The sequence below is a fragment of the Musa acuminata genome, chromosome BXJ3-3 (assembly GCF_036884655.1).
Source record: "Musa acuminata AAA Group cultivar baxijiao chromosome BXJ3-3, Cavendish_Baxijiao_AAA, whole genome shotgun sequence".
Taxonomy (NCBI): Eukaryota; Viridiplantae; Streptophyta; class Magnoliopsida; order Zingiberales; family Musaceae; genus Musa; species Musa acuminata.
In genome coordinates this window covers 24,591,796-24,663,884 of record NC_088351.1, presented here as the reverse complement: position 1 = coordinate 24,663,884, position 72,089 = coordinate 24,591,796, and the positions used below count along the sequence as shown (strand labels likewise).

The following is a 72,089-nucleotide window of genomic DNA, read 5'->3' as shown; positions in this document are numbered from 1 at the left end:
CACTTGACAGAGCTCGGAGACCGAGCTCTAGTGGTACCATATCTTGATAGGGGCGGTACCACTACTTGGCAGTATTAACTGTTGGTGGTACCATCGCCTAAACCACTTGGGAGACTGAGTCACCAGGCGGTGCCACTGTTGGCCTTGACTTTAGGTGCTGAATGAGCTGTTCAACCAGCCCAGTTCAGCCCTATTAAGGGCCTAGTTGGCCCCTAACTGAGTTAGTGAGATTACCTCTCAATCCTAACTCAACTTAAGGTTTAACCGCGATAATTAAGACATTTAAACAAGCAATCTCTATCTGATATGTTGATTGTTCTTTCGGCGATCTTTTGGCAAACTTCTCAGGGAACTCTCAGTGAACTCCCGATGAACTCTTAGCGAGCTCCTGACGAACTCTCGGCGAGCTTCTGGTAAACTTCTGGCACATCATCCAAATCTTTGACGTATTGTTCGATCCAACATCTCCTTTATGCGTTACTGCTATCGTAGTTTATCCTACACACTTATCTCAACATATAGATTAAATCAAACAATTTACCAATTGATTTCATCATCAAAATCCGAGATTCAACAATCTCCCCCTTTTTTATGATGACAATCAATTGATGACGGAGTTAACCTTAACTCCCCCTATCTATATGCCATATTGAGAAAAGATATTCTTAAATTCAAGGCCTTTGAATTCAAGCATCAAATTGATAAGTTATATTCATTTAAACTTATCAACATGCACAACATGATATTTATCATGATTTACTAATTCAAAATATGATACCACATATTTATTAATAAAAAATGATGTCAAGGCTTGACATCCATTTTCAAGTCCAATGATAGACAATCATCATTTTCAAGTATGATACGAATTTCAAATATGAAATTTAGCAAGATGATAATTCTTGATAAAAGATAACAATTCATCATTCCGAGGTATGATATCGATTGTAAATAGCAAGTTAAGCTCATGATACCTTATCATATGATAGACAATTATCATTTATGAAACATTTCAAGTATCTGCAATGCATATGAAATACATTTTTATATGTTTCAAGTATTTGCGATGTGTTGCGACATATTTGACGATTCCAATTATATTTCAAGCATTCGCAAAATATTCAAGCATTTACGATAAGATGCATTTTATATATTTATCTCAAACATTCATAATGATAATTTGTCATCAATTTGCCACATTTCTCCCTCTTTGTCATCAACAAAAAGAAAAACTATTCAACAATGCAAGTATGGTAAACAAAATTAAGCAAGTTTCACACAAATTTATCCAAGTCATAAAGGAAGGTAAGTAAAAACTTTGCATGATAACCTTTTTGGATAAGCTAATATTTTTACTCAAGGGCTTTTTAGTTCTTCTTTAGATGTGCAAGTTTCTTTCTTCCTTTGTCATAAAAATAAGAAGAGGAAGAAAGGTAAGGAAAGAATCCATTAAGAACCAAATTTATGAAATAATTTAAACCAAGTCAAATTCAAAATAATAAATGAGTTTTATTAAATCATACTTCAATTTTAACAAAAAGAAGAGATTCATGAAAAGGATCAAGATATCCACGTGAAATTAAATCGCCATTCTTGCAAGTAATCATCACACACTAAAAATTCATAAAATTGATCTTTCATGAGAAGAGTAAGGAAGAATTCATGGGAGAGGAGCATCACAAATAAAACTTCATAAATCAAATATGTTTCTCATTAAAAATTCACATGAGTGAAATCCATGATAGATGCATTTGTTAATGAATTTCATGAGTGAAGGGACTAAGTGTATAAAAAATTATTAAGTTTGTATGAAATAAATTTTGATACCTAGTAGATTGATATACCAAATTTCATGAAAGCCTTATATACGAAATGAAATTATTTCATGAAAGCCTTTTTTTTTTTAAATGAGAAAGTCCAGAAAAGAAATACAACAAACTCATGCATTCGGACAATTTAACATCCCTAACTCTCTTCTAATAAAATTAAATTATTCTTCATTTAAAGATTTTGTAAAGATATTGACTAATTGATGTTTCGTATCAATAAACTCTAAAAATATGTCATGGATATTAACATGATCTCTTATGAAATGATGCCTAATATCAATATGTTTAGTTCTAGAATGTTGAATAGGATTTTTTGTTAAACATATTGTACTTATGTTATCACATTTTATGAGAATGTTCTTAAGGTGAATCTTATAATCTTCTAATGTATTTTTCATCCATACAACTTATACACAACATGCACTAGCCACTATGTATTCGGCTTCGGTCGTAGATAGTGCAATCGAGTTTTGTTTCTTGGAAGACCAAGAGACAAGTGCATGACCTAAGAATTGGCATGTTCCGGATGTGCTTTTTCTATCTATTCTATATCTAGCAAAATCTATATCAGCATAAGTAATTAGTTTAAAGTTTTCAAATTTTGGATACCATAATCCTAGATTAGTGGTTCTTTTAAAATATCTAAGAATTCTTTTAACTACTTTAAGATGAGATAGCTTAGGATTAGATTGAAACCTACCACAAAGTCCTACGCTAAACATGATATCCGGTCTAGTTGCGGTGAGTTATAGTAAACTATCTATCATAACCCTATAAGCTTTTTGATTAAAGCTTTTTCCACTTTCGTCAATGTCTAACTTAGTGGAGGTACTCATAGGAGTATTGATAGCCTTTGAACTATCCATATTAAGCTGTTTTAATAATTTTAATGTATATTTTGTTTGACTAAGAAAAATATCGTCACTAAGTTATTTGATTTGTAAGCATAAAAAGAAAGTTAGTTCACCCATTAAACTCATTATAAACTCTTGGATCATACTCTTAGCAAATGATTCGCATAAGGATTCATTTGTAGAACTAAAAATAATATCATCAACATAAATTTGAATTACAAGAAAATTATTTTTAAATTTTTTAATAAATAATGTAGTATAGACCTTGCCTTTAGAGAAATTATTTTAGATAAGAAATGAGCTAAGTCTCTCAAACCAAGCCCTTGGGGCTTGTTTTAATCCATAGAGAACTTTAGTCAATTTAAACACATGATTTGGAAAATTATCATTCTCAAATCCGGGAGGTTGTTCAATATAAACTTCTTCAGAAATAAAGCCATTAAGAAAAATACTTTTGACATCCATTTGAAATAACTTAAAATTATTACTACTAGCATAGGTAAGGAGCATTCTTATGTCTTCTAATCGTGCCACAAGAGTGAAGGTTTCATCATAATCGATACCTTCTTCTTGGTCGAAACCCTTGGCCACTAATCTAGCCTTGTTTCTAACCACGATACCAAATTCATCTTGCTTGTTTCTAAAAACTCATTTAGTGCCAATAACTAAATGGTCATTTGGCCTTGGAATAAGCTTCCACACCTTGTTTATCTTAAATTGGTTTAACTCTTCTTGCATTGCGATCACCCATGAATCATCTTTCAAGGCCTCGTCAATGCATTTAGGTTCAATTTGAGAAAGAAAAATAGCATTGGCATAAAAATTTTTAAGAGAAAAACGAGTTTAAACCCCTTTTGATGTGTCTCTAATGATTAACTCCTTAGGATGAGCATCTACATATTTCCATTCCTTGGGTTAGGATGTTTCGAAAGAAGATGTATCCAAGTTGCTAGTTGGAGGAGAGGGTTCATTTAAATTCAAAGCATCAAACTTATTTTTCTTAAATTTGAAAACTTCATTAAAGATAACATGAATAGACTCTTCTATAACCAAAGTTCTTTTGTTAAAGATACGAAAGACTTTCGAAATGGAAGAGTAGCCAAGAAAAATCCCTTTATCAGATTTTGCATTAAACTTTCCTAAGGCATCTTTTTCATTCAAGATAAAACATTTACAACTAAAAACTTTAAAATATGAAACGTTGGGTTTTTTTGATATTCCATAATTCGTAAGGAGTTTTGGAAAGTAATGGTCTTACTAGAACCCTATTCATGACATAGCATGTCGTATTAACGGCTTCGGCCCAAAAATATTTGGGTAGGCTATGTCCGTTCAACATGGTTCTTGTCATTTCTTGTAAATTTTTATTTTTTCTTTCTACTACTCCATTTTGTTGAGGATTTCTCGGAATAGAGAAATTATGGTTGTATCCATTAGAGGCACAAAAATTTTGAAAATCATGATTTTGAAATTCGCTACCGTGATCACTCCGAATTGATGAAATCATAAAGCCATTTTCATTTTGAACAAGTTCACAAAACTTAGAAAAATACCTAAAGTAATCACTTTTGTTTGCCAAGAAGTATGTCCAAGTGTATATACTATAATCATCCATAATTACAAAGGCATATTTGCTATCTCTTATGCTTGATGTATCAATTGGTCCAAACAAATCCATATGGATCAATTATAATGGTCTAGAGGTGCTTATTTGATTATTTGATTTGAAATTACCTTTTATTTATTTTTCTAATTGACATGCATCACACACATTATCTTTAACAAACTTAATGTTTGGAATACCTCTTACAAGTTCTTTGGATGAGATTTAAGAGATTAGTTTCATACTAGCATGACCTAATCTCCTATGCCAAAACCAAGCATCATTATTCAAAATCGAAAAATATATCTCATTACAAAGATCATCAATGTAAATAGTGTATACATTATTTTATTTTAGGACAATCATAGATGTGTTTTTGTATGATTTTTTAATAATGCAAGCATTGGATTCAAATCTAATAATGTATTCTTTATCACACAATTGACTAATGCTTAAAAGATTATGTTTTAAGCCATCAACTAACAACACATCTTCAATCAAAATGTTAGATTTGTTACCTATGGTTCCTTTGCCAATAATTTACCCTTGTTATTATCTCCGAATGTGACATACCCTTCGTCTAGGCTAGTGAGCTTAGAGAATTAAGATGGATCTCCCTTGAGCATCCACTATTAAGGTATCATCTCTTGCTCCTAGCTTGTGATGGTAAATATTTCTATAAAAAAAGATGATTTTTAGGTACCAATTTGACCTTGGGTGGCTCAAAAATCGATCTACTCAACTTATCATTTTGTATAAAGCTTTTTACGGTTCCTTTAGGAACCCAAATCAATTTGTGTGAACTACATCTCTTAAACGAACATTTATAAGTAGCATGTCCGAGTTTTTAATAAAAGTTATATTTGGTAAGGGGTGATACATGCAAGGTAGGGTCTTTAACAAAGGTGGTTGGAATTTGGTGAGAGCTATTCATAAATCCGATTCTACCTCTTTTATGAACGTGACCCTTATTGGTAAGGACTATGTTCAAGGACTTGCTATCAACTTCAAATTTTTCTAAGGTTTCATGTAGTTCTAAATTTTCCTTTTTAAGCATTTCTAATTCATCACATTTTGTGCAAGGAGCTAAACTATTATTATGTTCAATTTTTAATATATCAAAATCAGTAACCAGAGAAGCACACTCCTTTTTTAATAGTTTATGCTTTTTACTAACTAATTTACATTCATCAAATAATTCATAAAAAACACTTAAAAGCTCATCAAAAGATAAATTTACATCTAATGAATTGCTTACCTCAACTTCGATAACCATTAGTGCGTAGTTAGCGATCTCTTTGTTGCTTTGTTCTTTGCCTTCGGAATCGCTCGAGTCATCCCACATTGCTTTGAGTGCCTTCTTTTTCTTTAGTTGCTTCTATTTTACTTGGGGACATTTGCTTTTGAAATGTCTCAACTTCTTGCATTCATAGCATATAACTTGTTCTTTCTTAGGTTCAATTTTATTTTTAGTATCATTTTTGAATTTATTCATTTTTATGAATTTTTTGAACCTTTTTGTCAAGAGTGCCAAGTCATCATCATAGTCTTCATCACTTGAACTTTCTTTCAAGTAGTCTTCATGAGTTCTTAGTGTCATATCCTTCCTGTTCTTTAGAATATTGTTCTTAAGCTCTTCATGAGCGTTGCAAGTCATCTCATAGGTCATCAGTGACCCAATAAGTTCTTTGAGAGGGAAGTTTTTTAAATCCTTAGCCTCTTGAATTGTCATTACTTTAGGGTCCCAACTCCTTGGAAGGGATCTCAAGATTTTATTAACAAGTTCAAAGTTCAAAAAATATTTGCCAAGAGCTTTTAAACTATTTACGACATCCGTAAAACAAGTGTACATGTCAACAATAGTTTTACTTGGCTTTATTCGAAACAATTCATAAGTATGAACTAAAAGATTTATATTCGACTCCTTTACTCTACTAGTACCTTCGTGAGTGATTTCGAGTTTATGCCAAATATTAAAAGTCATTTCACAGATAGACACTCGATTGAACTCGTTTTTATCTAAAGCGCAAAACAAGACATTCATAGCCTTAGCATTTAAAGTGAAAGTCTTCTTCTCTAACTCATTCCAATCATTTAGTGGAAGAGAATACTTTTGAAAGCCATTTTCCACAATGTTCCATAACTCAAAATCCATAGAAATTAGAAAAATCCTCATTCTAGTCTTCCAATAGGTGTAATACATCCTATTGAACATGGGTGGATGTATAATTGAATGACCCTCTTGGTTATCGACAAATAGCATCTCTTTTTGGTTTCAAACCAAACGAGAGTGATCTTGCTCTGATACCAATTGTTAGGATCAAGAGTGGCACTAAGAGAAGGGGGGGGGTGTGAATTACTACAGTGGAAAAAGTCATCGGTTTTGTAAAATATTCGTTCATTGAAAATCAATCTCAGAAAATGCTTGACTTTAGAGTTAAATGATCTAGCAATTAACTTAGAAAGTAATGGTAGTAATAAAAAGCAAAATAGAAATGAGCACACCGAAATTTATAATGGTTCGGTAATTGTAACCTACATCCACTTCTAATTCCTCCTCCATCGAGGTCACCGTCATCCACTAATAGTCTTCCTTCAATAGGCAAATACCAAACACCTCTTTACAGTGCTTTCTCCTTTTCATGGGTTTAGGAGATAACCCTTACAAGCTTCACATCTCTCTTGAATAATCACAACACTAGAAAGGGAGGATGACTCTTTGTACTTTTACAACACTTTCAGACCCTAAGACTTCAATATTTTGTTCATACTTATGTGCCCTTTCATGTAGAAAAGGGTGAGGTATTTATAGGCCCCAATGGCTTCAGAATTGGAGCAAAAAAGTATCATATCCCCGGATTTCAGGGTATTGGTAGTACCACCGCCATTATTGGGTGGTACCACTGCTTGAAACTTTGACACTAGGCGATATGACTGCCTGACAGAGCTTGGAGACCGAGCTCTAGCGGTACCATCGCCTAACATGGGTAGTACCATCACTTGGCAGCATTAACTGCCGGCGGTACCACCGCCCATATCATTTGGGAGATTGAGTCATTAGGTGGTGGCACCGTCGATCGTGACTTCAAGTGCTAAATAGGCTATTCAACTAGTCTAGTTTATCCCTATTAAGGGCCTAGTTGGCCCCTAACTGAGTTAGTGGGATTACCTCCCAATTCTAACTCAACTTAAGGTCTAACTACGATAATTAAGATATTTAAACAGGCAATCTCTGTCCGGTATGTTGATTGTTCTTTCGGCGATCTTCTGGCAAACTTATCGGTGAACTTCCGACAAACTCTCAGTGAACTCCCGACAAACTCTCGGCGAGCTCCCCACGAAATCTCGATGAGCTTCCAGCAAACTTCCGACACATCGTCCGAATCTTCGACGTATCGTCTGATCTTTGACTTCGGCCCAACATCTGCTTTATGCCTTACTTCTATCGTAGTTAATCATGCACACTTATCTCAACATATAGATTAGATCAAACAATTTACCAATTGATTTCATCATCAAAATCCGAGATTCAATACTTCTCAGATAGCATGTGTGTCACGCCCCCCGAATTATCACATTCAGGAAGTGTGAACTTGTCTAAAATCAATAATATTATAATTCATCATCAATTCAAATCCAAGATCCAATCTAACAATTTGAGGATACTAAGAATCATTCAAAAATCAATATTCACAATTCATAAACATGTACGTTACATAAATCATAATCCACTTCACTCAGAGATTCACAAAATCCAAAGGCAACTCAACTAAACATCAACCACAACACAAATCCATAATCTTAGAAGTATATACAATCACAAAAAGATAATTATTTACCATGAGTTCTTATCCTTATACAACTTAAACTTATCATTCCATACACATGAGCGGTCCTTTAAACTTTTACAACACATAAGTATCAACAGATCCTTAACATTACATCAGAAGCAAAGTATACTATATAACAAAAACCTATCATCCAACAAAGATTAGCTCAAAAATCTTCTAGCCTTTCACTGTTTTAACCCAATTCTAGCTTTTCAATGCATGACAAGCTACCTTGAAAAATTTATATAGCAACGGGGTGAGCATAAAGAGCTCAGCAAGCGTCTAACATATCCATGGCGATTGGAGAAGTTCAAGCAGGCTTAGTATCAAGATACAAAAGTAGAAATACAAGTGTTCATTTGAAGTCATCTCATTTGATATAAAATCACAAAGGTTTACCTCATTCAAAAACAGGCATTAGACATAACAATAGAAGAAAGGAAATTTGAGCATTTCATTGGCAAAAGAAGCATTTAGGCATGTATCAAATGGCACATGAAGCATTTAGGTGCATATCAAAGACATAAGAGTGTTTGGGGGCATAATAATGACAAACGAAACATTTCAAAGTATAACAAGTGAACCGAATAATAAACACAAGCTTGTATGTCATTTTTGATGTAGCATGCATTCCATTTTTATCCAAAGCATAATATAAACTCATAAACAAAGCTTTGGATATCATATCAATAAACATAGAGGGTGCCGTGGGACCACATACATAATGTGATTCATCCATTTTTGGATGACCACCAAGTATGAGTCTCCCACGTCTGGGAGATCCATCCACCCACGTCTGAATGAAGTCAATGGAGCCGGCAGAGCAATCGCAGGCTCTAAATATAACTCCCTTTACCATTTCTAGCAAAGGTTCACAATATCCCACAAGAAACCAGAGTACAAAAGGGTAGTATGAACAATAACATTGGCACATATCGGAAGCACATGCGGAACAACGAAGATATGCATGTGCCTTTATCAAACAAGGAAATGAAAATAAAGTATTACATAATAAATTTCAGATATATAATAATTTCATGACGAACAATACAAGAACTTCAAAGGACTAATATAAAGCTCAATTGAAGAAGAATTTAGCAGAAATCAAATTTCCAATAGGATGAAAATTGAATAGGTAAAACCCAACAAAGTTTTCAATTATGATAGAATTTGAATGGTACAATTTCTGAATTTTTTGAGTGACCAAGCATGCTCCAAATCACTAAAAATAGGTGTCATTGGAAATCTGTATCAATCTATTTTCAGATGAACTCAGATTTATAATTTTTTGAGTTCTTAACAGGAAGTTACAACAAATAGAGTGGAAGGTCAGAATTGATCATCCCTGTTTTGCAGAATCGATAGAATCAATTTAAACAGATGTTTCAGAAGGCAAATATACTTCAAAATTTTCAATTAGGCCTCAAAAGAAAGATATGCGAGTCTAGTTTCCAAAGAACTAAGTTTTGCATAATTCAGAATTTTCACTAGAGCGTTATGAGCAATTTAGTAACAGAAGGTCAGAAATTTCAGTCCCTATTTTGCAGAATGTGTAGGGTTAATTGAAATAGAAGTCTTAGTAGGCATTTAAACTCCGAATCATTTAATCTAAGTGTCAAAATAAAGATATTTGAGTCTACTTTCAAATGGGTTAGACTTTGCCTAAATCAGAGTTTAGTGCTAAAAGTTAGATCCAAAATAATGTATAGAAGTCAGATTACCGAAAAATTTCAGATTCATGGCTTTGTATCAAAAGGAAAGAAAAGGTTTGGTACTAAGCTGAAATCTTTTGAATTATGAAGAATTAAAAGGAAAACAGAGATTAGGAATTTTGTAGGAAGAAGTTAGAACAACTTGCCTTAGATGAGTTTGATTCCCAAATATAGGGAGTTGATGCAAAACCTCAAACAAAGTTTCCTCCTCTTCTTCTTCTCCTCCTTCTTCTTCTTCTTCTCTTTTTCTTCTTCTCCTCAAACTAACGTTGGCCGCAAAGTTTCATTTTAATGGTGCCTTAAATTACTTAGGTTTGGCTCATGCTAAAATAGTGATGTGGCAAGCATGCATGGGGGTTTAGATGTCAACTTTAGAATAAATGCAAGTGGCTCATCCTTGTTAATGACACATGTCCTCCATTTTATTTTATTTTATTTTTATTTACTCAATTCTGAATATTCTATAAATCATATCAAAATTTTAATATTTACTCTTAGGTCCTTAGCCATAAACTTTAATATAATATTATTTTAAAAAAATATATTAAACAATCCTCATATTTACAAACAAGCATTTACTAATTTTTTTTTTTTTAATGGGAGATGTTACAATGTATGGAGATTTGGGCAGCGATTGGAGGAGCATCGTTGTAGCCCTATTATGTGGATCACTACTAGCGAGAAGAACATTTGAACTCCTTCATCTAATCCGACAAATCTATATGATTTCAAAGATATACGATCTTCCTAGGTAAAACATGATCTCACACGTGGATTTTCAGTTTTGCATATTTTTACACACCAACTTTTGCAAGACGATAAGAAACATTTTTTTCTATGGGAATTCTAGGATTTTATTTTCTGTTCTTCCGCTATGCATGTGATGTCGCCCTAGATTTCTCAACAATTATGTTTTAAGGTAATGATAGATCTATTTTTGTGTGGTATTTCAATTATACAAGTATTTGATTCAAATTTAATGATATATCCTTTATCAAATAATTAACTAATGCTTAATAGATTATGTTTTAGACTATCTACTAATAATACATCTTTAATCAAAATGTTTGACTTGTTACCTATAGTTCCTTTGCCAATAATTTTTTCCTTATTGTTATCTCCGAATGTGACATATTCTTCGTCTTGGCTAGTGAGATCAAAGAAGTGTGTTGGGTCTCTGGTCATGTGCCTTGGGCATCTACTATCAAGGTACCATCTCTTGCTCCTAGCTTTTGATTGTAAACATATCTCATTGCTAAATACCATTAATGCGCAATTTCTAACTTCTTCTTTATTGGTAGGCTCCTCGTTTTCGGATGCACTTGAGTCATCCCAAGTAGCTTTGAGTGCTTTCTTTTTCTTTGGTAGCTTTTTCTTCACTTGGGACATTCATTTTTAAAGTGCCCCGATTTATTGCATTCATAGCAAATTATTTGATCCTTTTTTTAGTTTACTTTTGCTCTTAGTATCTTGTTTTGTTTTGTTCCTTTATAAGATTTTTTTAAACTTTCTTGTAAGAAGTGCCAAGTCATCATCGTCATCATCGTCACTTGAGTTTTCTCCCAAGTAGTCTTCGTTAGTTCTAAGTGTAAGTCATTTCTGTTTTTTGGAAGGTTATTCTCAAGTTCATCATGTGCAATACATGTCATTTCATAGGTCATCAAAGACCCAATAAATTCTTCAAGTGAAAAATTGTTCAAGTCCTTTGCATATTGTATTGTCGTTACTTTAAGATCCCAACTTTCTAGAAGGGATCTTAGTATTTTATTAACAAGTTTAAAATTAAAAATATTTTTACCAAGTACTTTTAGACCATTAACGACATCCATAAAATGAGTATATATGTCTCCAATGGTCTTTCTTGGTTTCATATGAAATAACTCATAGCTACGAACTAAAAGATTAATTTTCAACTCTTTAACCCTACTTGTGCCTTTATGTATGACTTCGAGTGTGTGCCAAATCTCATATGCAGTTTTATATATAGAAACTCGATTAAATTCATTTTTATCAAGAGCACAAAATAAAGCATTCATCACTTTAGCATTCAAAAAGAAAGTCTTCTTCAAATTATTCCATTCATTCATTGGTTTAGAAGACTTTTCAAAATCGCTTTCAACAATGTTTCATAAATCGAAATCCATAGAAAGTAAAAAAATTCTCATTTTAGTTTTTCAATACGTGTAGTTCGTCCCATTGAACAAAGGAGAACGAGTGATAGAAAGACCCTCTTGATTGCCGGTAATAGACATTTCTCTTTGGTGTTAAACCAAATGAGAAAAATCTTGGTTCTGATATCAACTATTAGGACTGAAATCAACACTAAGAAGGGGGGGGGGGGGGGGGGAGCGGGTGGGTGAATTAGTGCTATCAGAAAACTTCGATGATTTAGAAAAACCGTTTTGATAAAGCTCATATCAGAAATGATATCGAAAGTGTGCTTCACTTAAAGTAAGTGTAATAAGCAATTAAAAACAGAGAACAATAGTAATGAAGTAGAGCAACCAAATCAGTAAGCAATATAAAGAAAGGGCAAAGAAGAGAATGCACACCAATTTTATAGTGGTTCGGTCGTCGTGTCCTACGTCCACTCCCGATTCCTCCTCCGTTGAGGTCACCGGTTTCCACTATTGATCTTCTTTTAATGGGTGAAGATCAACTATCCTCTTAAAGTTCTATTCTCTTTTTCACAAGTTTAGGAGATAACCTTTATAGTTTTCTCAACTCTCCCTTAAACAGAAATTACACTTAGAGAAGAGGAGGGGAACTCTCAAGGGATTACAATAGAGTTTTCTCACTTAGATCAAAAGTTTTTGTTCACTTTTTATGCTTTTTCATACAGAAAAGAGTGGGGTATTTATAGGCCGCAAATGGCTTCAAAAATAAAGCCAAAAAGTATCTTATCCCGAGTTTTCGAGGTACTAGCGATACCATCGTCTAGTTTGACGGTACTACCACCTGATAGGGCCTCAGAGACTAGGCTTTGGTGCTACCATCGCTTGCCTGAGCGATATCACCACCTGACAGCATTAACTATCGACGGTACCACTGCTCAGTCTGGGCAATACCACCGCCTAGACTCCTTGATAAGTCGAGCCTCAAGCGGTTCCATCGCTAGCTTTGGTAGTGTCACCGCTTGATGTGGCACCAGGTCACTGAATGGGCCATCCATCTGCCCAATTCAGTCTTGATTCGGGCCCAATTGGCCCCTAATTGAGTTAGTAGGATTTCTCCCAAAACTAACTCAAATTGAAACCTAACTATGATAATTAAAGCTAAACAATTACAATGCAAGTAATCCTAGTTGTTCGACACGTTAATTATTCATCCAAACTCCTAGCAAATTCCCGATGAGCTTTCGACGTATCGTCCGAACCTTTGGCGTATCCCCCTATTCTTCCGGCCTGATACTCGATCTTTGACTCTGGCCCAACATTCAATTCTTATTTAATTGTTTTACCTTTTCACGATCGTAGTTAGTCTTGCATCACTTTTCTCAACATATGGATTAGATCATTAATTCATCAATTGATTTCATCATTAAAATCTGAGATTCAACATCTAAAACTCCTTATAAATTATGGAACGATAAAAGACACAACATCTCATATTTTAAAGTTTTTGGTTGTAAATATTTTATTTTAAATTGTTGAATCTCAGATTTTGATGATGAAGTCAATTATCATTTGTTGTCTAATCTATGTGTTGAGATAAGGGTGCAGGATTAACTACGATGAAAGTTAGATATGCAGCAGGAGTTGCGCCGGAGTCAAGACAATGATCACGTTGGGAGTTCGAGAGTTCGACGGAAGTTCGGACAGTCGTCGGAGGTTCTACGGGAACAAATCCGAGAAGTCCATAAGCTTTCCAAAAGAAGCTCGTCGGAACTCGCCAAGTGGATCGTCGCAAGTCCAGGAGTTTGCCGGAAGTCTGCAGGAGCATCACCGAGGGTTCATCGGATGATCGACGGAAGTTCGCTGGAAACTCGCCGGAAGAAGCGATTGACGCACCGAAGCAAGCTGCAGAAATTGTCTTAGGAATTATTGTAGTTAGCACAATGATTAAGTTGGAAATGGGAGGTGATCCCATTAACTTAATCTTGGGGCAATTGGGCCCCTAAACAAACCCAAATTGGGTCGAATGGATCAACCCATTCGGACCCTGATTACTGTGGGAGGTGCAACCGTCCAAGCCAGGAGGTGGCACCGCTTGGGCTAAGTCTCCCAGGGAGACTAGGCAGTGCAACCACCCTAGCTAGGAGGTGGCACCGCCTGGGCTCAGTCTCCAAGCGAGACTGGGAGGTGCAACCTCCCCTGACAAGAGGTGGCACCGCTTGAGCTCGGTCTTCGAGCTCTGCCAGGCGGTGCAACCGCCCCAGTTAGGAGGTGCAACCGCCTGATCCCAGAATTCCGGGAATTGGCAATTTTGAGCTCCAAATTTGAACTGGGTTGGGGTCTATAAATACCCCACCCATTTAGCACTGAAAGAGTATGAACTTACACCGAAATCTTGATCTTTTTTTGTGATTTTTAGAGCTCAAAATTGTTGTAAAGGCCAAAAGTTCTTCTCCCTCTGTTCTTCCAAGTTCTGAGTTGTAAAGAGAGGAGAGAAAATTCTATAAGGGTTGTCTCCTAAGCCCGTCAAAAGGAGTGAAACTATAAAAGGGTGGTTGGCCTTCGCCTATTGAAGGAAGGCCTCTAGTTGACGTCGGTGGAGGAAGCCAAAAGTGGAGTAGGTCAAGATTGACCGAACCACTCTAAATCTCGGTTTGCATTTACTTTGTGCATATTATCTTTACTGCAAACCTCTTCTATAGCTTACTTCTTTCTGCGCATATACGATCCGGTTTTAAGCGTTGCACTTTCTGAATCAACGTTTAGACGTAAAACTGTTTTTTCGTACGATCATCATATTTCAGTTTGCGTTTACGTCTTGATTTCAATCATAACTGCAAACTACCTTTATGTCCTTGCTTAAACTGCATCTAGCCTAATCAAGTGATTTACTAATCAGCTTAGACGTAAATCAGCTTAAACTACATCTTGCTTAAACTGCTTAAACTGCATTTACTTTAGACGTAAATCAGCTTCTTCATACGAACGTCATATTTCAGTTTGCGCTTATATTCTAGTTTTCATCATAACTGCAAACTGCCTTCATAAGATTGATTTTAACGTCATCTCGCTTGATCTTAAGTTAAAGTAATCTTAGAATCGGCTTTTACAATGAAATCGTTTTTATCGTTCGAACGTGTTTTATCGTTGTAAGATTTCCGCTGCACTAATTCACCCCCCCCCCCTCTTAGTGCTCTTGATCCTAACAATTGATATCAGAGCGGGGGTTAACTCTCAAACGGATTAAAACCCAAGAGAGATGGCTTACGCCGGAAACCAAGAGGGCCATTCTATTACATGTCCACCCATGTTCAATGGGACAGACTACACCTATTGGAAGACCCGAATGAGGATCTTTCTTATTTCTATGGATGTTGAACTTTGGAATCTTGTCGAAAACGGTTTTTTGAAGTCTTCTCTTCCAATGATCGATTGGAATGACTTGGAGAAGAAGGCTTTCGCTCTTAATGCAAAGGCTATGAATGCCTTATTTTGTGCACTTGATAAAATCGAGTTTAATCGTGTTTCGATTTGTGAAACCGCATTTGATATTTGGCACACACTCGAAGTGACTCATGAAGGCATAAGTAGAGTGAAAGAGTCAAAAATCAATCTTTTGTTGCACTCTTTTGAACTTTTCCGGATGAAACCGAGTGAGACTATTGGAGACATGTTTACCCGTTTCACGGATGTAGTCAACGGTCTAAAATGACTTGGAAAAAGTTTTTCGGATTTTGAGCTCGTAAATAAGATTCTAAGATCCCTTCCTAAGAGTTGGGATCCTAAAGTCACTATTATTCAAGAGACGAAAGATCTAAACAACTTCCCTCTTGAAGAACTAATTGGGTCATTAATGACCTACGAGATGACTTGCAAAGCTCATGAAGAGCTAGAAGACATCCTTCCAAAGAACAGGAAGGATATGACACTTAGAACTTCAGAAGACCACTTGAGAGAAAACTCAAGTGATGAGGACTGTGACGATGACTTAGCACTTCTAACAAGAAAATTTAAAAAATTCATTAAAAGAAACAAGTTTAAGAATGACACAAAAAACAAACTTGAACCCAAAAAGGACCAAGTCATTTGCTATGAGTGCAAAAAGCCGGGACACTACAAAAGTGATTGTCCCCAAGTCAAAAAGTGAACATCAAAGAAGAAGGCGCTCAAAGCAACATGGGATGATTCGAGCGCATCCAAAGAAGAGGAGTCCAACACCGAGCAAGTTGCTCATTACGCCCTAATGGCCATCGGAGAAGAGGTAAAGGATTAAATTGATGCAGATTTACCTTATCATGAATTATTAAATGCTTTCCATGAATTATTTGATGAATGTAAGACAATTAGTAGAAAATATAAATTGCTAAAAAAGGAGCATGATAGTCTTACTTGTAATTTCGATAAGTTAAAAGCTGAATATCATGATAGTTTAGGCTCATGCATAAAATGTCATGATCTAGAAACTCTCCAAAAGGAAAACTTGCTACTTAAGGACACTTTAAAAAAATTCGAAGTTGGTAGCAAGTCATTGAAAATGATCCTTGTAAACAAGGGTCACGTTGCCAAAAGAAGTGGAATTGGATTTGTGAGAAGTCCTCACCAAAATCCAACCACCTTCATAAAAGGCCCCATCTTACATGTTCGACACCAAAGCAAATGCAACTTTTGTTGCAAACTTGGACACAAAACGCATTATTGTCCATTCAAGAAAATTAGTCCGAATAAATTAATTTGGGTCCCTAAAGGAACAATGATAAATTCTATGCAACATGATAAACAATGTAGATCTATTTTTGAGGCACCCAAAAGCAAATGGGTACCTAAAAATCATCCTTTCCTGTAAAGACATAAAAAATTATAAGCTGGAGCAAGAAATAATATTCTGCTCCTTGGATTCTCGATATTCATGACCCAAGATCCAAAAAGAACTCGCAATGCTCTGAATAATGAATGAAGATTAGAAATTTAAAATCACAAATGCGATTTAGATACAATCCTATTTTTCAGAATTAGAAACGCATGATTCTCAATTCACATATCCTCTGGATATTTGAACCCATCAATTTCATCCGTTCATAACTTTCGAATCCAACTCTATATCATGAACTCACTAAGCTTGTCATGAACTTGCAAGGCTTATCAACTTGAACAAACTATCACAAATATGTGTACAACATGAGAGTATGCACGTCAAAAGATCTATCTTGATCGTGCTAAAGTTCTTATCCTAAAATGAAAACTCTTACATAATTACGTAAGTAAAGTTGATTGCTCTGAATGAAAATTCTTCTCAAGACAAAAAAAACTCTCAAATCAGATCACACTGCGATCAGAACAAGTGCTCACCGCTTGCAGGCGGTGGCACCGCCCCAGCTGGAGGTAGCACCTCCAACTGTCACGTGTTGCAAGCGGTTGCACGGCCCCAGCCAGAGGTGCAACCGCCCGCAACTCTGCCCTTTTTAACCCAAGCTAGGGCCGACGGTGAAACCGACCCCAACTCACTCCCTTCGCCTCTTTACTCTTTCGAAGCTCCTCAATCCCCATTTCTCCCCTTATAGCATCCCAAATACCTCTCATTTCGGAGCAAAACATCAACGATCCTTCCCTCTCTTGAAGATCTCACTAAGGTATTCTCTAAGAAGCCCTTAGACTCTATTTTTGATTCATTTGCTCTTGCTCATCACTATTCTTCTAAACAGCAGTAGTTACGGGATCTAGAAGATCCTCAAGGGACAAAGGAAAGAGAAGATTAGTGGAAAATTTTGATCTCACCCTTTTCGATTCAAAATACCATGCTGAAAAGTTTTCCTCTTTCGAACTTAGGAGTGTCAATAAAGAAAAATATATAGATTTAAATGAACTAAGAGACTTAGAGATAATCCAATGATTTACAAATTTAGATCTACTCCCTATTTTACAAATTAATGAACCCATCTATCCAAGACTTGTTAGATTATTTTACAACAACATACAAATAGATGAAGAAGAAAGAATGTCTACCTATCTTTTAGGACAACACATCTCAATTACGGATAAATTCATTTACGACATGATAGGCATACCGATAAAAAGTAGAGGACTTTACTTTAGAGAATCATGGGATAATAAAACTATTGGAACAACATATGTTGAAGCCTTAGGAACAATTTTTGCCAATCCCAACTTAGCATTTGTTCCTAAAAGTTGTGAACATCTACTGCCTCTAAACACTAAGGTACTTCATCATATCTTAACTAGCATCATTCTCCCTAAACAATACCATCATGATGAAGTAAGCCAATTAGAATTAGGAACTATGTACTTGATCATGAAAGGACATGACATCTATCTTGGTTATCTTATCCAACAAAATATGTTAGAACTATTTAAGAAAGACATGATGCTCCCATATGGTGGTTTAATCACTAGAATATTGAAAGCCTACGATATTCTAATATCACCAGAAGAAGAAGTAATAAAAGTAGATAGGTTTAGCATAATAAATAAAAATCTACTTCACCGATTAAGATGTTTTTATAGAAACGGTAACTGGGTTAGAATGCCTAGAAGAACCGATCCCCCTCAACCTGAACCTGAACCGGAAACACTAGTCTTTAGGGGTACCCAATCTCCTTCGATCTATCCCTTTGAGGAAACACATCCATTTGAGCAAACTCATACATCATCTGTCGAAGATATTGGGATTCGGATGGACCGATTCGAATAAAGACAAGAGCGGCTTGAACATCGACAAGATCAAATCCTATCTGAGCTGCAGCAAATTCATCGACAATTTGACTCTTTATTTAGGCACTTTAATTTTTCACCTCATGAATGAGCTTGTATGAACACAATCATTTGTTGTTATTATAAACTCCTTATGTTACTCACCATGATGGGCTTTGCCTTGATCCTTGATATGGTTACCTGATATATTTTTTGTGAGCATATGCAGAGTTACAAACATCTCTCATTGTTTATCTCGGATTTTACATTGAAACTAAATGTTTTGAAAACCCTATGCCTTGATTTCCATGATAAATATAATTTGAGAAAGTGATATACCAATGCAGTTGATAAGTCATGACATTGCTGACATTTTTACAAAACCTCTAAGTGAAAAATAATTTGATTTCATAAGAAGAGAATTAGGAATGTTGTTATGTCCGAATACATAAACTAGTTAAAATTATTTTTCAGACTTTATTGAATGATCAAATCACTTGATTGTCATTACATGCCTAAATAACATGTTGGAAATTATGTGTTGAATACAAAAATGTTTTGTCTTTTTGATTGTATCTGTAGCATAGTCTTGTCTGAAGCATGAAAGAGTTCATTTCATTTTCGGATTCGCTTAACAATTGGAATGCTAAAAATCGGATTTTCTCATACACTCTTATGAAAAATATTTTTTCTAAAATGGATTTGATGAAATGATTCCTGCTTATAAATTCCATCTTAAAATATGGATGATAGTATTTTTACTTAGCAAAAAGATGTTTCACACACATATCTTGACTCAAAGTAAACTCACAAATCGCTAGTATCACAAATGGCTTTTTCTCCTTCATGCAAAAAGATTATAACAAATAAAAAGGAAGAAGTATTCAAAGCAATCTACGAATCATGCTTTTCTTTATATGCTTGATTTCCTATCACTTACTATTGGAAAATAACATGAACCCAGTAAAGGCATGCACAATTATCGTACTTATGCTCAAAATTTGCTTATACTGTTCTCCTGGTATCACAACTATCATGCTTTTTGTTGATGACAAAGGGGGAGAAATATATGAATTGATGCTATAAACACTGATGCTATAATTATGCCATGCTTGCATCACCAAGAGATATATGAATAGATGCTATGATTTGCATTATGCCTTGTATCGTGTCAAGATATCAAACAAAAAACTTGCATCGTAATTTTACGAGTTGATATCTTACCGTGTGATGAAATGCAATACTTGCTAAAATATTTGAAATGTGTACATCATGTAATGATATCAAAATCTTACTTCGTAGTTTTACATGTTGATATCTTACAATATGATGAATTGCTACTATTTCCATCATTCAAACTTGTAATGTAAAATTTGAAAATGAATGTCAAGCCTTGACATCATCTTCAGAGAGATACATCATGATAGGAATCATGATGGGAATATTGATAAGTTCAAATAACTTGAACTTATCAATATGTCTCTTGAATTCTTAAGGTTTTGAATTTAAGAATGACTTATCTCAAGTATGGCATATAGACAGGGGAGTTAAGGTTAACTTCATTATCCATTGATTGTCATCATCAAAGAGGGGGAGATTGTTGAATCTCGGATTTTGATGATGAAGTCAATTGTCATTTGTTGTCTAATCTATGTGTTGAGATAAGTGTACAAGATTAACTACGATGAAAGTTAGACATGCAGCAGGAGTTGCACCGGAGTCAAGACAATGATCACGTTGGGAGTTCGAGAGTTCGACGGAAGTTCGGACAGTCGTCGGAAGTTCTACGGGAACAAATCTGAGAAGTCCATAAGCTTTCCAAAAGAAGCTTGTCGGAACTCGCCAAGTGGATCGTCACAAGTCCAGGAGTTTGCCGGAAGTCCGCAGGAGTATCACCGAGGGTTCATCGGATGATCGACGGAAGTTCGCCGGAAACTCGCATGAAGAAGCGAATGACGCATCGGAGCAAGCTGCAGAAATTGTCTTAGGAATTATCATAGTTAGCACAATGATTAAGTTAGAAATAGGAGGTGATCTCATTAACTTAATCTTGGAGCAATTGGGCCCCTAAATAAACCCAAATTGGGTCGAATGGATCAACCCATTCGGACCCTGATTGCTGTGGGAGGTGCAACAGCCCAAGCCAGGAGGTGGCACCGCCTGGGCTAAGTCTCCCAGGGAGACTGGGCAGTGCAACCGCCCCAGCCAGGAGGTGGCACCGCCTGGGCTCAGTCTCCGAGCGAGACTGGGCGGTGCAACCTCCCCTAACAGGAGGTGGCACCGCTTGAGCTCGGTCTTCGAGCTCTGCCAGGCGGTGCAACCGCCTCAGTCAGGAGGTGCAACCGCCTGAGCTCGGTCTTCTAGCTCTGGCAAGAGGTGCAACCGCCCCTGACAAGAGGTAGCACCGCCCAGAAGCTCAGTCTTCGAGCTCTGCCAAGAGGTGCAACCGCCTGGTCCCGGAATTCCGGGAATTGACAGTTTTGAGCTCCAAATTTGAACTGGGTTAGGGCCTATAAATACCCCACCATTCAGCACTGAAAGAGTATGAACTTACACCAAAATCTTGATCTTTTTCTGTAATTCTTAGAGCTCAAAATTTTTGTAAAGGCCAAAAGTTCTTCTCCCTCTATTCTTCCAAGTTCTGAGTTGTAAAGAGAGGAGAGAAAATTCTGTAAGAGTTGTCTCCTAAGCCCGTCAAAAGGAGTGAAACTGTAAAAGGGTGGTTGGCCTTCGCCTATTGAAGGAAGGCCTCTAGTTGACGTCGGTGACCTCGTCGGTGGAGGAAGCCAAAAGTGGAGTAGGTCAAGATTGACCGAACCACTTTAAATCTCGGTTTGCATTTACTTTGAGTATATTATCTTTACTGCAAACCTCCTCTATAGCTTACTTCTTTCTGCGCATATATGATCCGGTTTCAAGCGTTGCACTTTCCGAATCAGCGTTTAGACGTAAAACTGTTTTTTCGTACGATCATCATTTTTCAGTATGCGTTTATGTCTTAATTTCAATCATAACTGCAAACTGCCTTTATGTCCTTGCTTAAACTGCGTCTAGCCTAATCAAGTGATTTATGAATCAGCTTAGATGTAAATCAGCTTAAACCGCATCTTGCTTAAACTGCTTAAACTGCATTTACTTTAGACGTAAATCAGCTTCTTCGTACGAACGTCGTATTTCAGTTTGCGCTTATATTCTGGTTTTCATCATAACTGCAAACTGCCTTCATAAGATTGATTTTAACGTCATCTCGCTTGATCTTAAGTTAAAGTAATCTTAGAATCGGCTTTCACAACGAAATCATTTTTATCGTTCGAACGTGTTTTATCGTTGTAAGATTTTCGCTGCACTAATTCACCCCCCCCCCCCTCTTAGTGCTCTTGATCCTAACATAAATAACAAAGATGTTTTATGAAAATTTAATATAAAATCTGATAAAAGCATGTTTCTTAGATATTCCTCTATCTCTAAAACTTATCGAGTTTTCAATAAGAGATCTTTAGTCATTAAATAATCTATTCATGTTATTTTTTATGAATCTCTCGCAACTAAGAAAAATAATTTTATGATAATTTTGAATTCGATAAATTGAATATAAATGAGAATTCTTCTCCCCAAAGTAACTTAGATACATCTACTTCCAAAGAAACTTTACCCAATGAATGAAAGTATATATATGCACATTCTAAGGAGCTAATTATTGGAGATACATTAAAAGATATTCAAACTCGTTCTTTATTAAAAAAAATATTTATACAAATGGTACTTTTTTTAATCTCAAATCAAGCCTAAATGCATTGATGATGCTCTTAAAGATGACTCATGGGTCTCGGCAATATATGAAGAACTAAATCAATTCAAAAAAAATAAAGTTTAGATGCTTGTTCCTAGACCTAGTGATCATCTTATCATTGGTACTAAATATGTCTTTAGGAATAAGTAAAATGAACAAGGTATCACAGTTCGAAATAATACTAGATTAATGGCCAAAGATTTCAACCATGAAGAAGATATAATCTATAAAGAAACCTTCGCTCCTATGGCTAAACTTGAAGCCATAAGGATACTCCTTCTTATGTATATTTTAAAAATTTTAAATTATTTCAAATGGATATCAAAAGTACTTTTCTTAATAATTTTATTTTCGAAAAAGTTTACATTAAGCAACTACCCAGATTTAAAATTGATATTTTTTAAATCATGTTTATAAATTATCTAAGGCTCTATATGGATTGAAGCAAGCCCCTATGGCTTAGTATGAGAGGCTTAACTCCTTTCTTATTCAAAATTAATTTTTTAAAAGACAAGATCGATATCATATTATTTATTAAATATTTTAATAATATTTTTTATTATTCAAATTTATGTTGATAATATTATTTTTAGTTCTACTAATAAATCTTTATGTAAATCATTTACTAAGAGCATGAGCTAAGAATTTGAAATAAGTTTAATGAGTGAATTGGTATTTTTTCTAGGATTAAAAATTAGGCAACTAAAAGATGAGATTTTTATTAGTCAAACCAATATACTCTTAATCTATTAAAATAATTTTATATGGATAATGCTAAGGCTATTAACATAACAATAAGTATTTCTTCTAAATTAGATATGGATAATGAAGAAGAATACTTTGATCAAAAAATGTATAGAGGTATGATAGGTAGTTTACTATACCTCACTATAACTAGACGTGATATTAATATTAGGCTTTCTGGAAGATTTCAATATAATCTTAAACAATCTCAATTTAAATTAGTAAAAAAAATTAAGTACTTAAAAGGAACATCATCTCTAGGATTATGGTATCATAAATCTAATAACTTTAATTCGATTGCTTATGCTGATGTTGACTTTATAGAATGTAGAATAGATAGAAAAGTACCCTTGGAACTTGCCAATTTCTAGGTCATGCACTTATTTCTTAGTTATCTAAGAAGCAAAACTCTATCACACTATCTACAGCTAAAGTTAAATGTGTTGGAGGACCTATATATAAATATAAAAATTTCAAGGACTAAACTGTTAAGTTAAAAAAAAAAAAGAGAAAACCAAAATTTTCGGTTTTATCCCACCGCCTCCCACGCTCTCTATTTCTCGAGAAACAGAGATAGGAGTGATAGGGCATGGGGAGAAGAAGAAGAGAAGTAGAGGGAGAAGAGAAGAAAAGAAGAAGAAGAAGATAGGGAAAAGGGAGAGGAAAGAGAGATAGTTGCAGCAGCTAGGGCTGCTTCACCTCTGTTTCGTGTAGGAGGAAATAGAGGAGTTCATGTGTGGGGCGTCGGGGAGGAGAAGGGAAGAAGAGGAGAAGAAGAGAAGCAGAAGAAGAAGAAGAAGAAGAAGAAGAAGAAAAGAGGAGGTGGCTGAGGCAAGGGCTGCAGCGAGGAGCTGTGGGGCATTGGGGAGGAGAAAGGAAGAAGAGGAGAAGAAGAAAAGAGAGGGAAAAGAAGAGAGGAGGAAGAAGAGGGAGAAGAGAAGAATAGAAGAAGAAGAAAAAGAGAGGGAAGTGGGAGAGGAGCGAGAGGTGGCAGCAGCTAGGGCTACAGTGAGAAGGTGTGGGGTGTCGGGTAGGAGAAGGGCAGCGATTGCGTCTGCGGCAGTTGTGTTTGGGAAAGAAAAAAGTACGAACAAAGGAGGAAATGAAGCAGTACAGTGGAAGGGGCTACGGTTGTGACAACAGCTACGGTCGTGGCTACGATTGCGGTAGTGGCAGCGGCGATGACTGCGATAGCTGCGTTTGAAAAAGAAAACGAATGAATGAGAGTAAGAGTGAGCAGGTGACTATGCCTCTATGTTCTGCATGAGCTGTAATTGTGGAGGAAAAAGAGAAGACATGTAGAAAACGAAACAGGGAGAGGACATGGAGGAAAAGTAGAAGGATTTGGGCTAACACCTTCTTTAGATCTTCGAATCAAAATCTTTGAAAAGCAAGTGTTTCGATCCTTTCTATTGCAAATATTTCGATCCTTTCTATTGCAAGTGTCCCGATCTTTTCTCATGCAAGTGTTATCTTTTCTATTGCAAGTGTTCCGATCCTTCTTATTGCAAGTGTTTATATCCTTCCTATTGCAAGCTTTCTAATTTTTCCTATTGCAAGTGTCCCGATCGTTTCTCCTGCAAGTGTTCTAATCTTTCTTATTGCAAGTATTATGATCTTTCCTCGTGCAAGTGTTCTGATCCTTCCTATTGCAAGCTTTCTAATATTTCCTATTGCAAGTATCCTGATCTTTCCTTACTGTAATTTTATCTCTATATTTGCTTTAAATATGTGGAACTTTAAATTGTTCTAGCCTTGCATTTGATATATCTCCTGTTTAGATGCAACGATTTGAATCTATGCAACTTTTGAGATTCTGACCTTTCTACTTTGTTATGGTTATAACTTCATGTATTGACCTCTGATTTGGACAAAACTTATTTGATCAGAATATAGACTCATAAACCTTTCTTTTGATATCTTATTTTAAGAATTCGGAGTAAGTATTCCTGCCCAAACTTTTATTTCAAATGAGCCTACAGATTCTGCAAAACAGGGATCGTAATTTCTGACCTTTTGATACCGAGCTACCTATAAGTCTCTGTTGGAAACTCTAATTTGTTCAAAACTGATTTCATTGGAAACTAGACTCATAGATCTTTCTTTTGATATATGGATTGAAAGATTTGAAGTCCAAACACCTGCCCAGTTATCTATTGAATCTGACCTTATGAATTCTACCAAACAGAGATCTTGTTCTGCGACCCTTGTTTACCAAATTATTTGTAACTCTCTCTATTGGATAGTTCAATTCATATAAAGTTTGTTTTATTTGAAAATAGATTGAAATATCGTTCACAATAGCTTTCTTGAGTATATTGGAGTATGATTGATAGTTTGAATCATTTGTTCAATGCGCCTCTCGAATTCTGCAAGAAATCGAGCTTTGGTCGATTTCGCATATTCTGGTTTCATTCCTTTGGAAATTAATTTCATTTAGCTTTCTTGTTCAATTGAGCTTTATATTACTTCTTTGAATTCTTGTATGCTCTTGTCCTTAAAATTATTTGCATTCTTGAAAACTATTGTGTAATGTTTATGCTATATCGTATTGACTCATATAAGCACATGTGTATCCCATTGTTCTGTATTTGCTTTCGATATGTGCCAATTCTAGTTTCATTCCTTTGGACATTGAATTCATCTAACCTTCTTATTTGAATTGAGTTATATGTTATTGCTTGGAATCCTTGAATGCTCTTGCTTTCATTTCCTTTCAAATCTAAATACAATTATGAAAGATTATTGCTTACTTCGTATTGACACATAAAGGCACATGTACGTTTTGTTGTTCCACGTGTACTTTCGATATATGCTATTTATTGTTTATACTATCCTTTTGTACTCTGGTGTTTGTAGGATATTGTGACCTTTGCCAGAAATGGTGAAGAGAGTTATGCATAGAGCCTATGATGCTCTATCGGCCCTTATGACTTCACTCAGACGGGTGGATGGAGCTCCCAGACGTGGGAGAGCTCCTAGATGTGGGAGACTTTTGTTTGGTGATCATTCAGAAATGGATATACCATATTATGTTATGGTACCACTTCACCTTCTGTATGTTTGATATGATACCCAGAGCTTTGGTTATGTGTTTCTATATATGCTTTGGATAAGAATGATATGAATGCAACGTCAAATTCAACGTTTGAGTTTCTATTTCATATTTGTTCTTTGATATGCTCCGAAATGATTCATATGCCATTGATATGCTTTGAAATGTTTCACAAACCATTAATATGTTTCGAAATATTTCATTTGTTATTGATATGCTCCGAAACATTTCATACCCCATTTATATGCTCTGAAATATTTCATCTGTTATTGCTATACTTCAAAATATTCCATATGTCATTGATATGCTCCGGAACATTTCATACGCCATTGATATGCTCCGAAATGTTTCATCTACTACTGTCTCAATTTATTGTTCATAATACCCTTTTGTACTCTAGTGTTGTGGGAATATTTGGACCTTTGCCAGAAATGGTAGGGGTTATGTGCTTAGAGCCTGCGATGCTCTAGATTATGTTTGGTGGTCATTCAGAAATGGATGGACCATATTATGTTTGGAATCCCACTTCACCTTTTATTTATTTCATTTGTCATTGTTACGCTTCGAAATGTTCCATATGTCATTGATATGCTCCGGAACATTTCATACGCTATTAATATGCTCCAATTACTCTGTGCTCCATTTGCTATGAACTGATATATTTTGAAATGTCCTATTTGCAATTGATATGCTTCGGAACATCTCGTACGCTATTGATATGCTCCAATTACTCTATTCTCCATTTGTTATGAACCAAATATGTTATGAATGAAATGACATTTGTGATTCTGTATCTAATGAGATGATATCCTTGAATCTTTTGGATTATGTCTTGCATTGTAATATCTTGTTTGTTTGAAACTATCCCTTCTCGTGCTAGATATGCTTTGTCACTTGCTGAGCTGTTTTTAGCTCACTTCATTGTTATATAAATCTTTCAAGTCAGCTTATCACTCTTTGAGATGTTTGAATTGGGCTGAGGTAGTGGAGAGCTATTCAGAATTATAGGCAAGTCTTGTTAGTTATTATGTTATTGTTGTATAAGTATATTTTGTATGTAATGAAATGTTGTCGATGAACCGAAATGGATATACCTTGTAAAAGTGTTAGAAGATCTCTCTTATTTGGAATTTCAGAATGTTAAGTTTAGTTTACGATAATATGAACTTGTGGTAAATGGTTGGAGTTATGATTGTATAGCTTGTGGATTTATAAATGTTGTTCATGTTTGTTAAGTTGGCTTGGGTTGCCATAAATATGAATTATCGAGTGATATGATATATGATTATAAACTACACATGTTTTATAGATATGAATTTGATAGAATGTTTTTCAATGTCCTCAAATGTTAGTTTAGATCCTGGATTAGTTTGTGATGAAAATTTTAATATTATCGATATTTTTGAGGGGCGTGACAGCTTAGGGCGGTGGTAATACCATCAAAGCCACTGGTTGTGGTAGTACTACCACCCATTTTTGGCTCAATTCTTAAAGTATTTTGGGGCCTATAATGCCCCACTTAGGCTTGGTTGATGGAGCATCTATTTCTTAGCAAAATAGTATCGTAAACTCTTATTTTGAGCATAGTTTGAGTCTCCTCCTCTTAAGTTTGGTTATAATTCTAAATTATAAGATATGAAAGATCTTATGTAAAAAGAGAGTGTAAATATTATCTCTTCAACTTGAAAAAGGAGAAAGTTGCAACAATGATAGTTAATCTTTGCCCAATAGAAAGAAAATCGATAGTAAAAACTGGTAGTCTCAAGTGAAGAGGAATCGGGAGTGGACGAAGGTTAGAAAAACTAAATCAATATAAATTGATTTGCCTCTTTTTACTTATTATTTACTTATAACTTAATTTTCTTTTCTTTACTTGCAACTTTAACTTGATCAATCAAGTTTTAAAATATATTGATTTATTGATTAAGTTTTAAAATCAACTAAAAAGGTTAAGTCCCAACAAAACACCCCCTCCCCCCCACCCAATGCCATTAAGATCCTAACAATATCTACTTCCAAAAAAACGTTTCCCAAGGAATGAAATTATAATACACATCTTAAAAAATTAATTATTAAAAATACATCAAAAAGTATTCAAATTCATTTTTAATTAAAAAATATTTATGCAAATGTTACCTTTTTTATCTTAAATTAAGCCTAAATGTATTGATGATGCACTTAAAGATGACTCATGAGTCTTGACAATACATGAAGAGCTAAATCAATTTGAAAGAAGTAAAGTTTAAATTCTTGTTTCTAGACCTAGTGATCATCTTGTGATTGACACTAAATGAGTTTTTACGAATAAGCAAGATAGATAAGGTGTCATAGCTTGAAATAAGGTTAAATTAGTGGCTAAATATTTTAACCAAAAAGAGGGTATAAAGTATGAAGAAACCTTCACTCTTATGGTTAGACTTGAACCATAAGAATATTTCTTGTCTATGTATATTTTAAAAATTTTAAATTATTTGAAATGGATGTCAAAAGTATTTTTCTTAGTGATTTTATTTTTAAAAAAGCTTATGTTGAACAACCACCAGGATTTGAAAATAATTATTATTAAATCATATTTATAAATTATTTAAGTCTCTCTATAGGTTGAAACAAGCCCCTAGGGTTTAATATGAGAGACTTCGCTATTTTCTTATTCAAAATAGTATTTTTAAATATAAGGTCGACACTATATTATTTATTAAATATTTTAAAAATAATTTTTTTATTATTTAAATTTATGTTGTTGATATTTTTTTTGTTCTACTAATGAATTTTTATATGAATCATTTACCAAGAATATAAACTAAAAATTTAAAATGAACTTGATAAGTGAATTGATATTTTTCTTATGATTACAAATTAAGCAACTAATGATGGTTTTTTCATTAGTCAAACCAAGTATATTTTTTATCTATTAAAATGATTTTACATGGATAATGTTAAGGCCATCAATACACCAATTAACATCTTTACTAAATTAGATATGGACAATGAAGGAAAATATTTTGATCAAAAGGCTTATAGAGGCATTATAAGTAGTTTATTATATCTTATTACAACTAGACCAAATATAATGTTTAGTGTTAGGCTTTGTGTAAGATTTTAGTCTAATCCTAAATAATCTTACTATAAAACAATAAAAAAAATTTAGCTACTTAAAAAAATGCCTAATCTGGGATTATAGTATCATAAATCTAATAACTTTTATTTGATTGCTTATACTAATGCTGACTTCGTAGGATGAAAAATACATAGAGAAAGTATTTCTAGATATTGTCAATTCCTAGCTCATATACTTATTTCTTAGTCATCCAAGAAGCAAAACTCTATTGTACTATTTATGGTTGAAGCTAAATATATTGCGATAGATGTTGTGCATAAGTAATTTGGATCAAAAATACTTTAAAAGATTACAAACTTTGCCTAAAAAATATCTTTATAAAATGTAATAATACTAGTACAATTTGTTTGACAAAGAATCCTATTCAACACTCTAGGATTAAGCACATTGATACTAGACATCATTTTGTTAAGGATCATGTTAACAATCATGATATATCTTTGGATGTCATTGACACAAAACATCAGTTAGCATATATTTTTACTAAATAACTAAGCGAGTAATAATTTAATTTTATTAGAAAAAATTAGGCATCTTGCATATTTCAAATGCATGATTAAAGACTTTTTGCTATTTGTTCTCTAATGATATTTTCTTTTTGCTAATGACTAAGGGGGAGATTTATCCAAATGAATTATAATCTTTTGCTTGACTTCTCGATATTCATAACTTTGAGATTCATTTTGTGACTTTTTTTCATTCATGATTTATATACTTCATTCTTTTTTGAAGTAACTTATATTTTTTGCTAGTAACCAAAGGGAGAGAAGTAGTGATTTATATCTAGCTTATATGTTGAATAAGGAGACTTATGATACTTTTATAACTTTTTGTTAGTAGTGACTCATAACTAACTTTGTTAATTATTCTTTGAAATTTGAAACTTATTTGAATATTTGAGTTTACAATGATATTATCAACAAGATTGAATTTGACTCAACTTAAATTCAAGACTACCATTAAAAGTGTATTATTTTAAATTCAAGTTATCATATTTTTAAGAAAACATATAGATAGGAGGAGTCTCGTTAAGACCCTATCATCAATTGACTTTTCGGTGTCTATAACTTAAACTTATCATTGATGACAAAATATTGAGATCTTTCATGTACCATGATGTTAAAGAAATTTTTATTTACATAATTTGATCATTGATATACTTTCTTCTTTTTGTTGATGACAAAGATGGAGAAGTAGTATCTCATGATTTTTGTTATTGATAAAGGGAAAAAAAGTGGTAATTAATGCATAAACAAAGAGAATCATGATGTCTTAGGTTTTTTTTTGGTTATTATGCAACTTATGTTTGATTTATGCAAATGGTTAACTTATAGTTATATTTTGAATAGCATTATACATTGATAATGGTTGAAATTTAAAATTTAAAATTATTATAATTATAACTTAAGATTTGAAACTTGGTCAAATATTAATTTTTAGGCTTGAATAATTGAATCATAATATCAATAAGATCAAATTATTTTAATTTCAATTCAAAATTAGCATTGGAAAATTATTATTTATTCAAGTTCATCATACTTTTAAGGATGACATATAATAAGGGAAGCCTCGTAAAGACTCCATCACCAATTGATTGTCATCATAAGAAAGGAAAAGATTATTGAATCTCAGATTTTAATGATGAAACTAACTGATGAGTTTATTGGATTAATATAATTTTAAGATAAATGATGTAAAAAATACTTCGATTATAAACTCAAACCACCGAAGGGCCAACCGTTGAAGTAGAAGAGTCAAATGTTGTGCTAGAAAAATTATCGAGTTAAAAATTGGATGTCGAGTCAAAGGATTGGTCGACATGCTAGATATTAGACTTCATACTATAGGTTTGGGCAGCATGTTAAAAGGATCAGATATTATGTTAGAAGATTAGATGTCATAAAAATTTTGATATGCTAGTGGAATGGTCAATATGTTGAATAAAAGGGCGATGTGACAGAGGTTCGGATGAAATGTCAGAAGATCGGATGGTATATAAAAAGAACATACAACATGCCAAAAGTTTCATAAAGGTGTTGGAGGTGTGGTTGATTTGTTAAGGTCTTAATTAAAGTTTTTTAGGTCAATTTAAGTTGGTATTAGGCTGAAATGAAGCTCGTTTGTTATGAAAATCATTGGGCTTGATGTTAGGTCGAATTAGAAATGTCATTAAGATCCTAACAATTGGTATCAGAGTACAGCAAGAATCTCTCATTTGGATTAGCACCCATGAAAGAATAAATGACGTTTTCAAATCATTAAGATAGACACTCATCACATGTCCTCTCATATTTAATGGGATAAATTATATTTATTGAAAAACATAAATATTTTTTTTATTTTCTATAGATTTTGATTTATAAAATGTTATCGAGTTTGGTTTTCAAAAATCTTTTAAACCGATGGAGGAATAGAATAATTTTATAAAAAAAATATTTTCTTTAAATGCTAAAGCTATGAATATTTTATTTTATGCTTTAGATAAAAATAGGTTTCAACTTATGACATTACACATGATATATGGTACACAATTGAAGTCATTCACGAAGGCACAAGCTAAGTAAAAAAATCCAAAATTAATCTTTTATTCATAATTATGAATTATTTAAAATTACACCAAGAAAATCTATTAGTGATATGTACACCTATTTTACGGATGTTGTCAATAGATTAAAAGCTCTTGGTAAAAACTATACTAAGTTTGAATTAATGAGTAAGATTTTATGGTCTCTTCTAAAAAGTTAGGACTGAAAGATAACGACAATCTAAGAAGCTAAAGACTTAAATAATATTCCTCTTGAAGAAATCATAAGATCTTTAATGATCGATGAAATGATATACAAAGCACATGATGAAGAAAAATAAAACCTTTTAAAGAAAAGAAAGTATATTGCTCTTAAATCCAAAAATGATTACTTGAACAAAGGCTTTGAAAAATACTATGACACTTAGAATCATCTAATCTTAAACTTAAAAATGAGTTATTTAAAAAATCATTAGAATTATATGCTTTGAAAAATACAAAGAATGGCTTGCCATGAATGAAAAATTAGAATTTTGCTTAAAAGAGTCTATTAATAGTAATGATGTAATAAAATCTCTTAAAAAGGAAAACATATTACTACAATAAACATTAGAAAAAATAAAATTAAAACAACCCACTTGATATGATTCTTGCTAAACAAGATTGATATCAAGTAAAGAAGGCATTGGCTTTGAGTAGTAACACTCATCAAAAGCCAATCATGTTTGTAAAATGACCAATATTGCATACTCATACACATTAGAAAGTTCAATGCAACTTGCATGAAAAGTTTGATCACTATGCTTACACATGCTCTTTTAAAAAATATAATCATCTTTAATTAATTTGGGTTTATAAAGGAACTATAAGTAATTTAGAGCCAAAAGATAAGAAAGATAAACCTAACTATGAAAAGCTAAAAATTAAATGGGTACCTAAAGTAAACCCCTTTTCCTTGTAGGTATGTCCCCAAATAAAAGTTAGGAGCAAAACATGGTATCTTGATAGTGAATGCTCAATACACATGACCAAAGATTCAACAAACTTTTCAAAACGTACTAGTCGAAATAGAGGAATGTTACCTTCGAAGACAACAACAAAGAAAAAATTGTTAACATTGGAAATGTTTATAATATTTTAGAGATTGATACTCCTTTATCATTGAAAACTTCTCAAATCTCAAAATTTAATCATGATATTGAGAAAATACAAGTTAAAACTCTTTTATTAATTTAGATATTGTTGTTCCCAAATCATTAAAAGAATTGATAAGGATGAATAATAAAATAATATTGATGAATTCTCACATAATATTGATATTATTACTAATAATCTTATAGAAGAATCACAATCATGTTTTGATAAGATCTCAATGGGATAATAGACCTATCATTTTTTATTATATATGGTATATATACAATAATCAAATTACGACATAGGAATTAAAAGGACCCCTCATTGTTATCACAAGTTATGGAAAATAATGATTTTGAAAAATGATATGATATAATAAAAGAAGAGTTGAAGTCAATGGAGTAGAAGGATGTTTGAGAACTCATCGAATTACCAAATAATTATAGAAGAGTCTGTTATATAGATATGACTCAAATGATGATATCAAACGATATAAAATTAGACTTATAGCTAAAGATTTTACTTATAAAGAAAGCATTATCCTAATAGACTCGTTAAAAATCATACATTAATAGTTTATTATGATTTTAAGTTATATTAATGTAATTTTTGAATGAAGATCTAGATGTAAAATTTGGTATATAAATTTAGAAAATTCATTTATGATCTTAAATATGCCTTAGATTATGATATATAAAGTTTCATAATACTATTATTTCCATCATATTTAAGAAAAATACTATTAATCAATACTTATATCTAAATGTTAATTAGAGCAAGTTTATTATATTAGTTTTATATGTAAATAAAATTTTACTTGTTAGTAGTGATCTTGATCTATTGTACGGAACTAAAATATTTCTCACTAAAAATTTTAAGATGGTTGATGTGAATGAGATATCTTATGTTATTGATATTAAGATATTTATGGATAGATTTCAAGGATTACTAGGGCTATTTGGAAAAGGATATATTAAATAAGTCTTCAAGAGATTTAATATACATATTTGTTTAATAAATGATAAAAATAATAAATTTTAATCAAAGCAATTATTTTTAAAATTGCTTGGAAAAATATCAAATGAAAGAAAATTATTTCTTATATATGTGTAATTGAAAGTTTATTAGATGCTTAAACCTATATCAGACCAGATATCAATTTTATAGTTAAAATACTAGGTAAATATTAGAGTTATCTAAAAATAAAATACTAAAAGGTTGTAAAGAAAATAATAAGATATCTAGAAGGGATGAAAAAAAATCATATGCTCACATATATGAAATTAGATTATCTTAAAATTATTATATTTTCATATGTTGATTTTGTAAGTTGACTCGATAGTAAGAAGTCTCATTTACATTTTATATTTATTAGTGAGAGATATATTTTATAAGAAAAAATATAAAATAATATATTATTATTATATTATAAAGAATAAAAGTTAATTTAGTGATATGCTTTGAGGCTATTGATCAAACTTTATAATTATGAAATTTTATCTTATGACTCGGTGTGATTAGACTCAATTGTCAAGTACCGAATATACTTTATAATATATCATAATAGTTTTCTCCTCTACGAATGAAAAGTATTCTAATAGTTCTATATATTATGATATAAAGTATTTGAAGAAAAAAATCTAAAAATAATTAATGTCAATTAAGAATCTTAGTTTCACTATATCAATTGCAAATCGATCCATTAGGATTTATAGTCTAAAATATTTAAAACAACATATTCTTCAAATTAGGTTTGTAAATAATCCATAAAAGATATGATGATATATGTTTCAGTGGATATTATAATTGATATTCTTGTTCATACAATTACGGTTATTTGTTTCTGTTATCCTGTTCATATTTATGTATATACTTATATTTGTGTCTATATATATATATATATATATAACAGTATTATCTTGATAAGATAAATTACAATGATCGTTTTGGGCTACAGTAAAAAAAGAATTAACAGTGTTATGATACATAAAAGAAAATATGATATTGATGACATACAACAACTATGACTTGCATTGGTAGTCAAATTTAATGTGATATTATTATATTTATTTGATTTATTGGTCTATTTTATAAAATTCATACACATGTGTAAAACTTTAAAAAAGTTTTAAAATCTAATTAATTAAAATTATTTTTAAATAATTTTTTATTTCATTCATTTTAATCTTAATTTTTATATTTTATCAATTATTTTTAAATAAACTATACGACTAATAATATATCAATTAAGATATATTATAAAATTGATTAGATTATGATTATGATTATTGACTAATAGAAAAAATTTTCAATTATAATGAGACTGAGATGCCAAAAGAAATTTGCTAATTATTATTCTATACCTTTTACTCTCACCATGATCTATTTTCAATCTTCCTTGATCCTTAATCAATGAGTCTAATTCTTCTTGTAATTTAATGTTTTCAAATTTCATGATGGTACAATTATATATGATTTTAAAAATAATATCGAAAGATACTTATCATAAATTTAATATATTATTATTTATTTTTTTTATAATAATAATAATATAATTTTTATGCTTAATACTTTTTGCTGTGCTCCCAGACATCCCTCCTCCCAAACATCCCACCCACTCGTTCTTGGAGTTCTGACATCATCAACGGCATGCGTTCCGTTCAGTAGCAAAAGATTCATTGCTGCTCATTCGTGCATCAAACGGAGAACTCAATCCTAACTTAGATTCACGAGTGTCTTACTTAATTACCGCTAACATTCCCCCGAACCCAAATCGCTCTTTCTACTGCTCCGCCAAGGCTAAGTAAGACGACAAAGCCAAAGAGGAAGAGAAAGCAGACGGGGACCCTTTTCAGCCTTAGCCGTCAGCATTGACCTCTGAAGACGACTTCAGCATTGAAGGCTCTGTCCCGTCTCAGCCTGCTTTTATCACATGCCAACAGATGGGAAGCAATGTTGCAACATCCATTTGGTTCTCGCTTTGACAATGACCCTACCATGACTGTTCTTTCTCCTTCAACCCAGCCACTTTCCATGATGGTGGTGGCATCCGTGGGGGCTCCTTTAGGTCTCCGACTGCCTCCTCTTTTCCATCACACACACCATAGTTAATCTCTCTATCTCTCCCGTATCGGCATAGTCTACTCTTGTAGTGTACAGCTCTCTTGTGGCTCTCAGTCGATCGCTACCAAATAGGGATCCATTGTGTGGGGTATCTTTCTTGGATTTTGTGCTTCGCACTATTATTGAACGGTAGCAGAAGCTTGATCTCCGTGTTATCTTGAGAGAGTCGCATTAATTCCACAGTAGTACTGGTCATTTCTCTGTCCCCATTCGAGCTTCTTCCGACTCTCAAGTACCAGAAGATGCAGTATGAACTGTCAAATCATTTGTATGTACCGCAGCCTCTCCATCTCGTGTACTTGAAGCGAAATGCATCTTGGTCTCCGCCACGGGAGTCCCCATTTGGCATCAGTCCGGTCTCAGCACTCTCCTTCAGAAAGAAGAGACATCAGGTTGGATCATGAAACCTCCTCCGTTGGAATCAATCAGGCATTGTGCTGAACCAGTCGGTGTGCTGTTTCGAGGATGAACAGAATGGCAGCAGATGAGAATCAAAGTGGCAGTATCTAAATCGACATAGTGAAAGATAAACTTCACAGACCACAGACCTGTATGCATCCTTATTGAGGCTCGGTCATCAACCTGCAACATCTTTACTTCGAACTCAAACCAAAAGTGTCCCCTTCTTATGATCTGCTTCTGTCAGTTTGGCCATGATCATTTCTGGTTTCAGCTGTAGATTCTCACAGTAGCAAAGGCAAATGAGTCGAAGGGGAAGAGGCAACTTGCTCTATAGTTTTTGAGGTGGGGGAGAAGAGTGTGGTTGACACGGTCATCATTGCAGTAATCAAAAAGGAGATGGGTATAAGGATACATGGATGTTGACATCTGTACCCTGGAATCTCTCTGTACCTCATACCTCTCCGGTACCAAATCATTCCCTCATGAAAACTGTCCCTAAGAAGGCCATGCACATATGCATACATCACAGGAAAGCCTTTGCAGAAACTCTTTGGAGATCTTTTAGCTTCTGTAATAGCAGTGAATTAGGCTTATAAATCTATGCAAATGGAGGTCACGTTGAGGACAAACAGGATTCATGGATTGCACTGCGTTTAGTACAGAAAGTACTGTTGTGAAGTGACTACTTGGACAGTCGTCTTTCCCTGTCACACTGTCTCCTGGCCATTACACTGTAAAGGTAGCAGCCTTGCTTGGGTATCTGATGGTGAGATATAAAGAATGGAAGGGGGGCTTCTCCCTGTTAGCAGCGTCGCCATAAAAACGAAAAACTACAACACTATCCCCCCTTCTCAGACCACAAATCCCCACTGTTTATTGTTGTCGAGCACTTGCCTGTTGGAGCTCATTCTTTTTGCTTAGATTGAATGATCTTATGTGGTTCTCCTCTCGTTAGTGCAGTGTTTGGAGAATGGAATCCATGAGCAGCAACAACTGGTTGGGCTTCTCTCTCTCCACTCACATGAACACGGAGGTGTCTTCAGAGCCACCTCATCGCCAAACTCGACCCGCCCTTGCCGCTGCTCCGACTGCAGTAGCATGCAACTCCGGTGTATGCTACGGGATGGAAGATGAGAACGGCGGAGGACTTTACTCACAGCTATCCATCATGCCATTGAAGTCCGATGGGTCTCTCTGCAACATGGAAGCACTCAGGAGATCACAGCAGGAAGGTCTGCCCGGAAGTCATCGCATCGGTAATACGTTCCAGAAATGCTTGTTCTTATTCATGTTTCAATGTGATGAAGGAATGATGATGCTATCTCCATCACCAAAACTAGCAGACTTTCTCAGTGGCGGACAGCATATGGGGATCCATCACCAGTATGAGAACAATGACAGAGCAGCAATCGCTCTAAGCTTAGACAGCATGCACCGTAACGAGGAATCTGAGACCGGGGGCCATGTCAACCAGATGCAAGTGCAACAACAACTGTGCTTTGGGCCATCGCAGGAAGGGATGTGCTCTGAGGTGACAAGCCATGAAATGGACGTGGACGCCATTCCCGGACTGAGAAATTGGGTGCACTGGCACCACAATGCTTGCAACAACGGATCGTGCGAGGAAGGAGGTCTTGGAGCTGGTAACCCTGTTGGTGCAATGGGATATGGTCATCTGCAATCTTTGAGCTTGTCCATGAGCCCTGGGGCTCAGTCCAGCTATGTCACAGCTCCATTGCAGACCTCTGCTGCTGTTGCAACCGAGTGCATGGCTTCAGATGCACCAAGAAAGAGGAGGACCGGCAAAGGGGGCCGGAAGCAACCAGTTCATAGGAAAAGCGTTGACACTTTTGGGCAGAGAACGTCTCAGTATAGAGGTGTTACCCGGTCAGTGGTCATGGTGGTAATTCTTACTAGGGCCGTCATTTAGTATATCTTCTCATTTTCTTCTGTAGGATACTGCAAACATTTCATGCTTTTCGCCATGAATCAAATCAATGTTCTTTTTTCTGGTGATCTTCTTTCTGGCAAAAACATATACGATGAGTTCTTTTCATGCATCAGGCATCGGTGGACTGGTAGATACGAAGCACATCTCTGGGACAACACCTGCAAGCAAGAAGGCCAGACAAGGAAAGGAAGGCAAGGTGAGCAGAGCAGAGCAAATAGATTCTGTTCCGAGAACCTCTTCTCCAGATGTTTCCGACTGAAAACTAAACCACGCTAACTACAAATGAAATCTTGTCTGCCATGTTCTTGCTTTGGGAGATGTGTCATAAAGCATCATGAGCTTCTGCAGTTTATCTTGGTAACCTTTCCCTGAACTCAGATATCTACTTCATTTCCACCTGTCAACTTCTTCATGAGTGAGCTCAGATATACCACTCGCATTTCAATCTCTCAGGGGGTTACGATATGGAGGAGAAAGCTGCCAGAGCATATGACTTGGCTGCATTGAAGTACTGGGGTTCATCAACACACATCAACTTCCCGGTATGTTTGATCAGTTCAAATCTTCTTCATACTTGCAATACTGTGATGGGAATTCATGCAGTCGGAGAATTACCAACAAGAGCTTGACGAGATGAAGAGCATGACCAGGCAAGAGTACGTTGCCCACTTAAGAAGGTGAATCTCCTTGTCCACTAATCCTAAATGGGACTGGTGGAGGTCTCATCTATCTCTGCTTCGATTTGCTTACAGAAGGAGCAGTGGGTTCTCACGAGGTGCTTCGATGTACCGGGGAGTCACAAGGTGGAGGTGACTTGGGGTTATAAGAGATGGAGCATCCACATTTCTCAGCTTTGATATCATCTGCTGATTCGTTGCCATTTAATGTTGCTCTTCAGGCATCACCAGCATGGAAGGTGGCAAGCTCGGATCGGTCGAGTTGCTGGGAACAAAGATCTGTACCTTGGAACCTTCAGTAAGTTTCTGATGTCTGCCACCTTCAATAAGATCACTGTTGCATCATCATCAGCCTTTCAGGTACACAAGAGGAAGCAGCCGAAGCCTATGACATTGCAGCAATTAGATTTCGTGGGGTAAATGCAGTTACTAACTTTGACATAGCAAGATACGATGTGGAGAAGATAATGGCGAGCAGTACCTTGCTGTCGGGAGAGCTTGCCAGGAGATCAAACAAGGCAACTGATGCAGGAAAAGAGCCACCTCCAGCACAGGATAGCTGCAGAGATCTTACAGAAGAAAGCAGCTCTGGTGCGGGGTGGAAGATGGACTTCCAACAGCAAACTCCTCCCTCCGAGTACAGGAGCCCCATGGAATTCTCACCTGTTCTTCATGGGTTGGTCGTGGGAAGCTCGAGGTCAATGCAAGGGGTCGGTGACACGGACAGGTTAGGGAAGAGCTTGAGCAGCTCCGTGGATCAAACTGAGCTCTCGCTGTTGTATGCCAAGGGATCATCCCCAGAGTTCACTGGTTCTACTTGGGCTCCATCAGCGCCTCACATGCCAGTGTTCGCTGCACGGGGCGATGCTTAATCTTCTGCGGGTTGGTAATACATTTCAGATTCATGAGCAAGTCACCGAAGAGAGGAATTGCTGTGCTATTTTGGTGGAAAATACTGCAGACATGAAATAGGCTTCAGGTCTAAGGAGAAAGATGATGATGGTTTTTTAGTTAGTCGAGAAGAAGAAGAAGAAGAAGAAGAAGGGTTCTCTCACAGCAGATGCAGTGTAAACTTTTGACCACTCTTTGATCCTTTTCGTTGTCACCACCAACATTCTCTTTATTTGTCTTGGCTGTGATCTGCTGCTCTCATCATGTCTGCATGTCTAAATTGACGATGGATCTGTGTGAATTATCATTACATCGAAGCCATTTAGGGATGCATATATATAAGAATGAATATGCATTAAATCCAATTTGAGATAATAGGATACGATAAAATTTATGGTTACCCAATTCTACCAATTGACAGACATTCTAATGCCTCATTTCAGTAACATCAGTGGCTTTAATGCAACTATTAACATAATTAAAATCCTGACTACTTAGTTGTAGTTTAGCCTTGAGAAAAGCTGATGATACCATCCATCAACTAAGATAGATCGAGTTGTTTCCAGGACTGAAACTCTAATCTACTATGCTTCTTGTCCCGAATGAAGCAACTTGGGATTTGTCCTGTGACCTTGCTTCTTATCAAAGGCAATCCGTACACGAATCAGTACGTTCTAAATCATTACCGTCATCATAATTTGAAGACACCATAAATTAAAATCTTATTAGTATAGGCAGGACATGATAGTAAGGATTAGTTTTTAAGTTCCAATAACTCTCAAGGAGGTGAAACAAAGAATACCTTAGTCGTCAGGTAATAAGCCACTCTATCCAAGCAGTTTCATGGACTTTGCACATGTAGATGAACATAACCTGCAGTAATGGTGAAAAAGGCGAGTGAGTGCGCAGTTGGGGAACAACAAATTGCCCATCAATGGTGACCAAATCCACTATACTCACTCGGTTATTGCACACATGATGTTGAAGATAACACCCAGATCACAGAAGAAAATCGAAGCACAGCATCATATGTAGATTTGGAGATTGTTAGAGCAGCAATCCAAGAACAAACCTTCTGCCAGTTGGGGATCAGCGCCTCAGTTGAACCTGTCTCAGTCATCTATTTAATTCACATGCATGGTAGGGAGTACAACCTATCTTGATAAATTTTTGAAAACAATGCTAAACAAATACATGTAAGATGCAGGGGTCAACTCACTACTGATAGATCTTACAGGGTGCAGAACTAGGTAAAAAGTTGATTGATTTCTCTGAGCCACACTATCGTATGTTGAGTACAATAACCTCCTCAATCCATAAATCACATAACAAAGAACAACAATCTTGTTCTTGTTGTCAAACTCAAGAGAGAATTTTTCTCAAAGAAAAGGCTTGTAGGTATTATTAATTAAACTGGTAGGACTGGGACCGTTGACCGACGGCGCATTCTGATTCTTGATATCATCTGTCTGCTGCAACTTTCTCACCAACCACAGTACTTGCATCAGTCGACCGTGCGTTCTGATTCTTGATATCATCTGTCTGCTGCAACTTTCTCACCAACCACAGAACTTGCATCAGTCCACCATTGCCAATATGCGAAAGAAGCACCTTACCTTGCAGTTTGAAGCACAAAGAAACAAACTTAACAAACACAAAAAATGATCCAATGCCCAGAAGATTTGTATTAGGGTCTCCATCCTGTTCAAAAGCAGTAAGAAATGCAAGGGTATGATCACAAATTTGAACAGAAATAGAATAATCAAAATAAATCATGAGTAAATCACAAATTATACCTCTATGCGACTTTTCAAAAACTCTTGCAAGGATTCCTTTATGAAATCTGCCAATGCTACACCAACAAACAGGCCAATTGGTACAAGAAGTTCTCTATCTCTTGAGATAGCAAGAGATATGTCCGATAAAAAGCTTATAGCATACAGCCCAATGAAGGACCACCTGAGAGCCTTTTTTCCAAGAAAGAACAATTGGCGAAGAACCATATCTTTAGCTTCTTCCCAAGGAAACTCTTTGAGCGATTTAGGAGAGGCCTCCCATATCCTATCTGCCAAATCTTTGAAATAACTAGTAGCTTTGTTTGGTTGAGCAAAGTTTCCAGCAGCTTGCAATTTTATTATTGAATGTCTTATAGGTTGCCGCTTTAAGTGGTATTTTGAAGAAGGATAGAAGCCATGATGGTCAAAGGTTCTACAGCTACAGTGAGTTATTATCTGCCAAATGAAAAGCAAGAATGTTAAAGAATCCAGTAAGAAATTATTATTCACAATGCTATGCCTAGTGCAGTTTAAATCTATATTTATTAGGGAAAACATGATAAACCTAAAAGGAACAAAATAACATATTATCTCAGAAGACAGAAAAACACAAACAAGTCATATAATGCATTTCAACACAGCATTCTACAATCAACTTATACTAAATCTGGTTTTTAAAAAAAAACAAGAGATGGCTATTTTAATCAAATTCACTAGGTCGATTAAATTAATCTGGGTTATCAGGATCAAAGTACCTTAACCAGGTTTCTTTGAAGCTTCATAACTTTATCGTGGCTGGCAGGCTGGAGCCTCCAGTCAATGGCTTAATGAATCTCCTCCATTCAGAACCAGACAATACCTTAAGGTATCTAATCTCTTCTCATCCTTAATAATTGTCATCTTCCCTCTGATGTCATGCAAAACTCTTATAGTTATGGCAGTCTGCAAATGACCGACTTAGATGATCTATAAGTATGGAAACACAGATGTTGGTACGACTCTAAGATTTCATAACTTTGCCCTTGCAATTCGATGGCACATCCTTCAGGGATCTTTAGAACGATGGAAGCATACAACAAGCTAATCAAAGGTATGACCAGTGACAATTCTAGTGAAAGATATGGCATTAATTTCAAGAACTTCTCAAACACTAGAGCAAGCTAGGGTTGATAAAATAAAAGAATCACCACAGTGGCTGAAACTAAGATGTCTGTTTGTCATGAGTTATACACGACTAGAATCCCCAACAGTCCACCAAAATTAGTACCTCAGCTTGATATAAAGCAATCCAATTTTATCAAGTTAAACACTTTTACAGTCTAAACCTTTTTCCATCAAGACAAACCAGCATCATCTAAATTCTATATCAGTATGCAATATGTACAAGCAGACATGAAGAACATCACGATTCTCATGTGAATGTGTCGTTAGAAGTCGAACAATCTCCTTGAAGGATCTCAACGTTTCGGACATGACCGCAAGCACATCACCATCGTCTGGAAATAACCTTGGGTCACAATAGTTAGATTAGCTCGGAGGAATGTCCAAATAATTAGGAATTCCCTCAAAGTTCGACCTAAAAGATCGTCGAGGGACTTGGTAAAGCAAAGTGCATTATTGGTGAATTCCCGAACCTTCATTTCTCTTACCTTGTCCCCATTTCCCCATCAACGAAACCCACCGATCCTCACAAAATAACGCACAGAGAATTGTTCAGCGAATTGAAAGAGGTTCGAACTTACTTTACTTGTGACCAGGTACATCGAACCGGAAGAAGCCGTGATCACCGAAGCCATCATCCGTGGTGCCGACGGTCGAATCCTCTCTTTCCGCCTCGGTTAGGGTTTTCTCTTCAGCATCACTTTCGACTGCTTCCGCATGCCTCGCAAGCCTCACAACCCCAGCTATGATGAAGCCGATGGGTAAAGAAGGCGAGAGACTTTAGGATTCGTGTTCATGCTAGTACTGTCCGTCCGTCCGTTTTGGTTGGGCCTGATTGATCATCGTGGGCCAGGTCGTAAATTATTAGGCCTTTTTTAGCGCTGCACGCACTATATATATATATATATATATATATATATATATATATATATATATATATATATATATATATCTTAACTCAATTGTTGTCACTAGAAAATGACAAGGTTCATTTTACAGAAAATGGCATAATAATAAAAACAATAATATAATAATACATGTTGTTTCATAGGCTATGCAAAATTCATCAGTAATTCTCTCACTCTAAAGATAAACGCTAAGTTTATTTGTCCACAAGAAAAGATGATCTAGCAAACCAAATAATTAAAAGGATACGCTTGCCTCACCATATGATGGCAAACCATTAGATGCATAATATGTTGGGACTGTGAGCTCCCAACATGGTCATAATCAATGTTTAAAAACACTTTCCTTTCAGATTCATAATTTGCTCACGCACGATTCTCATGCATGTATACAAAAAAGTTTGGGACAATCAATCAATTTCAAGCGTCCATCTTTTCTTGTCTTCTGCCCGCCCCATTTGAATTGCGGTGAGGATATCATATAGCTTTCGAGTGACAGTTGCAGCTCCTGTTTTATATTCAAACCTGCACAGGCAAAGAAATTATCCATGATCAAGAACTGAAAAGCAAAAGAAGATAGATAGGAGAACAGCATTTTTATTTTTTTTATTTCCTTCCTTGCAGCTTACAACAGTGGTTATAGGGCACCGATGGTTTCTGTTTTAATGTAAAATGATTTTAGAGCAGATTTAAAGCATTGTTAATCTACAACAATCTATCAGTGGATCTTATGCTGATTCTTGGTTCCCTGTTGATCTTGCCAAGAAGAAGATTTAAGAGCTCGGTCATTCTTTTTCATATCAAGCTCTAATATTCTAATATTCACTGTTTCGGTGGCAGATATTTTTTGAAACAATGCCATATGAATGATCTACACACAAAAAAAAAAAAGGGGGAAAACATTTATCAGTACCTTTGGCCTTGATAAGTAATACTGCCTACTGGAGCAACAACCACAGCGGTTCCTGTGCAAAATACTTCATCAGCATCCATCAGATCCTCGACAGAGACAAGCTGTTCCTCCACCTGATTGGCACAGAAATAAGAAAATTAAAATAAATGAAGTGAAGGAAGGAGAAAATAAATTATGCAACTGTTTTGTTTTTCAACCAAGGGAATCTGACTTTTTATGGATGTACTAACACATATGTGGCTAACTCACTTCAGGTCATATTTTTCAAATACTCTTCATGAATGTTTTGCTATATTTTTCAATCCTTTACCTCTAGCAAAAATGAAAAATAAATTCATGTCTGTATTATTTTGGTATCTCTAACTCAAGATGCACCTTGGGTACAACTTATGATGTCTCGCAGTTTTTCATTACTAGCTCAATAATTATCACTTAAATTTGATGGATTAGCAAGATATAAGTTCTACATAGTTTTCTCAGATTAGTATTAAAATTATGTCATATTGTAAATCTTTAAGCACTAAATGTATCATGAGGGCCTTCATCTTTGGTCTTTCTTCTGAAAGAAGTATGAAATGTCTTCGGATTCGGTAAAGTTGAACCTGCCTAATGTCGATACCGGCGCGTTGCCTTTCAAAAGAACAGATAACAACGGTTCTTGTAATGATCAATTTCTGACCTGGTATCCATAATCACGAGCTATTTCAATGATGCTTTTGCGGGTGATTCCTGGTAAAATGGTTCCCATAGTAACCGGTGTTGAAATGACATCATTCTGCAAGAGAAAATCTTGTAAATATTCACATGTTAACTGAACATTAGTTTTCCCTTTTTTTTTTAATTTCTGGTAAGAATAGATTATAAAAGCAGAGTTTTTTTTTTCTTTTTCTTTTGTGAGATTACTTGTTTGTTAGCAAAAGAGATTCCCCAAAAAAGAGGCACAAGCATACCTTCACAATGAACAAATTGCATGAAGAGGCCTCCTCCAAATATTTTTTCTTAATAGAATCAAGATATAAAACATCCGTAAATCCTTTAGCCTTAGCTTGTGTCTGTGCCTTGAGAACCTGAAAAATGGAGCAAGACTGAAAACCCTTGACGTTGTTGCCTTGCATTGAAAACATGAAAGGAGTATCTTTGGATGCAAGTGGGGATATAAAATGTTTGTTAGATTTCTCCAACAGAACCAGTAATTCTTTAGGCAAATATGATCTTTGGGTCTATTGGAATTACACAATCATACTGACTTGTCTACAAAGGACCCAAGGACAAAATTAACTCTAGGAAACATTTTAAAGATTAATCTCATAGAGAAGCAACTTCGAAAACATGTCCAATCATATAGGATAGTGATTGGACAAGTCAACTTGCAGATGGAGATTGCAAGCCCATGAACCTCATATTATACTAAATAAGGTAAAAAGAAATAGAAAAATACCGGTGCATAATTGGTAATTGTCTTCACACCACCAGTCCCACCAGGAGTGGCACGATGAGTGTTATCGTCTATTACTAGATTGATTGGAGCCAAACCCTCCTGCAAGCGAAGGAAGATTATATAACACTCACTAATGTAGCTCAAGAAAATTAGGTAAATATGCAACATGTATGAGATGCACGTAAAAGAGGGACCTCAAAAGACACATCTACTTAACCCTCCATTTGAGCATAATCAAGTAACAAGTAAAAATACAATGTATCGATGATAGATACCGAATTAGCTCTTTATGATAAACAAGTAAAAAGGAAAATTATCTTTGGTTGCAAAAACAGAAATAATTTGGTGGTAAAATAAGAAAGGACAATCATTAAGCATCAGTTACCTTAAAATATGTACCCACAGGAGCAGCATAGACTAGAAACATGTAATCTGGTGCTGGAGCCAAACCAAGCACCGGTCCACTCCCTATTAGTAGTGGTCTGATATAGAGTGAACCTTTTCCTTGAGGAGGCACCTGTTTCAGAAACCATGATATAGATGGATCTCGTGTGAACCATTCGGAGCTGAATGAGCCCTTTTCTCACAGATAACAGAATCTCAGTAATATGAACCTAAGAACATCATACCCATCGTTTATTGGCAAATATTGTCTCTTTGATGGCATGAATGAACTGTTCAACTGATGGAGATGGCATGCACAGTCTCTCTGCACCCATTTGCATTCGACGTGCATTCTCTTCTGGCCTAAAGAGCAAGAAACCACCATTATCTACTTTCCGATATGCTTTCAGACCTTCAAATAGACCCTGATCAAGACAATGATTTCACAATTTACCGAAAATGTTCGAACAAGTTTTTTAAACATAGATATGTTTAAACAGCATCACCTACTGAATGTATATGTACAATTTAGGAATTTCGAAAGTCCTTTAGTTTAGATTGGTGGAATGTACAATATGAAGGTCCCTGTAGGCTACATACAGATTAAAGAGAAGAGCTACAGAACTAACACTATCTACAACTGCAAGAAACATAATAAATATTCTTGACAGATGTGTGCCATAAATCTGCAAACCTGCCCATAATTTAGGACTCCTGATGATGGGCTCAACTCAATGTTTCCATACCGATTAAGCACTCCGGACGAGAATTTCTCATCTCGACCACATCTCATTACATACATGTAGTCGGTCGGTACGAGACCAAACCCAAGGTCATCCCAGTTAATATCAGCATCTTCTTCATCACTCCTGCGGATTTCACAAGTGAAAAAAGTTCATGTCAATCAGCAACTCAACAAGCTGCTAAAATTTCAGGTGAGGACACAACTTATGAAAATGATATCCTACAAAAAAAAAAAGAGAAAAACAAAATTCAAAATAGCTAACTTTTCTTATTTTCCTTCAATCCCTCCTCCTCCCCAAAAGAAAAAAAAAAAAAAAAAAAGGTAAAAGAAAAGACATGCCCCCTTTCTTGCAAGTTCTCCACGGTAAAGGTAGTAATTGCAGAGTCTCTCTTTTTACTCGTTCGGTAGGAACCAAAATAAATACTCTTTTTTGTAACTGAATGCTGGGGAATGTAATCAAAGGTAAGGATAGAGGATACTTTAAGTCTTCAACATTTATCTTTTCCTTCCAATCACCAAGGTATATTTCTATTAAACTAAAATATTAGACAAAAACTATTAACCATACTAAAATAGATTAAAAGATCCTAGAAGAACACAAAGAAACAAGAATTATCATTTGGGATTTAGTACATCGCATAGCATAGGGTAAAATCAAGGAAACAACTGTTTGGGTTAGAATCTGAAGATGAACACAATTATCCATAAGTAAGAACTATATATAACATATAAAATGGTTTGACGACAAACTACTAACTTTATAGAACAGATGATTAATTTATTTTCCTCTTTTAAGTCCAAGGAGGTTGCAGTTAAAAAACCATGCACAACTTAAAGGATGAGATCTACACGCCAAAGAGAATTTACTCAAAAGCCTCTAAACGAGGCAATCCGACGCTCCAACCAATTTGGAGCAACTGCAAGCATGATGAGAATATTATGTCACAAGAAAAAGTGATACGAGGTTTAATAAAAATGTGTTAATACTCAAAAAAGAAAAAGGGGGACAGAATTACATGGTAGTCATAAGAATAAGCATATACGATCGTGTCTATCTCACCTGATGGTGTCAAGACATGCCTGTTGCAAGGATGAAGCGGACCGCGACGCAAAGGATCGCCGGCCTGCAAGCTGCAGCAACAGCAACAGCACAGGTAAAATAAGACTGCAAAAATCACCAAAGGACGAACACAAACTGACCCACCCTGTAAAGCATGCTCGACGAAGCAGGCACGAGAGCTCGCCTCACTGACATAGCTTCTTCTGAATCAGACACAACGTCCCAGTCTTGATCCGTTTAAGATCCAAGAAAAGCAGGAAGACAAGCTCGTTTTATTGGCTGCCGATACCTTGAGCCTCCTCAAACTCGGGAAGATTTTCTTTGGAAAAGGCCAGAAAGAAAGTACCCAAATAACAGCGTCCGGAGACAAATCAGCAAATAAGGAGGAGGACGGGTTAAGAGTGATAAACTTGGGACGAAACCATAGGTGACAAGTCCTACGACTAATACATTAGAGGAAGAGAGATCCGCAGAATCAGAGAGGAGGGTAGATAAATAAAGCCGGATAGTCGGAGATAATCGATACACGTATGAAATAGGTGGCGAGGGAGAAGAGTCTATCTGTAATGGTTCCGCACACGCCTCTTACCATGCCTGCTTTTGACAGAGGCCGCTGCATTGCGCTCTGCCCCGTGAAAGTGTCCATCAGCAACGATTCCGCACACGCCTCTGTCGATGTCCGCTTTGACAAAGGCCGCTGCATTGTGCTCAGCCCCCTATTTCTCAGATCAAACCTGTCAGGTTTTCCAGCCACTTTTAACCTACACCATTGTCGATCAAGTTATATCCATGGCCATGGAAAATTTGCGTGTTCTTTTCAGGATTTACGAATGAATTCAACCTGCCTAATTCGCCCCAAAGAGTTGGGACCAAATATACGCACGCTGCCCTCGTGAACTAAGGCCAAAGAGAGCCATCGACACCATCCATGAGCGCAGCTGCTGCTGTCACTGTCACTGTCACTGTCACTTGCAGATGGTTCTAAAGTTGACCATCTCTTTGACGTGGCGTCGGTAGGGGTGTAAGGTGCATGTTGATGGATTTCTTGGTCAGATATCCTACGGAACTCGAAGCAAATCTTTTTCCCAACCACCTGGCAAGAGAAAAAAAAAAAAGGAATAGGAAGAAAAATGGACGACCATACCGTGTGAAAGGGGCCGACGGCCTCGAGTGACGTCGCCAACTCCCTCGTCCAAATCTGTCCAGAGAGAGAGAGAGAGACGTGTCAGTGGATAAGGACACATACGAGATGGGGAGAGCATCGTCGTCCCAATCCTCCTACCGTGCGTGTCGCGTCCGAAACCTTCGCACCTTCCATGTGGAACCCAATCCTCACGGCAAGCACGCGCGTGATGAAACATGCATCTTTGGACGCTTCCTTGACACCGCGGAGTCCGTTTTCTGGCCTCCCTCCGACGCCCGCCTACGAGACGATAAAGTTGTGCTCCGTGGAATTCTTACCCCCATGCACAAACTCCAAGAAATAAATGATAGGAGAAGAGACCGTTCACCTTAAAACAGGCACACACGTCTCTGAAAACCTAAGATAAAAAACCGAAACAGAAGGGTGAGCTTAAACAAATGGCAACTCGAAAGTATAATAATATGTTAGAGACGATTCCATGACCTGGATAAGTTTGCAGCATATGCTTGCTTATGACTTCGAGATCCTAAAATCTTATCGTAAAAAAAAGAAAGAAAAGGGATGATCACTTCAAGGGGATCGATCTCTTTGATCGTTTCGAGGGAATCAGCCTTCCTTGATCGCTTCGAGGGGATCGACCTCCTAGGGTTTTCCAAAAGATATAATAGTATTTTTCATAGATAACTGAAAAGAAACAGTTTCATCCCTATTTATAGAGTTCCGACTTTAACTAAACTAAAAAGACTTAATAAATACGTAAAAAAAAAAAACATAGAAAATAAAAGAAAAAAATAAAAGAATCCTAACAATCTCGCCTCCTTCAATTCAGCCTTGTCCTCAAGGTTGAGCAGCATCAAATTCTGGAAACTTCTCCTTAAGCATGCTGTAGGACTCCCAAGTGGCATATTCCTTTGGTAAGTTGACCCATTGCACCAGCACTTCAGTTACAGGATGTCTGCGGTACATTACAACTCGTCGATCAAGTATAGCTTGTGGTTGAGTTTGAACTTCCCCAGTAGTAGAAGTGTTTGGCAAATGGCACTGCACTATTGCATCTTCACCCAATTTCCTTTTAAGGCATGCAACATTAAAGACCGGATGTATTTTAGAGCTAGCAAGCAAATCCAAGCGATAAGCAACTTGTCCAATGCGTTCTAATACCTTATAAGGCCCAAAAAATTGAGATAGCTTCATGAAAGATCGGACCTTTATGGAAGTTTGCTTGTAGGATTGAAGATGAAGGAAAACCCAATCACCCATAGTAAATTCTCGTTCACTTCAGTGTTTATCAGCTTGTTATTTTATTTTTGCTTGTGCAACTGTGAGGTTATCCTTTAAAAGTTGAATAATCTTATTTATATTCATCAATTCCTTGTCCACTTGATCAACTTTAGAAGAACTGGGTATATATTTTGTAATTATAGGTGGGGGTTGACCATAAACTGCTTTAAATGGAGTCATTTTAATAGAAGAATGGTAAGAGGTATTATACCATCACTTTGCCCAGGGAAGCCATTTAATCCATTCCTTCGGCTTGTCGCTAGTAAAGCATCGGAGGTAATTTTCTAGGCACCTGTTTACCACTTCAGTTTACCCATCTATTTGTGGATGATAAGCAGTGCTCATATTCAGCTGAGTACCTTGTAAACGAAAAAGTTTTGTCCAGAAGGAGCTAGTAAAAATCTTGTCTCTGTCACTAACAATGGAACGGGGACTCCCATGCAACTTAGCTATGTTTTCTACAAAAATACGAGCAACACTTGCAGTAGTATAAGGATGTCGTAAAGTACAGAAATGAGCATACTTTGTAAGCCTATCCACGACTACAAGTATAGTACTCTTTCCTTGAGATGGTGGGAGACCGTTAATGAAACTCATAGATATGTCGGTCTAAGTAGGATCAAGAATAGGGAGGGGTTGTAGTAAGCCTGGGGTGGCTACTGTCTCACTTTTATGACGTTGGCAAATATCACATTTATTAACAAATTTCTTGATAAAATTTTTCATAACTTTCCAGTAAAAAAGTTGTCGAACTCGCTTATAAGTGCGGAGAAATCCCGAGTGACCAGCAATTGGTGATGAATGGAACTCCTTCAGAATTATTGTTTGGCAAGAAGAATGTGGGGCAACCACTAATCGGCCTTTATAATGATGTTTTGAGACAGAACCTGGGGCTTCTTCTAATTTTTTAGAAGTCCACTGAATCCCAACTATAATTTGAGATAGAACCTGGGGCTTCTTCTAATTTTTTAATAATGTTTTGGATCTCAGGATTATCTGACCATTCCCTTATGATAACTTCCAAAGTCTCGTAAATAGGAATAGAAATAGCTACTAGTTCAGCTTGTTCTGGAAGGCGTGAGAGGGCATCTACTACTAAATTCTCACTCCCCTTTTTATAAATGATCTCATAATCGAATCCCAGTAGCTTTGTGACCCATTTCTGCTGCTCTGAAGAAGAAATCTTTTGCTCTAGAAAATATTTGAGGCTTTTGTGATCAGTGCGTATTTGAAACTGTCGACCAATTAGGTAGGGTCTCCATTTTGTGATTGCATGTATTATGGCTAGCATCTCTTTGTCATAAATAGGTAAACTCAAATGGGAAGGGGAAAGAGCCTTACTAGCATAAGCAATAGGCCGACCTTCCTGCATTAATACAACCCCTATTCCAGCTCCAGAAGCATCAGATTCAATCACAAACATCTTATTAAAATCGGGTAGAGCAAGCACGGGTGTAGTAGTCATTGTAGTTTTCAAGAAATGAAATGCCTGAGTTGCCTCTTCTGACCATCTGAATGTATTTTTCTTTAGAAGTGACGTCAAGGGGGCACTAATTTTGTCATAATTCTTCACAAACTTTCGATAATAACCTGTTAGTCTCAAGAACCCCCTTAAAGCTTTGATTGACTTTGGAATTGGCCAGTTTGTCATCACTTGGATTTTTGAAGGATCAACTGCAACACCCTTTTGAGATATGATATGGCCGAGGTACTCAACCTCAGGTTGCCCAAAACTGCATTTGGATTTCTTGACAAAAAAACCATGCTCACGAAGAATATTAAAGACAATTCGTAAATGTAATAAATGACTTTCTAGGGAATGATTGTATATTAAAATGTCATCAAAGAAAACCAAAATAAACTTACGAAGATGAGCCCGAAATATATCATTCATTAAACTCTGGAAGGTAAAGGACGTATTGGTTAAACCAAAATGCATTACTAGAAACTCATAATGGTCGTTATGTGTCCTAAAGGCAGTTTTCTGAACATCAATTTCATGAACTCTGATTTGATAATAGCCCGATCGTAGGTCCAATTTAGTGAAGACCTGAGCTCCTCCCAATTCATCCAACAATTCACCCACTACTGGAATAGGATATTTATCTTTCACTATAATGTTGTTAAGTGCTCGATAGTCGACACACATTCGCCATGAGCCATCCTTCTTTCTGACTAGTAAAACTAGGGAGGAATATAGGCTAACACTAGCTCGTATAACTCCTATTTTGAGCATCTCTATGACAATCCTCTCTATCTCTGCCTTTTGAAAATGTGGATATCTATAGGGTCGGACATTGGTTGGTGCCTTCTCGGGTAATAGTGGGATCCGATGATCATGACATCTAAGAGGTGAAAGTCCGTGTGGCTCTGCAAATATATCCGCAAACTCTGTTAGCAATGATTTAATATTTCCAACCGAAATGTTCACTGTCATTTCCTTTTCAATGTTATGCAATTGCACCAAAAATCTGATGTGTATTCCGAAGGACCCGCTCCATCCGATAGCTAGTGATAGTTGTAACCTTACCTCCACGTCTTCCTTTGAGAGTCACCTGCCTTCCATTAATAAAGAACTTCATAATTAGTTTAGAAAAATTCCAAGAGACATCACCTAAGGTTGATAGTCATTCAATTCCAAGCACCACTTCATAGTCTTCTAAAGGTAATAAAAAGAAATCCACAAATAATTCTTGACCTTGCAAAATCAGTTTTATCTTTGAGCACTTGTTGTTACAGGTTAAAATCCGTCCATTGGCGACCTTGACTTCAAATTTGTCACAACATTCGATGTAGTAAGCTAATCGGGCTACAACCTTTCTATCCATAAAATTATTAGTGCTACCCATATCAATCAAAACAGTGACAGATTGGTGTTTCAGAGTTCCCCCAATTTTCATAGTTTATGAATTAGAGTAGCCAGCCAATGCATGCACTGTATGTGTGACAACTTCAACATCATCATCAGTTTCCACTTCTTCATGATCAGAATTCAATACTTCTACTTCTGGTTCCTCCTCGATCGTTTCAATCATCAAAAGTCTTCCTTGTTTGCATCGGTGCTCCTTACTCCACTTTTCATCGCAATACCAGCACAAACCCTTCACTAACCTTTCTTTGAGTTCTTCTCAGGTTAGTATGCTAGTGTTATGGTTTTGACTAAGAGTAGATGAGGTAGGTTGCCTGCTAATCACCTGTTTATTGGTACCTCTGTTTCGACGATATTCCACACTGATTTTTTCCATATGTAGGCGTGTAAATGAAATCACAGTCATCATAGTGCGGGGTTGACAAGCCTTAATCTCGCACCGGATCTAGGGAATAAGCCCTTCAATAAATATACCCAGAAGTTGTCGTTCTGACCAATCTCTAACTTGGTTGGACAATCTTTTAAATCTACTCTAATATTCCAACATTGTAGAAGTCTAACGAATTTTGGCTAGTTGGCCATCAACATTCTCATATTCGGATGGGCCAAAGCGAACAAGAAGCCCTCTTTTGAACTACTCTCACAAAGGAACTCCATGGCAAGTTTCGTACCAATCATACCACTAGATTGCATCTCCATCGAGCTGGATTGAGGCCACTTCTACCTTGGATTCTTCTGGGGTTCTGTGAAAACGAAAAAAAAATTTCGCCCTAGAGATCCAACTGGTCGGATCCCCATCTTCCCATTATGAAAATTCTACCCTGATGCATGGGTAGTATGTGTCACCATCCTAGAGCTCTTTTCCTGTATCTCTCAATCTATTCAACTTAGAACTTGAGCTCCCATCTTGTTGAAACCCGCTAAAGTGCTCCAATAAACTCTTTTGAAATCATGAAGAGTTTCTTGTAGCCGATTCTCAATTATGGTTTCCAACATTTCCATTTGTGCCTTCACTGAGTTATCGACAGCCATTGCATACGATTGTAAGTTGGTAATCCCCAGTTCTTGTTTCTGATATCTAATCAAGGGCATCTGCACACCCATGTCCTCTTTTTGTTTTTTTTTTTATAGCTACGATGCAACGAGAACGCCAAGGATCGTCGCTTTGATACCAAATCATAAGATCCTAAAGTCTTATCGTAAAAAAGAAAAAGGGAAAGGAATGATCACTTCGAGAGGATCGACCTCTTTGATCGCTTCAAGGGGATCGACCTCCTAGGGTTTGTCAAAAGACAGAATAGTATTTTTCATAAATAACTTAAAAAAAACAGTTACATTCCTATTTATAAATACATAAAAAATAAAAGGATCTAACACACAAAGAAACAAGTATCATGCTTTGCTTTTCCCCACTCCAACGACTTGTTTGTAGCACATCGAGGAGGCTGCTTCATAAGCTTCCGACTTTTGACTGAATACTCTTTTTTTTTTTTTTATCTCAGCATAATCAGTGAAATAATGATGACAAAAAGCACATAATTATGTCCATGAACATACAATTTGAATGCTCCAAATTCACATCTTCAACTCTATATCTCATATCAAAATCCAAATGACCGACTGACTTCCAAGTAAAACTAGGACCGAGCATTGGGTAAAAGTGTGTTCGTTAACAAACTAGAGAGAGTGCAAAGGGTCTCAAACAATGCAATTACAGTAATGCAGATTGAATCATACAGGTTGCAGATATAAAAAAAAACAAGTATAAAAAGAGCAAAACACAGGTATATAACTAAACTGGTTGCAGATAAAAAGCATATGTATTTATCATTCGGAGTTACAATGTAGGCTCCTACTCTAACTGCATTGTCCACCCCATCTTGTCCTCTGAAAGGCCCATCTGTAGTCTCGTAAGTGAAGAATAAAGTTGTTGAGATACAACCCCAATACCTTTGTTCCCATACTCAACCCTGCAACAACTTGAAACCAGCAAAGATTGAGAGAACCGTACCTCTCTGACTCATCAACAACTTGCGTAAGACCACAGGCAATATTTTTTTGTAATGAATATAAGCAAAATTAAAGAACAGACAAAGATAAAAATTACTGGAATTTAATTGGTGAGAAGTGACAATATATATATATATATATATATGCTTTCCAGGATACAACAAACATTTATTGAGGCAGAAAGACTGACCAGAAAGATGCATCACAGCAAATTCAAGTGATCAGGCAAGCCTGACAAACATTTTGTTATTACCGATGGATTTAACCATCACAATTGGCACTTATTAATGCACTTCAAGAATTACTGCCAAGTTACTACACAAGTGACAACCCAACAGGATGACCAAAACAAAAGAAACAAACCTCTTAAATGTGTCTTTCGCAAATAAGGCTACAAGGAAAACATGAGAGTGGGAAATAAGACAAACTATCAGCTCAAGTGCTCAACCCTTTGGAATTATGAGCTCTCCATATATGGCCAAATCAGTTGATGCTGAAGAACATTAGATTTATATCTTACAGAACAAATAGAATATAATCTTCTAGATGATCCTGTTCCAGAACTTTAAACAACTAAGTAGATAGCAGCCATTAATTTCAAATTTCTCCACCAATGGGTAAAACGTATGACTTATGGAGCATCAAAAGAGAAATGGAACTAACAACAGTGAGAAAACTTGCCTTCTTTCCAGGTATGTTATGCTTCCCACAGGGGCTACAACAACAGCGGTACCTGTACAAAATACTTCATCAACATCAAGCAGTTCTTCAACTGACACAGGGCGCTCCTCAACCTGCACAGTTTCATGATTATTATGAAGAGACTAGTCTTGGTTCAGAAATTTTCATTAAAAACTTTATTCTGACATATGTAAAAATTTAGCAGAAAAATAATATCAAAAAGTATTCACAAATATAAATGATCAATTATGAACCTCAAACATGCCAGATCAAATTAAATACCTTAATGCTCACTGGATGCAGTCGGAAGAAAAGAAGAGGATAAAATTTGACATGAGATTATTAAATAATAAGCAAAACTATGCATCTACTTTTTAGCAATCTAAAAATAGTTTAACACCACAGCAAAGTCTGTACCTGATAGCCTTGACCACGAGCAACATCAATTATACTCTTCCTTGTAATGCCAGGCAATATCGTCCCTTTTACTTCTGGTGTTGAAATAACTTTGTTCTGTCAAAAAGAAAGTCAATTTAATGTCTATAAATATTGACAATTAGTAGTATAAACTGTACGCATGTGATGCAACAATAATGCCTGAATATGAAAGGACAATAAGTCCAAAAAAACTTGTTAAGAGATTCTATATTGGACCAAAATACATGCACAACAAAAATGATATATATCATGATAACATTTACAAAGCTAAGTTCAAAAGAAAAAGACACAAGGTTCTAAAATTAGAATCTCCAAAATGACAGAGAGTTTAAGATTACGGCAACTCGCAAAAAGAAATAATATGAAACCCACAAAATCTGAGTTAAACAAGCTCCATGTCTGTTGTTTTCATTTAACCAGGAAAGTGGAAACTCTCGAACATGATGCAGAAACATATGAAAACAAACACTGCAAAGGCTAAAAACGTCAAAACATCAGAAATTGCTTTAATCCTACTTCATTTATGAAATGGTTAAGCACTACAAGATCAAATAACCTGAAAAGGCAAGCTTTTTATTTATTTATTTTGTGCCAGATACAAACATGACTGAATGCAATAGTTCAGGTTCACACTAGAAAAGCACCATACTGAAATGACAAGAAAAATCATTAACATCCATACCTTCACAACAAAAATATTACAAGATGAAACTTCCTCCAGATACTTCTTATGAATACAATCAAGATATAAGACATCAGAATAGCCATTCTCCTTTGCCTTTTTTAGCGCTCTGAAGACCTATACAGATGTAAACACAAAAGAATCTAATCACCTGGACTGTCAGTATAAGTGTTTAGAAAAAAAACATTCACTACCATATGCGACAGCAACAAGAAAAAGAAAATTATGCCCTCGGTAACACACAAAATTATTGTGTACCACATCAAAATTACCTTTACTCAATATAACCCTGCATGTTTCTTGAGTATGTCAGCAACATAAAAAGAAGTGAAAATATCATCAACCACAAAGATATGCACAATTATTCTGAGTTGTAAAAGATTTGTTTGGTGAATCAGCTTGACTTTCTTGCTGAGGACCATGTAGTTCCTCAACCAAACAGAGCATGACTAGGATGATAAACCAGAAAAAGTACTAGTTCTATGAAACATGAGGCAACTTGCAAAGCATTTTATCACTTTAACAAGCTCACTTACTGATGCATAATTTCCAATAGTCTTTACACCTCCAGTTCCACCGGGACCTGCACGATGATACTCATTCTCAACTATCAAGTTTATTGGTGCCAAGCCCTCCTGAAAGGTATAGCTCCATTTGTCAGCTAGATCTTTGCAATTGAAACTATTTCTCTAATATTTGAAACAAGAAAATTTGGATGAAAAGACACAAAAATTACAAAATCAGGAGACAGAAAAGAAAAATGTTAGTCTCATGGTACAAGAGGCAGTCTAATTAACATTTTTAATGCATGAATATATTTTCTTTCGTGCACTCTTTAGCTGTCTGATGAAATCATGTTCATTGAAATCAACCGTCAATTGATCAAATACTCTTTGGAGTGATTAATCTCAAATAATCAGTATCTTAGTAAATGGCAATAAATAGTGCAAAAGGAGCTATTCAGCTTAACCTCCAGTAGATTCAGTTGCTGTGCAGAACTTAAGCAATTATTTGTTCCGACTTCAAACCATCAATGATTTCACATACATATTTAAGCCATATCAGACACAGTATCACACCAAGATTTGATGGCTTGCATAGATATTTTATTTTTGATAATTAATTTTGGTATTCTCATCTTGATATTTTTCATGCCCTAATCAAGAGCAGGTTATCTTTAGGGTTTCAAAGATGTTGCTTTTTTGCCTTCTTCTGATGCTGATAAAAAAATTAGTCTTACATATATGCTACATTTTTCATGCTGTATGGAGTAGAAATTGATCACCCTTATTTTGAGACAAGAAAACGAAAATAAAACGCAACTTCAAAATTACAAAATCAGGAGACAGAAAAGAAAAATGTTAGTCTCATGGTACAAGAGGTAGTCTAATTAACATTTTTAACGCATGAATATATTTTCTTTCGTGCACTCTTTAACTATCTGATGAAATCATGTTCATTGAAATCAACCATCAATTGATCAAATACTCTTTGGAGTGATTAATCTCAAATAATCAGTATCTTAGTAAATGGCAATAAATAGTGCAAAAGGAGCTATTCAGCTTAACCTCCAGTAGATTCAGTTGCTGTGCAGAACTTCAGCAACTATTTGTTCCGACTTCAAACCATCAATGATTTCACATACATATTTAAGCCATATCAGACACAGAGTATCACACCAAGATTTGATGGCTTGCATATATATTTTATTTTTGATAATTAATTTTGGTATTCTCATCTTGGTATTTTTCATGCCCTAATCAAGAGCAGGTTATCTTTAGGGTTTCAAAGATGTTGCTTTTTTGCCTCCTTCTGATGCTGATAAAAAAATTAGTCTTACATATATGCTACATTTTTCATGCTGTATGGAGTAGAAATTGATCACCCTTATTTTGAGACAAGAAAACGAAAATAAAAAGCAACTTCAAAATTACAAAATCAGGAGACAGAAAAGAAAAATGTTAGTCTCGTGGTACAAGAGGTAGTCTAATTAACATTTTTAACGCATGAATATATTTTCTTACATGCACTCTTTAACTGTCTGATGAAATCATGTTCATTGAAATCAACCGTCAATTGATCAAATACTCTTTGGAGTGATTAATCTCAAATAATCAGTATCTTAGTAAATGGCAATAAATAGTGCAAAAGGAGCTATTCAGCTTAACCTCCAGTAGATTCGGTTGCTGTGCAGAACTTAAGCAATTATTTGTTCCGACTTCAAACCATCAATGATTTCACATACATATTTAAGCCATATCAGACAGAGTATCACACCAAGATTTGATGGCTTGCATATATATTTTATTTTTGATAATTAATTTTGGTATTCTCATCTTGATATTTTTCATGCCCTAATCAAGAGCAGGTTATCTTTAGGGTTTCAAAGATGTTGCTTTTTTGCCTTCTTCTGATGCTGATAAAAAAATTAGTCTTACATATATGCTACATTTTTCATGCTGTATGGAGTAGAAATTGATCACCCTTATTTTGAGACAAGAAAACGAAAATAAAAAGCAACTTCAAAATTACAAAATCAGGAGACAGAAAAGAAAAATGTTAGTCTCATGGGACAAGAGGTAGTCTAATTAACATTTTTAATGCATGAATATATTTTCTTTCGTGCACTCTTTAACTGTCTGATGAAATCATGTTCATTGAAATCAACAGTCAATTGATCAAATACTCTTTGGAGTAATTAATCTCAAATAATCAGTATTTTAGTAAATGACAATAAATAGTGCAAAAGGAGCTATTCAGCTTAACCTCCAATAGATTCAGTTGCTGTGCAGAACTTAAGCAATTATTTGTTCCGACTTCAAACCATCAATGATTTCACATACATATTTAAGCCATATCAGACAGAGTATCACACCAAGATTTGATGGCTTGCATATATATTTTATTTTCGTTAATTAAATTTGGTATTCTCATCTTGATATTTTTCATGCCCTAATCAAGAGCAGGTTATCTTTAGGGTTTCAAAGAAGATGATTTTTTGCCTTCTTCTGATGCTGATAAAAAAATTAGTCTTACATATATGCTACATTTTTCATGCTGTATGGAGTAGAAATTGATCACCCTTATTTTGAGACAAGAAAACGAAAATAAAAAGCAACTTCAAAAACTTGAAACTGACCAACCTTGAAATAGTTTCCAACAGGTGAGACAAAAACAAGAAATGTATACTCAGGAGCTGGTGAAACACCAAGAACAGCACCACTCCCAATAAGGAGTGGTCTAATGTACAAAGAGCCTTTACCAGTTGGTGGTACCTGCATTGCATAAAGGATATCAGACAACTTATAATCCACATAGAAATGCTATAACTTAAACCATGATAGTGGAGTTGCAAGCTACCCATCGTTTATTTGCCAAAACAGTTAACCTTATAGCATCAACAAATTGGTCAATTGTTGGTGAAGGCATACACATCCGGTCTGCACCAATTCTCATTCGCAGGGCATTTTCTTGAGGTCGAAAAAGTAGAACAGATCCGTCTTCCTTCCTGTATGCTTTTAAACCTTCAAATAATCCCTGAAATAAAACCATATATATTACTATAGACTTTTTGTCATGGACATATTTCTTCTATACACATGCAACAGCTCCATTCGCAATACCGTACCGTACCGGTATTTCGATCTGGGCTCGGTACCGGTACGGTACGGTATACCGATCAGTACAACCAGGTGTACCGAGCGGTACACTCAGGTGTGCCAAGTAGTGTAGCACTGCTACAGTGCTACAGTTCACTCGGACCGGTAACAGATGGTCTGCGTACCAACAACCTGTCGGACCGGTATGTACCGCCCGTACCGGGCAGTATAGTTCGGTACGGCAGACCCTGCTTTGAACTTCAACTTAGATGATCTTCAGGTATGCATGCAACATACTATTTTGTTCACATAATGCTAAAGGCCAGCTCTTGTGATAAGTGGTAATTGTAAGAAGTTTGGTAATTGTAAGAAGTTGACCATCAAAAGACATCAAAAAATTAGTCCAAAGTACAAATCAAATAAGACAAATTATATCTTTGGCTTTTCCATTTTTTTAAAAAAATGGTTGGTCCATTGATATGCCATGGTGCAACACAGAGTTTTGACATGAAGACCTTTTTCTCCTCGTCCTAATCCAAGTGCCACCCTAGAAATGATCAACTTTGTAGTGTACCACTTGGCCTTTTGAGGAAATTATTGCATACCAGTTCGCCATGCACAGCATTATCCATGTCAGAGACTCCTCTCAAATGATCGTCCAAAGGTGCTAAAAACTTCCGATTTCAGTGTTGAAGTTAACAAAACAAAAAGTTCCAGCTCCCAAAGCATAGAAAAAACAAGGAAGGCAAACCAAAATGCTTTCGGTCGAGTATTTATCAACAAAAATGGAAGAAAATACAGCCTTTTAACAATATTATTTCCAACAATTTAAAGTCTTTCTCCCAGTGTTTATCATTATATTCAAAAAACAGCACATCATGCTTTGAGAAGGAAAATGGACATACCGGATATGAGTAACTACAATTATCCACAAGCTTAATTTCATAAATTGCTGCTATGTCTATGAAATTTAAATACAAAAGAGTCCTGAATGTAATTCTTTGCTAACCTGTCCATAATGTAATGCTCCAGAGGATGGACTCAATTCAAGGGGTCCATAACGCAGCAATTCGCCTTTTGAAAACATTCCATTTTGAGAACATTTCATCATGTACATATAATCAGTGGGAAACAGTGCAAATCCAAGATTATCCCAGTCCAAGTCAACTGTTTCAACAGTTTGCCTGCTGAAACACAGATTACCATCAACCTTTGCCAAAAAAACAAATCGGAACATAAATTATAACAATGTAAATAAACTTATTTGTTCTATCCAACACAGTGAAGCAGTGATGAATAAAAAATATTTATAATGTGATCCAATAGGTAAAAGAAAAAAAAGGAACTGCTACAACAGAAAAACGAAAAAGCTTCATCAGCCGCAAATACAGGAAGTCAAATGCATTAATATGGCCAAATAGCTTCATATCAACTCGTTCAGAAAAATAATGAGATTTCAAAACGAATTAGATAAAAAAGTAGATCTTACCTCAAATGCCAATGTAAACTGAAAACAGACCACAGAATTTCTCACAAGTTGCATGACAAAAAGTTAAATAGCTGGCTTCCTTTTTTAATGTTATTATGCTTAGTTGCAGTTGCAAGCATTGAACTGAAACATACTGATATATTCACAAGATAATACAAGTTACTTGGGTAGATCAAGAGATAGATTCTCCTTCCTAATACGGAAGCATACTCTAATTGATTTAATAGAATTGACGATATCTCCTCTTTAATGAGAAATTTTGGAATTACTTGTGGAACAAATGCAAGGAGACACAGATCTGATCTTCAAATTCTAAATTCATATATTCCAAGCACAACCTTGCTAATACAGCATGCCTTTGCCACCAATTAAAAAATTCAAAATTTAACCCCAGAAGAGTGTTTAGCAAGCTTTGAGAGGAGATATATATCATCTTATTTAGCACATTATACAGAAGGTAATCTATGAATTTTATTTTGGGTGGCAATGCCATCTCCTAACTAATATCAAAAAATCTTATATTAATCATCTAATCTATTATAGATACAATTACATGCTTAGATCTACAAAATTTTGCTAACAGCAAACCCTTTGGGTTATCATTTGTCCAATTGATGAGCCACATGTTCTATACGACTGCACATAGGAAGTTCATGGTAGTCTATCACAGGATGATTCAGATGACGACCACCATAAAGCTAAAGTGTAATCAAATTTTATTTAGAACAAATGGTGCATAAACAAACACAAAACATGGTAAAAGAATAGAATATATGGAAGTGATGGAGAATAAACAAAATCATACGTCAAATTTGTGATACGAAACACACAAGTGAGGAACAAGCACAGCAGAATTCATAAAACAAAAATCTGGAAGTGTGTTGATTAGCAATAATCAATAACTTCTAAGGGATCACAGTTTAGCCAAACAAGATTAGGCTAACTTGAGTTCATGACCTTCATTCAAATCTCACAGTTGTCTCTATGTTCATGCAAAATTCATGTCAACAACAATAGAGTATTCTCAATCCTTGAACTGTTTGAGTCAATCCCAAAAAAATTGATAAATGAAATTAGCTTCATGAGAAGTAAAATGACAAGAAAAATAAAGCTAAAAAAACTCAAGAATATAAAGAATGGGTTGAATAGAGGTTCTATTCAACAATATCATGGCAGATAAAAATGAGAGAAAGATGCACATATACATACTTGTACATGCTTGCTTCACATCTTACTGTGCTACTAGAGGCTCCTAAAACAAGAGACGATATGGAATGAAGCTGATTTTGAATCTGGAAATTGGAAGTACAAAGTATAAGTTCTTTTTGGATAATATATCATAAACAACATAAACGAACCATGAATTTCAAATTCAAGAACATTTTATATAATTTTATGAATGCAATTAAGCGGACAGATGAAGCTACAGCATGAACAACTATTCTGGATGTTACACGATTAGACAAGAGATGCATTAGGAGGGTAATAGGAGTTACCAATAAATTCTTTAGTGAAATTATCTGGTCTTACCAATAAATGGTGCTTTGTTATATTCTGTATAAGAAGCATTACGAACGAGGCTAGTCAGCCACTAAGGATTTCAATTGTTCTACCGACCAGAACGCCAAGTTGCCCAGACTATAATGATCCAGCCCAAAACACTCGTAAGGAAGTACGGTGGCTCCTCTCGACAAACCAGAGATTACCAGAAATTTGGTTTTTATCGTTCAATAGGGAGATATTTGCCAACATAACTATTGCAAACCCTTTTGGTTTCTGAAGATAACGGCACTGGCATAACCCTCAAATAGCGCAAAAAAGGGGGAAAAGATATTTCTCTCAGCGGCTAAAATCCTGACACAGCACGATAGATTCACTTGGAAACCAAAAAAGCAGAACCAAGATGAAGCTAAGGATTCGACTAAGTGGAATCTTATACGAAACCAGGAAAATTCCACAAAGAGAAGTCTATATCAAACCACCTCGACCCTATCATCTCAACAATCGACAAAGCCCTCCATCATCAAGCTAAGATCATCAACCAGCAGGGCCGTAGTCGAAAGAAGGGGGAGGAGAGGGAAAAAGAGGTACCTTGAGGGATGAGTCGTGAGGGAGGAAACGGCGCCTCCGGAAGGCGGTCAGGGAGGCAGCGGAGAATGGGGAGGCGAGAAGCGCCCCATGGTCGGTGGAAGGTCTAGAGAGGAAGAGGCTGCGTTCCATTCGAGCTCCGCTTCGTCTCCCTCGCTGTCGGTCTCGCTCTCGAAGAAGGGAACCGTCGTCGAGGACTACCCTCTCTTCGGTTTATAGAAGTGGATCCTCTCCGATGACGCTTGCATCAAGAACCATCCAATTCTCTCATCCACTCGCCACAACCAAACACAGGAGAACTTTTCCCAGTCGCGGGGCCCACTAGATTGCTCCACGCTGACGTCAAAGATAAAGCAAGAACCAACTTGGGATAGGGGAACGATTTCCGCTATCCCCACGTTTGGGCGTCTCGGACAAGAGACAACACGGTGGGCACCAGAGAAGGCCCGCGGACTAGTGGGAACTCGACACGTCTCCGTCAAGACGAGGCATGTGGAAAATGGCGTGTGATTCAAGGCTGGCATGCAACTCCGTGGAGATGATCGTTGACCAGACTCCGATACCGTGCGACGCCGAATCCATTTGGTGTGCGGAAGGAGTCGTGTCAACTTAAATCTATTTAGGGATATGGTACTGTGATTGCGAAGCCGAGATGCATGAATTGCGATTAAAAAAAATTAGAAGTAATGAACAATATATTTAGGGATTTGAATAGTTGGAAAGGGATAGATCAGGTAAATTGATTTCGAATGAATTTAAATTGATAAATCAAACTAATACCAAGTCCATTTCAATTACTCTTCCTCATTTGCTATGAATTGATATGTTCTGAAATGTCTTATTTGCCATTGATATGCTACGCTATTGATATGCTCCAATTACTCTAGGCTTCATTTGTTATAAACCAAATATGTTATGAATAAAATGACATTTGGGATTCTGTATCTAATGAGATGATATCTTTGAATATCTTGGATTCTGTCTTCCATTGTGATATCTTGTTTTATTTGAAACTATCCCTTCTCGTGCTAGATATGCACTCCGTTGTTATATAAATCTTTCAGGTCAACTAAGGCAGTGGAGAGCTATTCAGAATTATGGAATTCAGAATTATGGATAAGTCTTATTGGTTATTATGTTATTGTTGTATAAGCATATTTTGTATGTAATGAAATGTTATCGATGAACCGAAATGAATATACCTTATAAAAGTATTAGACGATCTATCTTATTTAAAATTTCAGAATATTAAGTTTAGTTTACGATGATATGAACTTATAGTAAATGGTTAAAGTTTTGATTGTATAAATTACTTAGCTTGTGGATTTATAAATGTTGTTCATGTTTGTTAAGTTAGCTTGGGTTGTCATAAATGTGAATTATCGAGTGATGTGATATATGATTATAAACTGCACATGTTTTATAGATGTGAATTTGATAGAATATTTTCGGTGTCCTCAATTGTTAGTTTAGGTCCTGGATTGGTTTGTGATGAAAATTTTAATATTATTGATTTTTTTTTTAGGATCGTGACAGAGGTGGTATCAGTAGAATCCTCAGTATCGGAATTGGGTTAAATCTTGTAGTGCAGAACAAATAGATCAGGTAAATTTTTTATCCAGCATTATTCAACAATATGAGATTTTCTTGTAGAATAAAAGAAGTAAAGATAATTAACAAGTAATTAAAATTGAAGTAATTGATCATAGCCACTAGCAAGGGATTAATTGATAAAACATCAACACCAAGAAAGATGAGAATTTTAGTGGAAGTAACCAATGCCTTCCACCAACAACAAATTAGCTGCTAGGATGAATTAGACCAAACTTCTCCGCAAAAAGACATATTAAGATTCATTATTGGTAGATTGGTAAGTCGGTTGTCTAAAATGGATGTCGATTCGGAGACTAAGACTTCCGTACTAATATCAAATTGTCCAATTTTGATAGTATCAAACCTTGCCAAACTACGTCCAAAGTATTCTCGACGAGATTCCTCCGATATCTAAGTATGGGTATAAAAGATTCAGACTTCAATATTTATATCGTATTGAGGGAGATAAAAAGATCTACAAGAATGTATATGTGCAACCCTTTTATAATGAGCTCCTATTATCAGTACCTCAATGCGATCGACGTCAATTATGGGAAATGGGGAATGTGTCATGCCGCTCACGAACTTAACTGCAATCCTCATCGAATCTGGAATATGACAAAAGATATAAGAAAGAGATAAATAGAAATCAAAACATATAACAAAAGAACTAAATGATCTAGAATACATCACCTGTAAAGCAATTATAACGCAATAGCCGAGGCATAATTTGATAAGGCCCTAAAGTCTTATCGTAAAAAAGAAAAAGAGAAAGGGGATAATTGTTTCGAGGGGATTGGCCCTCCTTGATCGCTTCGAGACGATCAAGGAGGTCGATCCCCTCGAAACGATCATCCTCTTTCCCTTCTTCTTTTTTACGATAAGACTTTAGGGTCTTATCATTTGGTATCAGAGCAACGATAAGACTTTAGGGTCTTATCAATTGGTATCAGAGCGATGATAAGAATTTAGGGTCTTATTATAATTAAACTATCCTCCATTACTGGTCCTTAACAAACAGTAGCAGCAAGCAGTAATCTCCGGGCCACATCATGATCAATGCCATGCCACGCTATAGCCAAGTCAGCAAGAGGAGAACCCCCACGCGCCGAGTCAATATCCGTACAAAGGCGTGCTCGGTATGTCCCGTCCTGGAAAGCTCGAGATGGTGTCGCATGGTGCCGTTCCACGCATCCTAGGACGACGGTCGTACAAAGGTACCATCTCACCTGTCGAGGATCGATCGTCACGCCAAACCCACGTACGACCGACCCTCGTACAGTACTATAAAAGCCCTTGGCTGGCATTTGGCCCAGGGAAAGGCAAAAAACAAATCAACCCATCACTGACTTGCTCGTCGGAGGGGCCAAAGTCGACAATCACCCGACAAGGGCCATCCTTGCAGGAAAGTGGCCACCGTCGAGCCACGAGCATTCCGACCTAGGAGTCATCAACCAGCATCCTGACGGTGAGCTGCCAATTGACATCCGAGCCGAGAGACGTTGATCAACATTCTAGCGCCAACACCCTATTTCGAGGGCTTGATCGACCTCGGCGACCAACTCAACCGACCGAAGACTCCCGACATCGACCCGTGGACTAGGCCATGCTGACTCATCAGTTACGACGCATCAGTTCACTAACATTTTTAGCGCTAGAAAGAGGGCCATGTCATAGGAGCATCCCGCAGGAGCTCTACCCGAGGGAGAACCACCGACCGGTCACCCCTCTGTCGGGCCCGGAGATCAGCCCCTCCCCGTCCTCAGAGACGAGGGGATCCCGGTCTCGACGCCAGATCGCTACTGGCACCTGTTCAATGATCCGGGGTTTTCACCCCCCGGACTTACCACGAAACCCTCGACCATTTCACCCGAGGCGTTCCTCAGCCTGGCCAAGCAAGTACAGGCAATGGCGGGGATGATGCAGATGATCGTCCCACTCATTCCCCAGATCGTGCAGCTAGCGACTCCTCCGACCAACCGGACACAGCAAAGGCCGAGCAAGGAGCAAGTCAGGACAAGAGAAGCCCGAGAGAAGACGATGAACCCGAGAGGCATGCCCAAGCAGAGCATACCCGCACCCTATCGGATCACTCCACCCCACTCCGAGCCTGATACCATATCGTCCGACTCGACGGATAACTCGTTCCAAATCTAACTGTGTCGTGTCAACCAACGCCTGGACGAGTTCCAGCGCAAGTTCTAGAAGTCGCGAGGCGAGACGGGTGAAGGCAGCTCAGGCGAATCCCCCTTTACTCAGGAAATACAGGACAAGCCTATACCCCTCAACTTCAGGTTACCGGCATTGGAGACGTACGACGGTGGCTCCAACCCCACAGAGCACGTCGCCGTGTTTCGGGCTCAAATGGCCCTCTTTGGCACCTTTAGTGCCCTGATGTGTCGGGCATTCCCGACCACCTTTAAGGGACCAGCACGAGCATGGTTTAGCTAACTACGCCCATCCTCGGTCTCATCTTTCGATCAGCTCACAAGAGAGTTTGAACTGAATTTCCTCACCAGCGTGCCACCCAAGCCTTCCATGGCCACCTTGCTCGCGTTATTCCAGCGCGAAGACGAGTCGCTCTCTCAGTTTGTGGCACGTTTCGCCACTGAAATCCGAGGATTCTCGGACGCTCATCCTTCTTTAATCATGTAGGCATTTCTGATGGACTTGAAGCCTTCAAGGTTCTTCTGGTTGTTGATCGAGAAGCTGCCACCGACCATCCCCGAGATGCTTCAGCGCGCAAACCAGTACATCGCCATCGAAGCTTTGGTGGCAAGAAAGCGCATGGACGAAAAGAGACCAAGGGTGAAATAGTCCTAAGGAGCGACCTTAGCAGTCCCGGTGCAACCTCGCTGGAGGCCCGATCGACAAGAGCTGTTGCTCCCGAGGCCCCTGCCTCTCCCTCTAAACACATCTCATACCGAGATCTTCCTCCAAATCAGGGATAAGGGCCTCTTGCGACAGCCCAACCCCATGAAAGCTACTCACAAAGACCGGTCCAAATATTGCAGGTTCCACCGAGACTATGGTCATGACACGGAAGACTACCGCGACCTCCAGAATCAAATCGAGGACCTAATCCGAAGAGGTCACCTTGGGCGCTACCTCAAGGAACCTCAGGAAGCAACTCCACACCCTAGGGGACCCGTCGAAAGGCAGATCGACATCATCTCCGGAGGACCGACAGCCGGTGGCAGCAGCTCAATGGCGAGGAAGGCCTACGCTTGGAGCACGGTGGAAAAACGTCCCTGACCCGAGCTCGAGCCTGAAATCACTTTTGGAGCCGAAAAGGTCGAGCACTCCCATCACGACAATGTTTTGGTGATCTCCATTCGAATCACCAATGCTCGGGTCAAAAGAGTAATGGTCGACACCGGGAGTTCTACCGACATGCTATACCTCGATGCCTTTAAGAAGCTCAGCTTGATCAAGGAGGACCTCACCCCCATGGCGTCGACACTCACTGGGTTCACGAGGGATTCTATCTCCCCGCTCGGGACCACCATCCTCCCCGTCACCATCGAGGAAGACCCAAGAGAAAAGACGATAATGACTACCTTCGTGGTAGTCGATCTACCCTCGGCCTACAATGTCATCATCGGTCGATCAATGCTCAACAAGTTAAAAGCAATGGTTTCCACCAACCACCGGGCCATCAAGTTCCCAACTTCGATAGGGGTCGGGGAATCCCAAAGCGATCCGGGAGAATCAAGGCGGTGCTATCTTACAACAGTTACTCTCCCGGAGAAATCACACCCCCGTTAAGTCCCGGATCCCTACGAAGGAGTCATGGCACCGATGTAGTTGGAGCCCCTCGAGCAACTCACTGAGGTACCCTTGAAAAGGAACTGGCCTGATTTGACCGTGAAAATCGGGACAACACTCCCCGAAGCAAATCAACTCTAGTTCATCGATTATTTGAGGGAAAATATCAATGTGTTTGCATGGTCCCCCAAGGAGATGCCCGGGAGCGACCTAGGGGTGACCCAACATTAGCTCAACATCGACCCCGAGGCTAGGCCAGTGAAGCAAAGGCCAAGGAAGTTTGCTCTTGGCCGACAAAAGGCGATCGGCAACGAGGTCGATCGCCTTAAAGAGGCAGGATTTATTACCAAGGTGAAATACCCCGGGTGGTTGTCGAATGTAGTCCTCGTTAAAAAAACCCAATGGAAGCCGGAGGATGTGCATTGATTACACTGATCTCAACCGGGCATGCCCCAAAGACTGTTATCCACTTCCCAAGATAGACCAACTGGTCGACACCACTGCAGGCTACGAACTCCTCACGTTTATGGATGCATTCTCGGGTTACAACCAAATCCGGATGGCACCACAAGATCGGGAGAACACTGCCTCCATCACCAACAGAGGAGTGTATTGCTACAAAGTAATGCCTTTCGGCCTAAAAAACGCTGGACTTACCAAAGAATGGTCGACAAGCTATTTAAGCACCAGCTCAGGAGGAACAGTGAAGTATATATGGACGACATGATCATGAAGAGCAACGCTGCAAGCACGCACTTGGCCAACCTAGCGGAGACATTCCAAACGCTCAGGTGGTTCAACATGCGCCTGAATCTCGCGAAGTGCATCTTCAAGGTCAGCTCGGGAAAATTTCTCAGTTTCGTCATCCACTAGAGAGGGATAGATGCTAACCCAGAAAAGGTTCTGGGCTCTGTGGCAAGCTAACAACTTCACATGGACTCCGGAATGTGAGGAAGCCTTCGAAAAGTTAAAGGTGTGCCTCGCTCGCTTGCCCCGACTCGCCTTGCTCGAGCCGGGCGAAACCCTCGATCTCCACCTGGCAGCCTCGGCGTAGGAGATCAGCTTGGTATTAGTTCGGGAAACGCCACCAACACAACAACTTGTCTATTATGTCAGCCACGTTCTCGTCGGGCTTGAGGTGCGGTATTCCCCGATCGAGAAGCTAACCCTCGCACTGATGAAGATGGCCTAAAAGCTACAACCATATTTCAAAGCTCACACAATCAAAGTGATTACCGACCAACTGTTGCAGCAAATCCTCTCCAAATTCGACACGTCGAGTCGAATGTTGCGGTGGTCGGTCGAGCTCGATGAATTCGACATTCAAGACTCCCCCAAAACCACCATCAAAGCCTAGGTACTGGCTGACTTCATCTCCGAGTTAACCCCTAAAGATCATGTTATTGGACAGGGGCACAATGAGAGCACATGGACCCTGCATGTGGATGACTCAGCCACTACCGAAGCGGTCGGGATCAGACTTTATCCTCCAAAGCCCATCGGAGAAACCTACAAGAGATCGCTCCGATTACAATTCCGGGCCACCAACAATGAGGTCAAGTAGGAGGTGCTACTTCACGGTCTGTGCCTCGCCCTGGAGATGCATGTGGGCAACCTCGAAGTCTTCAGTGACTCCTAACTGGTGACGGGACAAGTCAACGGGAGCTACGAAGCTCGGGACCCGACAATGGCGTTATACCTAATAGAAGCGAAACGACTCGCCCACCGCTTCAACCGCCTTTGGTCACTAGAGTTCCTTAGGCGCAGAACATGTAGGCCGATACATTGGCCAGATCGGCCTCCGCTCGTACCCTGGTGGCAATCCCAACAACTGAATCTGTAACGGCGCTAACAATACCAACTCATGGAGTCACCGAAATAGAGGTCTCGTCGAACTAGATGGAAGAGATCCTCCACTTCAAGAAGGACGGGACGAAGCTCGACGACCCGATGGTTGCAAGACGATGAGGCGAACCCAAGCCTAGTACTGCGTGGTCGGTAGAAAGCTAT

The 72,089-nt window shown here is 36.8% G+C and overlaps 4 protein-coding genes across 5 annotated transcripts; 1 reads left to right on the top strand and 3 right to left on the bottom strand.

Moving 5' to 3' along the window:
• Positions 1 to 37,558: 37,558 nt before the first annotated feature.
• LOC103978353 (AP2-like ethylene-responsive transcription factor ANT) lies at positions 37,559 to 40,320 on the top strand. Its single transcript, XM_018823029.2, has 8 exons — positions 37,559 to 38,424; positions 38,602 to 38,684; positions 38,837 to 38,845; positions 38,942 to 39,030; positions 39,092 to 39,165; positions 39,241 to 39,291; positions 39,387 to 39,463; positions 39,526 to 40,320. Exons 1-8 carry the CDS (start codon positions 37,559 to 37,561, stop codon positions 40,035 to 40,037), a joined length of 1,761 nt encoding a protein of 586 aa, XP_018678574.2. The 3' UTR covers positions 40,038 to 40,320.
• An 877-nt stretch (positions 40,321 to 41,197) lies between these two features.
• On the bottom strand, positions 41,198 to 43,799 carry LOC103978343 (uncharacterized). The gene is made up of 3 exons (XM_065140678.1): positions 43,574 to 43,799; positions 41,853 to 42,287; positions 41,198 to 41,757 (listed from the first exon to the last, which is right to left on the bottom strand). The coding sequence occupies exons 1-3, from the start codon at positions 43,628 to 43,630 to the stop codon at positions 41,518 to 41,520; spliced, it is 732 nt and encodes a 243-aa protein (XP_064996750.1). The 5' UTR covers positions 43,631 to 43,799; the 3' UTR covers positions 41,198 to 41,517.
• Positions 43,800 to 44,076: 277 nt separating this feature from the next.
• Positions 44,077 to 48,937, bottom strand: LOC103978344 (branched-chain amino acid aminotransferase 2, chloroplastic). The gene is made up of 10 exons (XM_009394109.3): positions 48,582 to 48,937; positions 48,438 to 48,508; positions 47,327 to 47,501; positions 46,878 to 47,057; positions 46,634 to 46,765; positions 46,249 to 46,347; positions 45,761 to 45,877; positions 45,490 to 45,585; positions 44,811 to 44,923; positions 44,077 to 44,422 (listed from the first exon to the last, which is right to left on the bottom strand). The coding sequence occupies exons 1-10, from the start codon at positions 48,630 to 48,632 to the stop codon at positions 44,308 to 44,310; spliced, it is 1,149 nt and encodes a 382-aa protein (XP_009392384.1). The 5' UTR covers positions 48,633 to 48,937; the 3' UTR covers positions 44,077 to 44,307.
• Positions 48,938 to 55,415: 6,478 nt separating this feature from the next.
• Positions 55,416 to 64,907, bottom strand: LOC103978345 (branched-chain amino acid aminotransferase 2, chloroplastic). Of its 2 annotated transcripts, none has more exons than XM_009394110.3 (10): positions 64,722 to 64,907; positions 63,840 to 63,922; positions 62,151 to 62,328; positions 60,903 to 61,079; positions 60,686 to 60,817; positions 58,079 to 58,177; positions 57,543 to 57,659; positions 56,840 to 56,935; positions 56,423 to 56,535; positions 55,416 to 55,701 (listed from the first exon to the last, which is right to left on the bottom strand). In XM_009394110.3, the coding sequence occupies exons 1-10, from the start codon at positions 64,848 to 64,850 to the stop codon at positions 55,584 to 55,586; spliced, it is 1,242 nt and encodes a 413-aa protein (XP_009392385.2). In that variant the 5' UTR covers positions 64,851 to 64,907; the 3' UTR covers positions 55,416 to 55,583. The 2 variants fall into 2 exon arrangements, with proteins under 2 accessions (XP_009392385.2, XP_009392386.2); XM_009394111.3 differs by having other exon boundaries at positions 62,151 to 62,325.
• Positions 64,908 to 72,089: the final 7,182 nt, after the last annotated feature.

Excerpts from the sequence above, each read along its gene's own strand:
- LOC103978343 (XM_065140678.1), bottom strand. The coding sequence starts at position 43,630 with ATGATGGCTTCGGTGATCACGGCTTCTTCCGGTTCGATGTACCTGGTC. Across the intron at positions 42,288-43,573 it reads TGTACCTGGTCACAAGTAAA|ATAATAACTCACTGTAGCTG; the intron begins GTAAGTTCGAAC and ends TTCATTTGGCAG. Across the intron at positions 41,758-41,852 it reads TTTTGAAAAGTCGCATAGAG|GATGGAGACCCTAATACAAA; the intron begins GTATAATTTGTG and ends GCTTTTGAACAG.
- LOC103978353 (XM_018823029.2), top strand. The coding sequence starts at position 37,559 with ATGAACACGGAGGTGTCTTCAGAGCCACCTCATCGCCAAACTCGACCC. Across the intron at positions 38,425-38,601 it reads CAGTATAGAGGTGTTACCCG|GCATCGGTGGACTGGTAGAT; the intron begins GTCAGTGGTCAT and ends TTCATGCATCAG. Across the intron at positions 39,464-39,525 it reads TCTGTACCTTGGAACCTTCA|GTACACAAGAGGAAGCAGCC; the intron begins GTAAGTTTCTGA and ends TCAGCCTTTCAG.
- LOC103978344 (XM_009394109.3), bottom strand. The coding sequence starts at position 48,632 with ATGTCAGTGAGGCGAGCTCTCGTGCCTGCTTCGTCGAGCATGCTTTAC. Across the intron at positions 48,509-48,581 it reads CGTCGAGCATGCTTTACAGG|CTTGCAGGCCGGCGATCCTT; the intron begins GTGGGTCAGTTT and ends CTGTTGCTGCAG. Across the intron at positions 47,058-47,326 it reads GAGTCCTAAATTATGGGCAG|GGTCTATTTGAAGGTCTGAA; the intron begins GTTTGCAGATTT and ends TGTCTTGATCAG.
- LOC103978345 (XM_009394110.3), bottom strand. The coding sequence starts at position 64,850 with ATGGAACGCAGCCTCTTCCTCTCTAGACCTTCCACCGACCATGGGGCG. Across the intron at positions 62,329-63,839 it reads TGTGAAGCAAGCATGTACAA|CAGGCAAACTGTTGAAACAG; the intron begins GTATGTATATGT and ends TCTGTGTTTCAG. Across the intron at positions 57,660-58,078 it reads CTATTGGAAATTATGCATCA|GTCTTCAGAGCGCTAAAAAA; the intron begins GTAAGTGAGCTT and ends ACATCTGTATAG.